At 34.9% G+C, this 68057-nt stretch overlaps 10 protein-coding genes and 1 non-coding gene across 15 annotated transcripts; 5 read left to right on the top strand and 6 right to left on the bottom strand.

Annotated features, from left to right (window-relative positions):
- The first annotated feature begins 4362 nt into the window (after positions 1 to 4362).
- LOC107425246 (probable phospholipid-transporting ATPase 4) lies at positions 4363 to 11047 on the top strand. Of its 2 annotated transcripts, none has more exons than XM_016035199.4 (11): positions 4363 to 4653; positions 5436 to 7319; positions 7441 to 7551; positions 7675 to 7951; positions 8026 to 8114; positions 8215 to 8302; positions 8368 to 8604; positions 8815 to 8940; positions 9301 to 9399; positions 9574 to 9765; positions 9855 to 11047. In XM_016035199.4, the coding sequence occupies exons 2-11, from the start codon at positions 5557 to 5559 to the stop codon at positions 10530 to 10532; spliced, it is 3660 nt and encodes a 1219-aa protein (XP_015890685.3). In that variant the 5' UTR covers positions 4363 to 4653; positions 5436 to 5556; the 3' UTR covers positions 10533 to 11047. The 2 variants fall into 2 exon arrangements, with proteins under 2 accessions (XP_015890685.3, XP_015890687.3); XM_016035201.4 differs by having other exon boundaries at positions 4364 to 4653; positions 8395 to 8604.
- Positions 11048 to 11198: 151 nt separating this feature from the next.
- LOC107425247 (ribonucleases P/MRP protein subunit POP1) lies at positions 11199 to 16169 on the bottom strand. 3 transcript variants are annotated; one of them, XM_048477467.2, is made up of 11 exons: positions 15625 to 16169; positions 15299 to 15395; positions 14894 to 15001; positions 14596 to 14817; positions 14091 to 14209; positions 13493 to 14011; positions 13095 to 13203; positions 12436 to 13013; positions 11776 to 11943; positions 11423 to 11659; positions 11199 to 11321 (listed from the first exon to the last, which is right to left on the bottom strand). In XM_048477467.2, exons 1-10 carry the CDS (start codon positions 16059 to 16061, stop codon positions 11464 to 11466), a joined length of 2553 nt encoding a protein of 850 aa, XP_048333424.2. In that variant the 5' UTR covers positions 16062 to 16169; the 3' UTR covers positions 11199 to 11321; positions 11423 to 11463. The 3 variants fall into 3 exon arrangements, with proteins under 3 accessions (XP_048333424.2, XP_015890688.3, XP_015890689.3); XM_016035202.4 differs by having other exon boundaries at positions 11199 to 11659; XM_016035203.4 differs by having other exon boundaries at positions 11199 to 11659; positions 15299 to 15402; positions 15625 to 15764.
- Positions 16170 to 17175: 1006 nt separating this feature from the next.
- On the top strand, positions 17176 to 22485 carry LOC107425249 (casein kinase 1-like protein 2). The gene is made up of 14 exons (XM_016035204.4): positions 17176 to 17695; positions 17844 to 17884; positions 18663 to 18732; positions 18837 to 18985; positions 19070 to 19165; positions 19242 to 19312; positions 19986 to 20047; positions 20168 to 20231; positions 20309 to 20393; positions 20490 to 20616; positions 20753 to 20835; positions 20945 to 21008; positions 21272 to 21414; positions 21680 to 22485. The coding sequence occupies exons 1-14, from the start codon at positions 17620 to 17622 to the stop codon at positions 21974 to 21976; spliced, it is 1428 nt and encodes a 475-aa protein (XP_015890690.1). The 5' UTR covers positions 17176 to 17619; the 3' UTR covers positions 21977 to 22485.
- Positions 22486 to 29879: 7394 nt separating this feature from the next.
- On the bottom strand, positions 29880 to 30562 carry LOC107425239 (uncharacterized). Its single transcript, XM_016035193.4, has one exon. It carries the CDS (start codon positions 30428 to 30430, stop codon positions 30071 to 30073), a length of 360 nt encoding a protein of 119 aa, XP_015890679.1. The 5' UTR covers positions 30431 to 30562; the 3' UTR covers positions 29880 to 30070.
- A 1415-nt stretch (positions 30563 to 31977) lies between these two features.
- LOC107425262 (eukaryotic initiation factor 4A-8) lies at positions 31978 to 35691 on the bottom strand. Its single transcript, XM_016035226.4, has 5 exons — positions 35496 to 35691; positions 34265 to 34333; positions 34031 to 34137; positions 33363 to 33793; positions 31978 to 32915 (listed from the first exon to the last, which is right to left on the bottom strand). Exons 2-5 carry the CDS (start codon positions 34330 to 34332, stop codon positions 32280 to 32282), a joined length of 1242 nt encoding a protein of 413 aa, XP_015890712.1. The 5' UTR covers position 34333; positions 35496 to 35691; the 3' UTR covers positions 31978 to 32279.
- A 2489-nt stretch (positions 35692 to 38180) lies between these two features.
- LOC107425214 (glycylpeptide N-tetradecanoyltransferase 1) lies at positions 38181 to 40826 on the top strand. Its single transcript, XM_016035166.4, has 2 exons — positions 38181 to 38342; positions 39317 to 40826. Exon 2 carries the CDS (start codon positions 39342 to 39344, stop codon positions 40644 to 40646), a length of 1305 nt encoding a protein of 434 aa, XP_015890652.3. The 5' UTR covers positions 38181 to 38342; positions 39317 to 39341; the 3' UTR covers positions 40647 to 40826.
- A 440-nt stretch (positions 40827 to 41266) lies between these two features.
- Positions 41267 to 44968, bottom strand: LOC107425232 (telomere repeat-binding factor 4). Its single transcript, XM_016035187.3, has 6 exons — positions 44603 to 44968; positions 43750 to 43955; positions 43235 to 43319; positions 42304 to 42393; positions 41667 to 41946; positions 41267 to 41554 (listed from the first exon to the last, which is right to left on the bottom strand). The coding sequence occupies exons 1-6, from the start codon at positions 44750 to 44752 to the stop codon at positions 41523 to 41525; spliced, it is 843 nt and encodes a 280-aa protein (XP_015890673.3). The 5' UTR covers positions 44753 to 44968; the 3' UTR covers positions 41267 to 41522.
- A 1098-nt stretch (positions 44969 to 46066) lies between these two features.
- LOC107425265 (dihydrolipoyllysine-residue acetyltransferase component 3 of pyruvate dehydrogenase complex, mitochondrial) lies at positions 46067 to 52591 on the top strand. 2 transcript variants are annotated; one of them, XM_016035231.4, is made up of 19 exons: positions 46067 to 46377; positions 46968 to 47061; positions 47614 to 47690; positions 47837 to 47934; positions 48018 to 48058; positions 48668 to 48723; positions 48812 to 48886; positions 48994 to 49086; positions 49450 to 49692; positions 49801 to 49873; positions 50383 to 50471; positions 50827 to 50912; positions 50996 to 51071; positions 51352 to 51419; positions 51506 to 51572; positions 51667 to 51762; positions 51854 to 51956; positions 52042 to 52137; positions 52221 to 52591. In XM_016035231.4, exons 1-19 carry the CDS (start codon positions 46339 to 46341, stop codon positions 52289 to 52291), a joined length of 1641 nt encoding a protein of 546 aa, XP_015890717.3. In that variant the 5' UTR covers positions 46067 to 46338; the 3' UTR covers positions 52292 to 52591. The 2 variants fall into 2 exon arrangements, with proteins under 2 accessions (XP_015890717.3, XP_015890716.3); XM_016035230.4 differs by having other exon boundaries at positions 47834 to 47934.
- Positions 52592 to 54396: 1805 nt separating this feature from the next.
- Positions 54397 to 55382, bottom strand: LOC107425219 (mitochondrial import inner membrane translocase subunit TIM23-2). Its single transcript, XM_016035172.4, has one exon. It carries the CDS (start codon positions 55228 to 55230, stop codon positions 54664 to 54666), a length of 567 nt encoding a protein of 188 aa, XP_015890658.1. The 5' UTR covers positions 55231 to 55382; the 3' UTR covers positions 54397 to 54663.
- Positions 55383 to 56135: 753 nt separating this feature from the next.
- On the top strand, positions 56136 to 59001 carry LOC107425235 (tRNA N(3)-methylcytidine methyltransferase trm141). The gene is made up of 9 exons (XR_009635465.1): positions 56136 to 56383; positions 56480 to 56569; positions 56679 to 56798; positions 57019 to 57126; positions 57220 to 57291; positions 57416 to 57467; positions 57628 to 57690; positions 57784 to 57908; positions 58505 to 59001. It is a non-coding gene; the product is annotated as a tRNA N(3)-methylcytidine methyltransferase trm141 (transcript).
- A 5926-nt stretch (positions 59002 to 64927) lies between these two features.
- On the bottom strand, positions 64928 to 66564 carry LOC112490085 (uncharacterized). The gene is given in 6 exon segments (XM_060814425.1): positions 64928 to 65028; positions 65178 to 65239; positions 65241 to 65368; positions 65371 to 65456; positions 65459 to 65579; positions 65647 to 66564. Coding segments are annotated over 6 exon segments (660 nt in total). The 5' UTR covers positions 65809 to 66564.
- Positions 66565 to 68057: the final 1493 nt, after the last annotated feature.

Genomic DNA, 68057 nt, shown 5'->3' with positions numbered 1-68057 from the left:
AAGAAACATAACAATAATTATCCTTTTGGGATCGGACTTGAGAAGAATAAATTAATTAGTTAAAAATATCAATAATTTTTTCAGCAAAACAAAAATAAAATAAAAATATCAATAATTTAATTTAACGTAGTGTCCAGGTTTTGTAAATTTTTTTGGAAGGTTCTGATACGATGTCGGCACGCACGTGAGGAAAAGAGGGGAGTCACTCAGAGTCAATAATCCAACGGCCTGTATTGGGTTGATAGTTGAACACTTTTTACGCGTTTGTATACGTGTGTGTATTTGACACGATTTCTCGTCATCAACTCCGTGTTAGACCCCACGCTACCTTTAGAGCGTTTCCAACGCGCTCTTCTTAAATTTCATGACTCCGTGTCCCAATTACATTGAAATTCTTGCTTTTGTCTTTTCTTGGTATTTCCTTCAGTATTTGTTTTTTTTTTTTTAAATAAAAAAATACACAAAATGAATTTATTTTTATTATTCAGTATAAAAATTGGAATTGTAAATCGGTGCATAATGAAAATAACGACTTGGAGTTATTGCAATAATAGGAAACGTAGTTATATGAAATGCTTTGTTAAAGTTGCAAAAAAAATAATAATAATAAAATTAAAAAAAAAATCTATATTGTAATTTGTAAAACTTGCAAAACAATTGAAAAGTGACATTTCTTTGCAGCTTTATTGTCTTAGTAAATCAATTTGATAGGGCGATGTGAGTATCCTTTCATAATTTGACTTTGCTAATTTTTGCGTAGTTTCTCATTTGTTATACACAATAAGAAAATACCAACTCTTTTCATTTCATTGGGAAGATCCAATCTGTCCATGTGGGAATTGGAGTTTCCTTAAGTCTCAGGTTTTTCAACATATAACCAACCTCAGTTGCCTATCAATAACTTGGAAGTTTTCTTTTTTTTCGAATTCATGTTTTCAGTGCTTAATCATTGCAACTATGCTTTTCATTAAAAAAAAAGAAAATAAATGACAAATTAGATTTTCAAAATATAACGACAATTTATTTGATTTGTTAATTTATTCAAGTTCAATATGGTAACCGCCCACTTAGATTCAAAATCTAAAAACCATAGTGCTTTCTTTTCATGAAATTACACAAAGTTGTACGTGCAAGGAAAGTGAAAAGTTTGGTAGATACCCAAAACCAAGACTATGGAGGAATAGATTGCCGAAAAACAAAAGACTATAGGGATAAATAAAGTATTATTGATCAAAGGCCGAGACTTGGCAAAAGAAAAAATAATAATAATTTAAAAATTAAAAAAAAAAAGTGAAAAAGGAAATTGCGAAGAAAGCCGCTAAAAAAGGGACAAAATGGATAAAGTTTATGTACAGTACAATAATTTCCATCTTTTGAGGTTTGACCCATTTCAAATCACAAATTGGCAAATTCCCAATGAATAATTTTGAATTTAAGATGTGTTTCACAAAATAGAGATGTGCTTACATTTTGCAAAACATAATAAATGAAAACAAGCAAATCTGACTGTTTTGGCAGGTTAGTTTTCTAAAATCTCCCATTTTTTAATTTTTTTTTTAGCTTTTCTAATTTTTTTTTTTCCATTTATGCTGCCTTTCAGCCACCTACTTCAAATATATAAATATAACTAACAAAAAGAAAAAGAAAAAAAAAAGAAATTGAAATTCAGATTTTGGTAATAGGAAAAAAAAAAATCATCTAGGTCTTTAGGGCCTATTTGGTACTACTTTCAAAACTGTTTTTAATGTGATAAATTGAAATGTGATTTAAAAAAAAACTATGGTAGCTGTATTTAGAATATAGTTTTTGAAAAAAGTTGAAAATATTTTCTTAAATATAGCTAAATTTGAAAAACATCATATATCTCAAAAATTTCAAAAAATCTATATATAAAAAATATATAGATAATATTCATCATTTTTAGATTAAAAAGATTTATTTTATATAGATTTATGTTACATTTAATATAGATAATGTTAATATATCTCCTATAGCAAAGAATTTTTTTTTTTTTCATATATATCACAACTACTATTCATCAAATACAATGTTACCATTTTTATTTTTATAAGATATCTTTAAATTTAAAAGTTGGAATCCAATTTACTATTTTTACTCTACAAAATTAATTTATAACAAATATTTTAGAAAACGTCATCTAAGCTATTAGCCTTTCCAATTTCTATAAAATTAATTCTTTTATTCAATTTTCTCAAGTTTAAATCTAATTATTTTGTAGTTAATACTTGTTGGGTTGATGCATTTTACTTTTTTACTGGTTATTATTGATGTTAATGGATGGTGATTGAAGTGTGGAGCCCATCAAAACTTTAATTTATTCGTAATCAAATACTTGTCGGCCATCGCCTTTAACATAGATTTTTCTCAAGCCTGCAACTTCTGAAATTAGTACTTGCTTACTTGCTTAATCAATTTGTCTTTCTTATTCATTTTTTTAGTATTTTATCAATCAATTGGTCCATTATTTTTGGTTGGAACAGTATGAAATTTGACAAGTCATTGTACCCTAAAATTTAATTATTTGCAGGATTGAAAGAAACAACCAAAATCATTATCCACCAAATTTTATCTAAGAAATGGAATCTCATATTTTCTCGAGCTAATCCAATCATTTATTTTTATTTTAAAAGTGTATGATTTATAATATTATAAACATCTAATCACATATCCTATTAGGATGCTGTTTGGTTGTCACATGGTTATCTTTTTTTCTTTTTTTGTTGTCATTGTTTTGAGAAATCGTATTAAAAAAAAAATTCATTTTTACTTTTTCGAACGTATTATAGCATTTTGAAATCAATTTTTTTTCCCTGCTGTTCAATGTTTAATTTTTTTAGTAGTTAAATTGAGTTTTTATTTTTTATACGTTAGATAAATTAGAAGACATTGTTTCATTAATAAACTAACCAAAATAGTTTCAGATATTTTTACAATTATTAATTTTAATATTGCAAAAAAAAAAAAAGTTAGCCACGTATATGTTTTTTTTGGCTGATACAACCAAAAAATAAAAAAAAAGCATCCCAAAGGAAACAAATAACAATAAATAAATAAATAAAAGGCTTAAATATTTTGTCAGCATCAATTTCATAAAAGGATAACAATTTTCTCAGGAAACAAACGAAATTTACGAACATGTTTCAAACCTTGAAATTAAAGACCTCGTCGTTTGTTTTCTGTCTTCTGCTATTAGGACACCAAATTTTGCTAATATTCCACAATGAAATTTAAAATAAAATAAAAAATAAAAAAGAAGAAATAAACCAGACATTGACCAACCAAACGTTGCCAGTGGCTTGTGTAGCTCAGATAATAAATTGTAAAAAAATAAAAAATAAATAAAGAAATAATAAACCAGTTAATAAATAAATAAAAAACACAAGGTGTTGTTTTAACAGATTAAGTTAGTCCACATGGAGAAGAGTGGGAGCCCTCACCGTGGGTCCCATAGACATTATTATTAAATCTAATGAATATGATCCATCCTCAGCCATCCGATCTGCTGACTCATATAGAATAATAACGATAAAAAATTTGATCACCCACAACAAGAACGAGTTATAATCATCTGGAGACAAGTACGTACAATATAAATATATTATGTTATTTTCCATTCGATTTGGTAGGTTCAACGGTCAGAACTCCTTCAAAAATTAGTGTTTTTTTTTATTATTATTAATTTTTTTCATTTTTTTTTAATTCTCAATAATTAAAGAATGATATGGGCATAATTTTAGTTGTTTTCTTAGTTGAGTGAAGTGATTTTAATGACATTTTTAAAAACCAAGTTAATTTTTGGAAATAAGTTAATCATGTATCAAGATGTATTAAAAATAGAATTGAACAAATTGTATTTATTTTAAGTAGCATCTAGTAATGTATTTTTGGAATGAGAAAAAAAAAATTGTGAAAAATTGATAAATTAAATAGGGAAAGAATAACAGATAGCTGGTAGAAGAAACTAGTGTCGCAGAGACAAGTTTGCTGATGGCTTGCCACGTAGGATAAATAAGGGACCCACAAACCACAGCTGCTTGTTTACTATTTATAAAAGAGTGGTTCTCTATTGGCTACTTTTTATTATTATTATATTTATTTAAATAATAAATAAATAAGAAAAAGAAAGGGTCATAGGTCGCTTTTCCAGGTCATTGTAAAGCATGCCAATAAGGTCCATAGCCAATCACAAGAAAGATTGTCCATTTTCTCAGAAAATTTCAAAAATATTTATTAAAGAAAGTAAAAATATATATATATATTTTTTCTTAAAAAAGAAAATTGAAAATTAGTGGAAAATATAAATATCGAAAAAAGAGGGCCCGGAAATTCCTGTCATTGGTTCAGACTTCCGGACGGGGAGAGAGAGAGAGAGAGAGAGAAAGAGAGAGAAAGAGAGGTCTTACTTGTATTATGGCCCAAAACCCTGTCTTCTCTCTGTCTCATTCTCTTTCTCTCTCTCTCTCTCTCTCATTCTCTTTCTCTGTCTAGATACTCTCTCTTAGACTTTGTCTCCCTCCTTGATCTGCAAACTCAAAAGCTCTCATCTTTTTTTATGTTCTTCTCTCTACGTCTCTTTCTGTCAAATGGGTTTGTGTTATTTTCACTTGGGTTGAACAAGCCTCGTGATTTAAGGTAACCCATTTGATTCTTTTTTTTTTTTTTTTTATCTGAGAAATTTTGGATTTCAAGTTTCTTTATTTCTTTTTGTTTTTCTGGGTTGGATTTGTTTTTTTTTTCTTTTTTTTTTCACTTACTTTATTGGTTAAGCTGACGTTTTCTTAGATTTTAAGGTTCTTGTACAAAGGAATCTGTACTTGAATTGATGATTGTTTCGCAGTTTGAGCTGGACATTGTCTGATTTTGTGTTTGTACTGTTCTTTCATCTTTGTTTTTAGGGATTTATTTATTTATTTATTTTTTTATATGAATGCATTCTTAGCTTTGATATTCTGACTTTAAAATTTTAAATTTCATATTTTTCCCTTAAATGTGTTTGATTCTTCTCATATACAAAGGAAATGAAAAGTATGATCACGTCAGACCGTTCTGTTGTTTTCTTAGTATCTATTTTTTTTTTCTTTTTTTTTTTTGGGTCCTAAAAAAAGGAAATATATATATATATACATACATTTTCTTCTTCAAGCTCTGTTAGAATTTTGAAATTTGTTTTATTCCTTGAATCTGAAAGTTTGCAAAATACACAAATCTGGATATCCTGGGACATTTGGATATAGCTCCAAATTGGAGCTTTGTATTTTGGAACCTCGTGTTTCAAGTTCATGATGTTTGGTCTCTTTTCTGATGCATGACGTTTGATTGTCACCTGAGTTTGAAATATTCAAAGGATTTGGTGTGCTGGAAAATTTTAATTTTATTTGCAAAGTTAATTTCTTACTTGGTTTTTTGTAAATTAGGCCTTAGAAGGAGAATTGGTTGTAAGGGGCATTGTCAATCCCAATTTGGAGTGCACGGATTTGGTTTTTGTTTTGATGGATTTGTACCAGTTTTAATTAGTTTGGCTGATATTGGTTAGAAATGGGAAGGATAAGAGAGAGGCTTCGCCGGAGCCACCTTTACACATTTTCTTGTCTTAAGCCACAACATGCCAAGGGGCAAAATCAAGTCCAAGGCCCTGGATTCTCAAGAACAGTATTTTGCAACCAACCTCTTCTCCATAAGAAGAGTCCCTTCAAGTACCGCTCTAATGCCATATCAACCACAAAGTACAATTTTTTTACGTTCTTGCCCAAGGCACTTTTTGAGCAATTCAGAAGGGTTGCCAACTTGTATTTCCTTTTGGCCGCACTTCTCTCACTTACACCGGTTTCTCCATTTTCTCCTGTAAGCATGATTGCTCCTTTGGTATTTGTTGTTGGGCTCAGTATGGCAAAGGAAGCTCTGGAAGATTGGCGTAGATTCTTGCAGGATATGAAGGTAAATCTCCGGAAGGTAAATGTTCATGTGGGAGATGGTGTCTTTAATTATAAGCAATGGCGTCAAATTGTGGTTGGAGATGTGTTGAAAGTGGAAAAGGATCAATTCTTCCCTGCAGATCTACTTCTCCTGTCCTCAAGTTACGAGGATGGAATTTGTTATGTGGAGACTATGAACTTAGATGGTGAGACAAATTTGAAGACAAAGAGATCTTTGGAAGCAACATTGCCTTTAGATGATGATGGGACTTTCAAGGAATTCACAGGGAAAATCCAATGTGAAGACCCAAACCCAAATCTTTACACCTTCGTGGGCAATTTAGAGTATGATCGCCAGGTTTATCCTCTTGATCCCAATCAGATTCTCCTCAGGGATTCAAAGCTCAGAAACACAGCATATGTGTATGGGGTGGTGATATTCACTGGTCATGATAGCAAAGTCATGATGAATTCAACAAATTCCCCTTCAAAAAGAAGCAGAATAGAACAAAAAATGGACTACATTATATACCTCCTTTTCACACTCCTTGTTGTGATTTCACTGGTCAGTTCAATAGGTTTTGCTGTGAAGACAAAGAATGACATGCCAGATATGTGGTACCTTCGACCTGATGATACTGAAGATATGTATGATCCAGATAAATCTGCCGTTTCTGGGCTTATCCATCTGGTCACTGCTCTCATCCTTTATGGATATTTAATACCCATCTCGCTTTATGTTTCAATTGAGGTTGTGAAGGTTTTGCAAGCTACCTTTATTAACCAAGACATAGCAATGTATGATGAAGAGACTGGAAATACTGCTAATGCACGGACATCAAATCTGAATGAGGAGTTGGGTCAGGTTGAGACAATCCTTTCTGATAAAACTGGCACACTGACCTGCAATCAGATGGACTTTCTGAAGTGTTCCATTGCTGGTACTGCATATGGTACAAAATCTAGTGAAGTTGAACTTGCTGCCGCGAAACAGATGGCTGAAGAACAGGATGAAGATCTTTCCAATTTTCCCATGCATAAAGATAGTAAATCATCAGAAATTGAATTGCAGACTGTTGTTACTTCCAATGACAGGAAAACTGCCATAAAGGGGTTTAGTTTCGAGGACACCCGTCTCATGGATGGAAATTGGGTGAAAGAACCGAACAGCGATGTATTATTAATGTTTTTTCGTGTATTGGCAATTTGTCAAACAGCAATTCCGGAGCGAAATGAAGAGAGTGGCTCTTATACATATGAAGCAGAGTCACCTGATGAAGGGGCCTTTCTTGTTGCAGCAAGAGAATTTGGTTTTGAGTTCTGCAAAAGAACTCAATCAAGTGTGGTTATTCGTGAAAAGTACACTTCAGGGCACCCAGTTGAAAGGTGTGGATATAATACAACTAGTCGCTTAGGCCCTCCCTTTTATCTTTTTTTCTTTTCTCTTACCCCCCTCCTTTTCAACCTGGTGTCTTAGAATTTGTATCATCTCTTTGAAAACTTGCAGGGAGTTCAAAATTATGAACGTGTTGGAATTCACTAGCAAAAGGAAACGAATGTCTGTAATTGTGCAGGATGAGGATGGGCAGATTCTTGTTCTTGCCAAAGGTGCTGACAGGTCAGGCTTACAAATAGTTTGTCTCCCTAAACATTAAAACTAAATTGAGTTTGGTTTTGATTCATATTCTGTTATTTTACGCACTTTCAAACCCTTGTATATCACTTGGTCTGAAATATACAGCATCATGTTTGAACGTCTGTCAAAGAATGGAAGAATGTATGAGGAAACTACTACTAGGCATCTGAATGACTATGGAGAAAATGGGTTGCGTACATTGGCACTTTGTTATAAAAAGCTAGAGGAAGCTGAGTATTCTGCATGGAACACTGAGTTTCAGAAAGCAAAGACATCCATCGGGGCTGATAGAGATGCAATGCTTGAGAAAGTAGCTGATATGCTTGAAAGAGAGTTCATCCTCGTTGGTGCAACTGCTGTGGAGGACAAATTGCAAACTGGGGTAGGTAATGCTTTGATTTAGTTTAATGGCTTTGTATGATGCACATTAACTTATGCCATTTTTCTTTTCTTTAGGTGCCCCAGTGCATAGACAAACTTGCGCAAGCAGGTCTCAAGATCTGGGTTTTGACAGGGGATAAAATGGAAACTGCAATAAACATAGGGTCTGCCTATCATTTAAATTAGAAGGCACTAATTTATTTATTTATTTTCTTTGTTTTTTGGGGTGAAATTGTAATGAAATTTTTTGTTTGCATGATGCAGATTTGCTTGTAGTTTACTCCGACAGGGCATGAAGCAGATCATTATATCAGCAACAAGTCAAGATGCATTAGCACAAGATAGCAAAGAGGTATACATTTCTTTAATGATAGTTCATGGATTTCTTTTCAGGAGATTGATTTCAGTTCATGTTAGACTTTTCTGCTTTTGGCCTCTCATCAGGCTGTGAAAGAGAACATTTTGAATCAAATTACCAATGGCTTGCAAATGGTCAAGTTGGAGAAAGATCCACATGCTGCATTTGCCCTAATTATTGATGGGAAGACTCTAACCTACGCGTTAGAGGATGATATGAAGCAGCACTTCTTGGGATTAGCAGTTGACTGTGCATCTGTAATATGCTGCCGTGTCTCTCCCAGGCAGAAGGCATTGGTAGAAACCCTTGTCTTTCCTTTTGTCTTTCCATTTTCCCTATTTTTTCTTCTCTGTTAATCGGTAGGTTTTTGTCGAAGTTGACTTGATCTGAATTTCAAGTATCAAATCTATTCTTCTTGCAGTTATACCAATTTGCTTGTTGTTTGGGCCTTATTTTTATTTATATAATGTATATAATATATATATATATATATATATTTGCAACAGGTGACAAGGTTAGTAAAAGAAGGAACTAATAAAACTACCTTAGCCATTGGTGATGGTGCGAATGATGTTGGAATGATACAAGAGGCTGACATAGGTGTTGGCATTAGCGGGGTTGAAGGGATGCAGGTTGGTGGCATATCTAACATGCATACACACATGTCGAGACACACTCATCTCTCTCTCTCTCTCTCTTACCAGAAGTTCAACAAAATTGACAAAATTATGTTGTCAATAATTAGCTTATAAATGAATGAACTATGCTTCTGTATTTCATTTTATTAATAAGTTGAGTATTGGTAACTTAATTTTGTCAAGCATGTTAACCTTCTGGTTGTGAGAGAGAGAGAGAGAGAGAGAGAGAGAGAGAGAGAAAGAATGACTTAGATATCAGTTCTGGATATGCTCTTGTCACCATTTTCCTATTTAAAAGCGTGTCTTATTTCTTGATTTACAGTAAAGCTCATAAAGCTTATTAACTATATACAGGCTGTGATGGCTAGTGACTTCTCTATATCACAATTTCGCTTTTTGGAGAGACTGTTGGTGGTTCATGGACATTGGTGTTACAAAAGGATTGCTCAGATGGTAAAATTAGGAAACACCCTTCTTAAGATTTTAAATCAGTAAAGTCCTTTCTTCAACTTTGCATGTACCGCATGCCTACTTACAGACACAATAATCATACAAATACAAATTCCTTGTGCTTGTTTCATATTCTTTAGAACTTACAACCTATTAATGAGGATTACTTTCGTTCAGATTTGCTATTTCTTCTACAAAAATATAGCATTTGGACTCACCCTTTTCTACTTCGAGGCATTTACGGGCTTTTCTGGGCAAGCAATGTATGATGACTTGTACATGCTATCATTCAATGTCATTCTTACCTCACTGCCTGTCATTTCACTTGGAGTATTCGAACAAGATGTTTCTTCGGATGTCTGTCTACAGGTTAGTCCTGATAACAATGCTTTAGTAGTGTCTTGTATGTATTCAGCAAGACCTTCCATTATACTTAAGCATTTGCCATGTTGTTGCAGTTCCCTGCACTGTATCAGCAAGGAAGCAAAAACTTATTCTTTGATTGGTATAGGATACTGGGATGGATCGGCAATGGTGTCTATTCCTCCCTTATCATCTTTTTCCTTAACATTATAATAATGTACGACCAGGCTTTCCGTAAGGGAGGTGAGACAGCTGATATTGCTATCATGGGATCCACTATGTTCACTTGCATCATCTGGACTGTCAATGGCCAGATTGCTCTAATAATGAGCCACTTTACATGGATTCAGCACGTTCTAGTCTGGGGCAGCATTGCAATGTGGTACCTATTTCTCTTACTTTATGGCATGGCATCTCCATCTTACTCCGGCAACTCCTACAAAATTCTAGTTGAAGTTCTTGCCCCGACACCTATTTTTTGGTTGTCCACCCTTTTAGTAACATGTGTTTGTTGTCTCCCTTACTTTGTCCACATATCCTACCAAAGATGTTTCAACCCAATGGATCATCATATCATACAAGAGATCAAATACTATAGGAAAGATGTTGAGGACGAACACATGTGGACCCGCGAGCGTTCAAAAGCAAGACAAGAAACCAAGATCGGTTTTACAGCGAGGGTTGATGCCAAGATCAGGCAGTTGAGAGGAAGGCTGCACAAGAAACACTCTACCTTGGCGTTGGCTGCCCATGGTACAATGTCAACGTCTTGACAATGTCCGTTTCCAGTTTTGCAAATTTAATTTTTAGGGTAATCCGCTTGTTTGCAGTTTTTTCATATAGTAGCCTTTTCTAAGCCATTTATAGATATATATATATATATATATATATTATCAAGTGGGGTTTGCCCAAGTCCCATTCACTACCAAGAAAAGAAAAAAAAAAAAAGTAAAAAAAAAAAAAAAAAAGAAAAAGAAAAAAAAGAAGAAGCATTGGTAGCTGTTTGTTTGTACAATATTTTTTATAAGAACCCTTAGCAGCTTGATAGAATTGTTGATGTCCAGAATCTGCTGTTTTTAAGCTGCCCTATGATTCTTCCAAAACCAGTCCTCAAACAAACATTAGGATTCAAGTGCCAACAATTCAGAGCAACCTCAAAGTAGCCAAGGGAATCTGCTGTAATTTTCTTATATCTGTAGGGTTTTTAGGTTTAGGAATTTAACCATCCAAGCTTCTTATACGTGTAGCAGTTTATAGAATAAAGTGGCAGAAGAAAATTATCTGTGTTCTTCTTGTACAAAAGTAAGTTATTTAAACAAAGTTCATAAGGATGTCGTAAACTCAAATTTGTGATCAAATCCGCTTCATGGAACCCATTAACCAGAAAACAGAAAATTCATGGTTTGTGTGTGGATCTATAACTAGTGTTAAACAAAAGATTTCAAAACTATACTTTCTTTTTTTTTTGGGGGGGAGCTTTCACTTATTTATTACATGAAATACAACAACAGTACTGTTGTCCTTCTACCGCCTGCCTGATTCTCTCTCATCCCCTAGCATTTCTATCCGAAGAAAAAAGAATCGAGCTATAAACTCTAAAAAAAGAAAAAAAAAAAAAAAAGAAAAAGGAAAAAATCATGCTTCTTATTCCTCCATTACATACCACATTTACCAAAAAGGGACTGGATGGTAGTAAGTCAAGACTCAGAGGTACTCTACATCTTCGTGCTGTTCCAGGACTATGGTGGCAAGAGCAAGTCTATATGCAGATGATCTTAGATTCCTGACGAGAACATATATCTCTTTCCGCCTTCTCTTCACTGACATCTCATTCCATTGCACCTGTCTGAGTTGCGCAAGCAGGACTGCCTCACAAAATGCTTCTGCCACTGGCTTCTTGCTGCAGATTAAAAGTCACACCCAGCATAAAAAAAGGGAGAAAAATAAAAAGCAAGTAGATGACAGGATAAACACAAAAGTAGGCATTTGTTGTTAGTAGGATGCATGTAGGCTAACCTCCCTCGAACAAATCCAGTTGTGACAAAGCCTATAGGCCACCGATGGGATATATTATCATTGTCGTCCTCTGGTATCTGGAGTTCCCACTTACCAGAAGATTGCTCTTTGAAGTACGACGTAACAGCAGACTGGGGAATTTGAAGCCCTCCCTCAATGTTCTCTGACCTGCAACATACACACAGATGAAATGGATGTTCTCAAATAAATCTGGTTACAAGAACATTAATAGGCACCATCAAATTATATGCTATAAATACAAAGAGTATACCTTCCACTGAAATATAAAATGATTTGTGTAAATTTAAAAGTCATGCAGGAAAATTGAAAATTTATGACACCGGGAAAGCCTAATATAGCCACAGTTTCCATGCTTCAACTATACAGACATTTTCCACGGTACAAGCAAATTATGAGCACCACAAACACACCTATGATACAGGAGGCAAAGAAACAAATAACGATATATAAAACAAAATATTTGCATGAATGAGCACCTTTATCTGAAATTCTGGCACTTGTTGTATTGATTACATTTGCTGATTACAAATATTGTAATTGGCAAATGCCACTAACTGACTATAAAACCATAAGAATCTTCTAGAATATCATTTGTAAAACAAAGCTATAACCAAGGAAGAAAGTTTGTAAGCTTATTACCTTGACGTTGATGATGATATATCAGTTAGAAAAGGAGCACAAACAACTGCTCCCTCTTCAAAGCAACCTCTGGAATAAGCATGAAGAGTGACTCTAAGGAGACATAGTTTACCATTGTAAATAATATTGGTAATCCTATTTTGGCTCTGCCCAGGTACATCTCCACTTTTCACAACCTTTAAGATACTTGTATTTCTGTCCGCTATTTTGTTTGGAAATAAAAGTAAATGATTGCCTTGGATTTCATTTAAGAAATCAGTCAGCATACAAGATGTTCTTGCAACAAAACCATCTAACAAATTACCACGTAATTTAACATTACAATCTGCACACTCTGAGTTTGGTAGTAAACTGTCACTGTCATGTTCAGTACAAACTTGAGGATCTCCCTCTTTAATGAATCCTCTGTTTAAAGTAATTTGGACACCATCCCATGGTGGTGGAATGGGAACCTTCAAAGGTCTAATGGCTGGAGGCCGAAGTTCCTCTTGAAGATTAGAGGCAGCAGCTTCAGTTGCCTTAAAGCATGAATATGCATCACAATCAGGAAAATCTGAAGGAAAATATGGCAAACCCACCTGCAAAAGAGAGAAAAAGTTTACATGCAATATTTGCTTGCCTGATACTGAATATAATAGACATAAAGGGCACAATCTTACGTCACATGCTATCCAATGCTTCTCTCTCAAACCTATTGCATGAGCCCCATTAGAGACAAGAGGAATCCAAAAGGCCCTGACCCAACTTAAGGGTAGTATAATAGACCACCTGAAAATGTAATAAAAAACCACCTTTAAGGTTACAAATACTGACGAAGAATCAGATCTAGCGGTGGACAGCAAACGTATCCTGCTCTCTCATATGGTATACGTGATATAAATCAGATAATATGTAATAGTTAATCAGGCTGGGGATGTGTTGGAGGGAGAGTGTGGGGAACTGGTAAGTCAAGGCATGGAAACACAAATCAGAAATTATGAAGTAAAGGCACGAAACTTGCAGCAACTAATTTCATTTGATTAAATACTGAATGGATAAGGAAATGAAAAATAAATACCCAATATCCAAGCCCTTCTGGTTCTTATTTTTCAAAAGCAGAATAGGACAATATCTTGAGCACTGAACGTCGGTTGAAGCATTTAGTGTCCCTGAAGTTGGATCACCAAGGCAGAAGAAATTCTTTTGTAGATCATGTTTTTCCTTACAAAGAATGCTCTCTTCCACCGGAGGACTTATACCACTCCTAGCATCCCACAAATCCCTGCCAGAGAGCACCCTATCACCTCCAGGTTCTGAGCACAACAATGAAAGTGACTTGTTATCTTTGTGTGAAATTTCTTCTGATGCACATTGCTCGTCAATTCCATCTCTCGGAATAACAGCTTCCACACCAGTAGATTCTGACTCTAGAGCATCTGCAGTCTTTTTTCCATTCCTCAATGTGCGAGGGTCCATGACAGTAAGAGATAACACTGCATTAGAAGATACATGCTCCTCATTTTCAAGTACAGAAAACCTTTTCACTTTTGTATTATCATCAGCTTTAGAAACTGAATGCCTTGAATTCTCTGAAATCCTGCATGCGCATACCATACAGCATCATTTAACCACCTCTTAATTCTTGACTTGCTTAAAAACATGCTTAAGTGGCTTACTGAGTAACAGGATTCAATGTCTTTTGAAGAAGCTGAAATGCCTTTAATCCCATAACTTCTAATCTTGCAAGTTCACCTTCAAGTGAAATACAATTAATCAAGATGCCTCTCTCATCCATCTGAAAAATGCATAAACTTAGTAAACCACATGTTTAGAGCATGCAATAAGCCACCGGTTAGTTTTCTGTGCTACTGCATAAATCAAATATTTATGCCAATAAACATAAAAGAGCTTAGTAGACATTTTGTAAGGATTCATTAGCATAAGTATCATATTAATTCGCAAAGGATGTGTTATCATGAGTATCAACGGACAGAAAAGCTCACAAACAAAACAATGCAAACCCACATTAATGAACCATGACTAAAGTTATCAATGAGTGGTGAACTCAATGAACTCTAAATGGCTTCCAATTCAAATAGCATTTTATCTTTTGTAGCTTATTTTTATCATGTTATCAGAAGACCAAAGAAATTTTATTTTATTTTATTTTTTTATGTTTACCTCTTTCTGGCAAGCAAATTTAAGAACACCATATCCTTCCCTAAAAGCAGAAGCATGTATCCACACCCAAAGCTGCCGAAAAGAAGAATAGCACTCTGTAATCTCTGGTTTGTTACATCCTTCACTATCATGGGCAACCTCAGTATCTGTATTCTGACAAGGTCGCCACATATAGATCACAGGGGCAACTGGCTTAGAAACAGGTGCACCAACATGATGAAGCTGCAAAAAAGGAGGAACATTAGCTGATTCCTCAAGCTAATCTTCTGCAAAAAACGAGTAGAATTGGATAACCTACCATTGCATTATTATAGATGACACCAGACTTGACCGAGTGGGAAATATCATCAATATGAACCAAAGGAGAAGGAACCAGTACCATTCTTAAAATTGACAACAATGAATCCTGGAAAAAATGAAATATCAGACGATATTGAAAATTTAATTAATCAAGGGTCCAAGACAAGCATATTTCCATCGCCCCCCATTAATCCCATGAAGCCATTAGCAATTATGATATTTTTGTCCAAAAACTTAAAAAAAAAATATTTATGGTCTGAGTTATATTCAAGAAGCCACCACTTCCTCCTCATAAATATAACATAACATGCGACCATAATCAGAAGAACAACTCGGAATCATAAAATCATAAGACAAAAAAGAAAAAAAAGAAAAAAGAAAAAAAGGGTAATGTCATGTCTACCTCGGGACCCTCCAATTGGACAGCAACATGATAGCTTGCATCATGAATGAGCACGTTATGTCTGAACCACTTCAACAGAGCTCTAGAACCCCTTCCCCTACATTCTTTTTTCTCTGAGTTAGTAATCGATAATATATATAATAATCAGGGAAAACATTCATTCTGTTTCCAAACGGTTAAAACCAAACATGGGTTTTATATTATTGGCCTTATTCCTCACGAGTTTTACGAACCAACCACAAAACCCACGTTGAAAAACCATAGAAACTGCTTGAAAAATGGCCCAAAAAAAAAAAAGGGGGGGGGGGGGGGGGGGGAACGTTTACCTGCCATGAAGACCCAGAGGAAGGTGAAAACCCCAGAGTTTTGTCATGGTGAAGCGCTTTGCATGCCAAACATGCGTTCTGAGCCATTTTGTCCCATCCCCAGAAGTAGAAAAACCCTTTTCGGGGTTTATTCTAAGTTGAGCTCTCCTACGAATGCGGCGAGGAATGCGAGCGTTTTCGCCGCCGTCATCTTTGTTACTACTGCTTTTGTTAGCATTATCGCTCCGGTCTAGGCTAACACGACGTATACATCTTTTTTTAGCGGCTTTATATGCAAACGACGTCGTTCGCCTCCTCTTACTTCTCCGCGACCGGAAATCGTTGCCCAATCGGTTCGCTACGATGCTGTGGAGAGACTCGAGCTCTGAAGCTCGGGACTCAGCGAATTTCTGGACGTTGATTGTCTCAGGAGGCCATTTCATCCCACGAGTCGCCATTACCACGGAAATTTCAAAATGGGTTATACAGAGAGGCCGAGCGGCAGACACAGTGACGCCATGGCTGCAAACCAGCAAGCTCTCTCTTTCTCTCTCTCTCTCTCTCTCTCTATATATATATATATATGTATAATAGGGCTTTTTGGCGGTTGGGTTGGGCTTTTTTAAAGCCTGCGATTTGCAAATCAAATAATTAAAAATTAATTTTAGCAACCAAAAAATAAAAACCCACAAATTAAAATTTTAAAATTTAATTGGAGATTTAATACTAATAGTTAATGCAAATAATAATAATAATAATCATTTAAAAAAGAAAAGAGTGAGAATTACGGCATGCAATAGTTCAAATTAAAAGATCAACAATAACACATGACTGAGTTTTTGGTCATTTGGACTGACTAAGAGTCAACAATAAGAAATAATCTTTTTTTTTTTTTTTCCCTCCAAAAGATAACAAAATTATGACTTTTTCATTCCATGCGTAAGAAATGTATTTGTTTTTTTGACTCCATGGTTTTAATTTTTGGACTTTGTGTAAAAAATATATATAAATATATATATCTTTGCAACAATAATTGTTGTTTCTCTTTGACTGAAAATAATAATTCCATTACATTATTCTTGTGGTTTTAGATAAAAAAATGTACTTTTCCAATTCTTTTTAGAAAAAAAAAAGTATTAATTTTTAAGATATTCTTTTTATTGTTAAAACCAGAAACTAAAATTTTTAAATATAGAATAAAATTGCAAAACTTATAAGATTATCAAAAATTGTATAAATTACGCATAAATGAATTATATATAGAAATGTAGTTAGGACTTCAAACCAAAGCAAACAAGAAAACAGTATGGAATTAATAATATACCAAAACAATATTATTTTTACATTTAACTTATTTTCAAAGTTATTCACCAAAAAATAATTAAAAAAAAAAGCATATGCTTTTATTTTTCAAACTTATTTTCAAAGTTAAATAATAATAATAAAAAGCATATACTTTTTTCTATTATTATTTATTATTTATTTTCCACTTTTGACCATCTCAAAAAATAAAAATCCAAAAACAACGTCGTTTTCATCAATTTCCAAGTTAAAAGGGCTTGCAACAAAATTCCGGTTGGATTCGATTGGATCAAAGCGCCAGGAAGAGAGAGATTATATCTGCAAATGCCTCCTCGTTCTTCTTCTTCTTCTTCTCTTCGTCTTCTTCATTTTTTCTCTGTTTTCTTCTCTCTCTCATCTTTCTTACCCTAACCCGTAATTTTATTTTTTTTATTTTTTTCCTTCAAGACCAAGAAAGTCCGCGCCTTTTACGGTTTTGCCCTCAGCTTTCTTCCCCATTTTTTCATTTCTGTCCTCCACAACTTTCTAACCCCAAAACTCATCCTCTTTAACGAAGACTTTTTGAGCCGGTCAAACAAAGCTATCGTACTCAGATTTCTTCTTGATCGTTTCTTTTTTTTTTTTTTTTTTTTAATCTTTTTGGGGCTTAGGGTTTTGATTATTGAGCTAAGAGTTTTGGTTTTGTGATCGTTCATTTTTTATCTTTCTTCTGTTATGGAGCCTCGAGTTGGGGGCAAATTTCGACTTGGCAGGAAGATCGGTAGCGGATCGTTTGGAGAGATCTATCTCGGTTTGTTTATGAATTTGTGTTTTTCTTTTTTTCTTTTTTTCTTTTCTTTTTTGTGCTTTCTGGTTTTCCTTCTTCTATGTGTTTATATGTGATTGTTTATTTGGTTAAAGTTTTTGCCTTTTTTGTTTTTTTGATGTTTGAATTTTAGGTACTAATACTCAGACGAACGAGGAGGTTGCGATTAAGCTTGTGAGTATGGTTTTACTTGGAAAAGTCGTTGAATTAGATTGCACTGTTCTTTTTTGCCTTTGTAATTTAGAGGTTTAACTTGGACAATCTGGGTGGTATAGGAATTTGCTTCGTGATAACCATGGAATTCGATCAATTTGTCTTTTGTGATTTTTCTTTTTCGCTTGAAGTAATTTGGGATTTTTAGTTTTTTGGGGAAATTATTATATTTTATATGATTGCGATTAATTCCTAAAACTACCTATTTCTGAAATTTCCACAGACCGTACGGTTTTATTGTCAGTAATGCCAGCCTTGTATTTCTGAGAGTTCTGCTCAGAACCGTGGTTCAAAGCTCTCTTGAGATAACGCCCTCTTTAACTTGTCGCACATAGGAAATGCCCACTTGGATATATGCCCTTAAGAAAAGAGAACTGTTTTACTGCAAAAATGTTTTCGATGCCCTTAAAATGTTATTGTCTTATGGCAATATTTCCTATATTACATCGATGTAGTGGTTCTAATATAATTTACATCGACTAATCTTCTAACCCAAGCCATTCATTGCTGGATTTGCTGTTAGAAAATTTTGATCGTGATTTGTGATAGAAATCTGATTTTTTTTTTTTTTTCTTTTTTGTTGTAGTATTCTGATTTTGATACTTTTTTGTCATTTGTATTGCAATAACTTAGTTGAATTAGGTTTGCCTTTAATCGTTTGGTTTGCTGCAGTTTGCTTCTTGCTGAACTTTCTGATGATAAGTGATGTTTGTAACACTTTAAATCTCTTTTAACTCAGGAAAATGTCAAGACAAAGCATCCCCAATTGCTCTATGAATCAAAATTGTATAAAATATTGCAGGGAGGAAGTAAGGACCTTTACCGCTACTATCTTTTTGTTGATTTTTATTTAATGCGTGATGTTATACTAATGCAGTTGATGTTTCTCTGTCAATCTTTACAACTTTGGCAGCTGGAATCCCAAATGTTAGATGGTTTGGCACTGAAGGAGATTACAATGTTCTTGTGATGGATTTGCTGGGACCAAGTCTTGAGGACTTATTCAATTTCTGCAGTAGGAAATTATCTCTGAAGACTGTTCTCATGCTTGCAGATCAGATGGTAAGATTGCATTTACTGGATGGATATCCTTCCAGCATATGTGTGCCTCTTGGTTCTATATGGTAATCGTTATATTCATTGCAGATTAATCGAGTGGAGTTCGTCCATTCCAAATCATTCTTACATCGGGATATTAAGCCAGACAATTTCCTCATGGGTTTAGGACGGCGTGCAAATCAGGTGTGTGGAAAATATTTTGAAATTGGAATTTTTTTCACATTCTATAGGGCAGTCCTTGATGCCTCCTTCCTTATAGGTTTACATCATTGACTTTGGTCTTGCTAAGAAATATAGGGATGCTTCAACTCATCAACATATTCCTTACAGGTTAGTTCTCTTTTATGGTTTATAAATTGTATAATTTCCTGCCTATAATATGAGGTTTACAAGTTAAAAGCTGACTGCTGTGCTATATATTATTATTATTATTTTTTAAGATGATGCAGTCTCTTCCTGTTCTTTTTTGTTTCTATTAATTGTGATAATATGCTTGTTATACACTCATTGTGTTAGATATTTCCCAGAAACATATGAAACCTGTTTCTGCTTATTTGAAATTTGAAAGAAGAAAATTAAAAATCAGTTGAAAAGCTTTATGCTTTGTGCATGGGTTCTTATATATAAGTTCCTGAACGTTTCCTTGTGATAATGGCCCAAATTGCCGTATGCAATAATTGATAGATTTGTGTACGTGGCATTAGTAGAAAACTACAATCGTGAGATATAATTCTACTAGTAATTGCCATCCTTGTTTTGCTTCTGTTATTGTCACTACTTGATAAATTTGGTCATTTGTCTTGTCCAGCCTTTGGTCTTAACCTTTTTTGCTTTGCATCTTCATTTTTTTTTTTTTTTTTTTTTTTGTGGTGAGACACTAAATCAAACTTTTGACTTCTAGTTTTTGTTTTTGTTGTTAAAAAAACTAATAGTAAAGAAATATGAAGTACTAATTTCTCGTTTTAATCTTTTTCTTGCTTTGACATGCTCAATACCATTGCAGAGAAAATAAGAATTTGACTGGAACTGCTAGATATGCTAGTATGAATACTCACCTTGGAATTGGTAAGCCTATTGCTCTGTCTATTGCACATGCCTCATATTTTGGTATCGTAGGCCCTCATTTATTAATCGTGAACTTTAGCCTGTCTGGATTTCTAATTATGTTACTTCTAAATTGCACAGAGCAAAGCCGCAGGGACGACTTAGAATCACTTGGCTATGTTCTTATGTATTTCTTGAGAGGAAGGTAAATATTCAGTTTGTTCCCCGTGGTCCATGTTTTCATATTGAAGTTTCTTCTGTTGTAACCTCGTACTTCTATAGTCTGCCTTGGCAGGGGCTGAAAGCAGGAACTAAGAAGCAAAAGTATGATAAGATCAGTGAAAAGAAAGTATCAACTTCTATTGAGGTAAAATAATGTGATGCAAAGATGTTGATGTGAATTAGGATGATGATGCTATGATATTTTGAAACACTGGAAGCTCACTTCTTTATTTCTTCTTAGGCTTTGTGCCGTGGGTATCCTACGGAGTTTGCTTCTTACTTTCATTACTGCCGGTCTCTACGGTTTGATGATAAACCAGATTATGCTTATCTAAAGAGACTCTTTCGTGATCTTTTTATTCGTGAAGGTTTGGACGTCTATCATTTTTTATGTTGACTTTCGGAGCATACCTGCTTTACTATTTCACTTAATGCTGTCGATTCTGAAGTTGTCTTAACTAGATTTTCACTCCATCTATACTTACATGTATCTTATTGCTTCAGGTTTTCAGTTTGATTACGTGTTTGATTGGACTATCTTAAAATATCAGCAATCCCAAATTGCTACTCCTCCTGGTCGTGGTCTTGTAAGTAACAGTGGCTCTAGCTTTGGTTTTATTTCTTTTGATACAAATCTTAAGTTAAACAGCTTAATTTATTTATTTATTTATTATTATTATTTTTTTTTTGGGTTAGGGTCCTAGTGCTGGACCAAGCTCTGGCATGCCTCCGGCTGTTGCAAATGCTGATAGACAAACTGGTATTTTTGCCATTGTTTTTACTTCATGCTCTCTTTGTTGCATGTTATGTTCATCTTTCTTCATATGAATTGCCTGTCCTATTTGATCTATTCAATTTAGCATCTTGGCATTCTATTAATTCCTTTTTTATTTTACTTTTATTGTAGTTATTATTTTATATGGATTTTATAGCTTTCTTCACCGGGGTATAATTTCTCATTTAAACGAGGATTTTTTTTTTTTTTTTTTTTTTTTTTGGGGGGCATTTCTTGTTCTTTTGCAGGTGGAGAAGAAGGTAGACCCACGGGTTGGTCTCCTGCAGATCCCTCTCGTAGAAGAAACTCTGGACCAATTGTAAATGCTGGAGTCTTGTCTAAACAGAAAAGTCCAGTTGCAAATGAAGCATCCGTATCTAAAGATGTTCTGGTAATTGCTCTTCTGTTGCATATTGGTTTATGAGATTTCTATTGGCCTGTACATTTAGTCATTGACCAGTATGATAAGTACAGTTAGTGGTATCAAAAATCCTTTTTGGGGTTGTCATATCTATAATGCTTATCCAGAAATTCCATATTGAATTTTTACCACATCTACACATGTATAGATGTAGGTGGACTGGTTCATTTTTAGCAGTTCAGTTGAGTGAGATAGGCAACTTATTGTCACGTTCTTTTTGCTTGGATGCATGCAGTTATCTAGCTCGAATTTCTCACGGCCAAGTGGATCAGCAAGGCGGCCAGCAGTCTCTAGCAGTCGTGATGCAGTGATTGTTGGCAGTGAATCTGATATGTCTCGCCCGCAGACAACAGATGCAAGCTCTGGAACATTCCGTAAAATCACTGGTGGACAAAGAAGTTCACCTATTGTGTCTTCAGAGCACAATCGTACAACTACCGGTAGAAATATTCCAAATGCGAAGAACTTAGAGTCCACTCTCAGGGGTATTGAGAGCCTGCATTTTAACAATGATGAGAGGGTACAGTATTAGAAGCGGCGAGCCTCTATCTCTCACTCACTGTAAATTTAAAAAAATGATATACATTTTTCACGATCATGGGATTTGTTTCATCTGTGTATTATGTTTGAAGAAGCTACTACACTTTGGTGGGTTGTCTCTAAGAAGTACCCAATAAAGAAAGAGATCCTGAAGCAGTGATGGATTCACTAAAAAAACCACCGAGTTATTAGAAGGCTTTTTTGTCAATACAGTTTACGGTTTGTATAACCGGGGTTTTCACTTTCTTTCTTTTAGCTTGTGTTCTTTCAACTTCTATTTTAAAGATGTATTGTCTTTGCGTTCATCAAATATCATAAGCTATTTTTGTGGGTTAAACACAAAATAGGACGCCGTGAAATTGTAATTAGATCAAAGTGTGTTCATTTTCATGACTCGTATTCATTCAGAAGCTGTAGTAAATCATTTGTTATTACTTGTTGAAGGGCCAACTTGTGAAGTTTACAAGCTGGTTTTGGTAAGTACATATTCTGTTCTAGAAACTTTATTTTATTTTTTTTTATATTTTTTTGTGTGGATGTATTTTGTTATGTTCTAAGAATAATTTTAGGGAAATTTCTAGATATAGTATAATTGAAAAATCTTTGACACGTGTTTTATTTATTTATTTTGGTAATTCAAAATCTTTGAAACGTTGAAATTGGGGGGGGGGAGAGAAAATCCGATCAAACCGAACCGGACCAGTAAAATCGATCGAACCGAACGCCTACGGATCGGATTAGTTACGCTCGGTTGGGCGGTTCGGTTATTATTTAACAAAGGAGACAGTTCGGTTCGGATGTCGGTTTTTAAACTAAAAATTATCAGACCGTCCGAATCGAACCGGATATTTTAAATATTATAAAAAATATATATAATTACATTTATATATATATAATAATAATATGTTTATAATTTTATTAATTTTATATTTGATATTAAACAAAAATAAAAAATAAAAAAAAGAAAACACTCTCACTCTGCTCTCGTCTCAAAAGTTCTCTTCTATTTTCTCCCCCTTCTTCTTTCAATCTCTTCTCTGGTCTCTGGTAAACCCTAGGTCAGCTGTCACTCTCGATCACCATTCACCATCTCTCAGGCCGATGAGCACCTGTCCTCTGCCATCTCTCGGACAACGGTAATCTCCCTTATCTTCCATTCTCTCACTCGCAATCTCTCACCATTTAACCCTCTCTTGTAGATCTCTTCACTTCTCTCTCTCTCTCTCTCTCTCTCTCTCTCTCTCTCTCTCTATCTCTTGCTCTAAAATTCAATCTCTCTCTTATCTTTTTAACTCTCATCTCACTCTCTCACTCTCCAATCTATCCATTCTCAGCTTGAGGTAGCTATTCGAAACCCTAGCCTAGACTGTTAGACATTGTTACTCTACGGTGGGCCGGTAGCTGTGAGACCATCAAAAGCCTCGATTACCATCATCTGGTCACCAACGATCATGTTAATTCGAAGGTAATTTTGCAAATTTCTATTTTCCCCAATTTTTTTCCTTTTAGGGTTTAAGCTCTAAAAAATCACTATTTTAAAATTATATATTTTTATTTGATTATCTCCTCAATTCTGAAATATTAAATGTTTAATAACTGTTGGATTTTAATATTAAAGAGAAAATTGGCCATTCAAGTTGAAGGATTGAAGGTGAGGCAGGTCCGTGGCTTGTGGCTGTGTCATGCTCGTGGGTGGCTCTGTGGCCTGTGTTTAAAGCTGTAATAACTTAAGGTAAGTTGTTCTTTTCTCTTAAACTCTCACTGGCTGTGGATGGATAAATTGTGATTGCATAAGTAGACTATAGATTTTGTTCTTTCTTTGTAATTTTGTGAAGGAAATAATCGGATTAGCTTTTTTGAAACTGAACTGTCTGTGAAATATTGAATTGTATCTGTGAATATTTTTTGAAACTCTTTTCTATGAAGTTTTGAATTCAAATTGTGAGATTGCTTGCATTTCAGAGTCTTTGTGACTCTAACATTTTTGAAATTACAATTTTAAACATGTTAGCTTACATTTCAGAGTCTTTATGACCCTGAACTCCTAAAGTTGCCAATTTTAAACAAGTTAGCTTTCATTTCAGAGTTTTTGTGACTCTGAATTTCATAAATTACTTTTTAATTGTTAGTTTTTTTTTTTTGGAACTATGGAATATTGTGCAATTTCTGAATATTGTGGAATTGAAATTGTGTAGTTGGAATTGTGCAATTTTTAAAAGTTAGCTTACATTTAGAGTCTTTGTGACTCTGAAATTTTGAAATTGCTATTTAATTTGTAGTCTTTGTGGAATTGTGGAATTTTTTTAGTTGCTGTTTAATTTTGAGTCTTTGTGGAATTGTGGAATATTGTATGCTTGGTCCTGAATTTTTGATGTATATTTGGTCATAGTGCATATTTGGTCCTGGATTTTTGATGCAGATATTGTATTAGTACATATTTGGTCCTGGATTTAAATGGAAAGTTCTAATGTGAATAATGCATGTAGTTGGGAAATTTTCATGTGGTTATGTATGATAGTTTGGTTTAGGAAAAATGTATTTTGTTGGTAGTTGCTATCAATTTCGAAAACATGCTAATTGCTGGTAGGGAAAATGTATATTGTTGGTAGTTGTTAGTAGTTTGGTTTAAGGATTAAAGGGCTTGGACCCGATGGTTCTATGTTATTATTTAAGGAAGCAAAACTATTATTTGCTGTTTAATTTATTGTAATTTAATTTGATTGAGATTGTGGAATTTGTGGCCTTAAATTGTTGTGTAATTGCTGTCTTGTTTCTGTTTGTTTTCTCTTATGTAAACAGTGTCCTAGTTATGCTTGATATGGATCCAGATTCCCCATCATCAGTTAATTCACCTTCCTCTCAAACCCCAAAAGGTCAAAATCCATCACCATCACTGTCAAACCCTACACCTTCCGATGCCAAATCTACATTACCTCCACGACCTCCATTAGGAAAAAAAAAAAAAAAAAAAAAAAAAAAAACCTTCTAGGCCAGCAAGTGGTGTATGGGATCATTTTATCAAAATAGAAGGTAGTGATCCTGATGACCCTAGATGTGAATGCATTTATTGCCATAAGGATTATGCATATGGTTCTAAGAAGTGTGGAACTAGTACCCTAAGGAATCATATGAAGCAATGTCAGAAAAATCCTTATAACTTAGATGAAAAGAAGCAAAAGACCTTAACTTTTGATAGGAAATCCGATGGTAGTGGTAGCAATTTGGTAGCTACTATTTTCAACAAAGAGGCATGTAGGATGGCATGTGCCAAAATGATAATTTTGGATAAGTTACCTTTTAGTTTTGTAGAAGGCCGTGGGTTTAGACACTTTCGTAGTGTTGCATGTCCTAAGTTTGATCCTCTATCTAGAAGAACCATTGTGAGGGACATTTATCAATTGTATTTAGATGAGAAATTGGCTTTAAGATCAATGTTTGTTGCAAACCAGCAAAGGGTTAGTCTTACAACTGATACATGGACCTCTGTTCAAAATGTTTGTTATATGTCATTGACCACTCATTATATTGATGATGATTGGATGTTACATAAAAGAATTTTAAATTTTTGTGTGGTTCCTAATCATAAAGGTGAGGCAATTGCTAGCATTCGTAATGCTATAAGATATGTTAAATCATCTCCTTCTCGATTGCAAAAATTTAAGGAATGTATAAGTCAAGAGAAAATTGAGAGCAAATCTTTAGTATATTTGGATGTTCCAACCAGATGGAATTCCACATACTTAATGTTAGAGTTGGCTTTGAAATTTCAAAAAGCTTTTGAGAGAATGGAGGAGGAAGATGGACATTATGCTTCCTATTTTGGAGAGGCTGATAGTGGTAGAAAAAAAGTTGGACCTCCTTTAGCTTGGCATTGGGATGATGCCAAAGTTTTTGTCCAATTTCTTAAGGGCTTTTATGATGTAACTCTTAAATTTAGTGTCTCTTTACATCTTAGCTCCAACATATATTTCCATCAAGTTTCTTCCATACAAAAACAATTGGATGATTTATGTGTTAGTGAGAATGACCGGTTGTGGGTTATGGCAAGGAAAATGAGAGAAAAGTATAATAAATAATTGGGTTCCATGGGAAATATCAATAAATTGCTTCTAATTGCAACAGTGTTTGATCCATGATATAAGTTGGATTATGTGTCATTTAGTTATGGGATGCTTTATGACAATGATGAAAGCAGGGTTACTGAATTGATAAATGGTTTGAAAAAGATTTTAATGAGGTTGTACAATTGGTATAATGAGAAAGAAATGGGTTCAGATGGTAGTTGTCAATCTTCCACTGGTGTTGAGTCTTCTGGAACTAGTTTGGATAGTAATAACAGTGAATTAGAGCATGCCAACTATGCTGACCAGGTTTGGATTGCTTATTTGAAAAAGAGAGAACAAAGCCAATGTAAGGAGGTAAAAAATGATGTGGATAGGTATCTGGCCGACCCTTGTGAATCTGGTTTAATTAAGGATTTTGATATCTTAAATTGGTGGAGGGTTAATGGAGAGAAATACCCTGCGTTAGAGAAGATTGCAAAGGATGTCTACACCATTCAAGTCTCCACTGTGGCTTCCGAGAGTGCTTTTAGCAGTGGAGGTAGGATACTTGATCCTTTTAGGAGCTCTTTGACTGCTAAAATGGTGAAGGCTTTGATATGTTGTCAAAATTGGTTTAATGCTTTTCCAAGTTTTGACAGATTTTTTTTAGAAGAGATGGAGTATTATGAAAGTTTAGATGCAGGTAATATAATATGCAATTGAGATTATTTTCTGTTTGTATGCATATCATATTTTTTTTGAATGTTTTTATAATATTTGCTTATGTTTGCTGTTTGGTGTCACTTCAAGACCTATGCCAAAGCCAAACAGTAGCAGTGAGTCCAAATAGCAGCAACAAAAAAGATTGATGGTGCATTGAGTGGAATCAATGGATGTACTTGAAACTTGAAAGCTTGTGAGTTTTGACAACGATGAAAGTAACTCTCTTCGTTTTATTTTTCATTTCTTAATAATCATCACATTGTTAAACTAATAATGTATTGGTTTAATTTATTTTGATGTCCTTTGTGATTGTAGGTTTTGTAACAGTGGCAGTGAAGGATTTGGCAGTGCTAATTGCAGGCTACTTATATTTTTTTTCCTACTATTTCTTTTATGTTTACTGTCAATGTATTACCATTTCTCTTAAGTCATTGACTCATTTGTAAAACTTGCTTATTAGTTGCTTTGATAGTAGTAGTTATTATTTTTTTCTTTTTTGTTTCTATCTCTTTGGGAACGGATGGGGATGTGAGATTGTTATTTTGATATTTGTATTTTGTGTCTATATTTCTGATTCTCAATTTTGGTGAGTGGCAGTGGCATACTGACATTGCATTTCTCAATTTCAATTTTCCCTTTGATATATATTGAAGTTTTGATTGTTTCATACCTAAATTGATTTGCCATTTCATACCTAAAAAGTAAAAAATTTGCCATTTCATTTCATACCTAAAAAGTTTGCCATTTTATTTCCGTTGGATAGTTTTTTGAAAAATTTTAAACCTTCAAAATAATTGAAAAGCAAAACTAACGAAGGTAATTTCTAATTGTATATTGGACAGGCCAAAAACTATAGGTCCAAAAATAAACCCAGCTCGATTAGCTGAAAGTATGCCTAAAATTGTAGGCCCGAAGATAATTTCTGGCCTACTAATTCGAAAACAAGTCCAAAATCAGAGGCCCAAATATAAATCCAAACCAACCAACCCAACCCCGAACCAAACCGGCCCGTTTATTCGGTTAAATGCTTGGTTTTCCATTGTCCACGGGTCAGTTCGGATTAGTATTTATGGATAACCGAATGATCGGTTCGGTTGGAATTCTCGGGTGGAACGGATCCAAACCGAACCGTGCCCATCCCTAGTTGAAATGCCTATGAAATTATAAAAATTACTATTTCTTGGCACTATTTGTGATGGAATAGTGAGTTTTATGTCGTTGGACAGTTAATAAATCAAGTTTAAATGACTAAATAAAATGTGATTTTGGCATATTGAGAAAGCAGGCTCGCTTTCATTAAAATTTTGAAACAATAATGCTAGGTTCTTAAAGCAGGCTCGCTTTCATTAAAATTTTGAAACAACAATGCTAGGTTCTTCGAATTTTGTGTGGTGGCAAAATATTGTTGGATTCCTTTTCATAAGGTACTAAACTTGGTGGAGTGCTAAGTTTTTGTAAATACATAAAGAAACACAACAATTAGAAGTGCAACATTACAACTCTGCTCAATTTGGAGTATTCACTACTTAAAAAAGTGCAGAGATTCAAGGTTTCTGCTATAGCGTTTTAAGACAGAAAAGTAATGATGGCAGAATTATGAAAATAAATTTTGTTTGCCTTTGTATTTCCACCATTTGATGGAAACAAAATTCTATTTCTATAGTTTTTGTGAAAAAACCAGTTTGCGATTTACACATTGTATGGAATATGTGGCAATAAATAAGCTAATGCTAAAAAGAAATAATAGACTTCGATTTTTTCAGAGTAATAATAGACTTTATTTTCACATTAATTTCCTCAAAAAAAAAAAAAATTTTTCTTTTAATGGGTTAGCATTGATAGTACCAAGTTTACCGGGGGGATTTCTTTCCTATGCTTGCTGGCTAAACAGAGTTGCCTTCCGAATGCAACAGCCACTACAGAAAGCCACCTTGGTCTCATGTTGAGTTTATTCGTTTATTTGTTTGGTGAATTATGGAGTTATATTCGTTTAAATTTGTTTTTCATGTGTTGTTTAGTTGATTAATCACCTGTATATGTGTAAACTCTTATTGTTTAATCTATTAATTATCTATATGTATTAGCACAAATCAAGAGTTTTCCTAAGAAACCCTTCAGCAGACCAGTGAGCAAGACTAGTGCCAGCAGGATCATTCAGGTTTTTGTATCACAACTGGCCGTCAGTTTCAAAATAAACATTCAACCATTCTTCCTCCATGGCCAACAAAAATTTTCAAAACGTGCCCGCTTAAATACTTATTAGTTTCTTTGCTCTACCATTCAAGACGGAAAAGTAAAGTGTGAAATTATAAATAAGTTTGGTTTACATATTGGTAAAAGAAATATTGGACTTTGTTGGTATAGTTTCCTACCCCCCCTCTTTTTCTGCCTCCATTGCTTGAGCTTATTCTGTTCAAATTTTGCTTACTTCGATGTTTGTCAATTGAATGTTTATCCTAATAAATATTTATCCTACTTCAGTCCATCTTTTGAACACTCAAATAGCTTGTCCTAATGAATGTTTAGCCGCTTAGCACAAAGTAAATCATTGTGAAGTAGGTGGAGAATATAAAATAAAACTAAGATATCTCTGTATGCATTATATGATTATGACTATTATTATTATTAGTATTAAATAATGATAGCATTAAAAGAAATTTAAATTGTTTGGTTCTCTCCAATTTTAATACAATAGTTTATTACTAGTTCAATTAACTTTACTTATTTATTATTTTAGGAAAAAAAAAAAAACCTTACTTATTTATTATTTCAATTTCTTCAAGAAAATAAAAAAAATAAAAAAATACTTTAGTAGCATTCACCATTATCGCTCTAACCAAACACAAGCTGAGATATTGTCCCTGATAAGATACTTCATTACATGGAACATTTTATATCCAAAAGAAATATAACCATCTCCAAATCATTGTTCAAATTTAAACGAAAAGGAAAAAGAACACCAAAGCAAAAATAAAAAATAAAAAAAAGGACAATTGTTGATTATTAATTGTCATTAGGGAAGATCTGGATCATATTAGTTTAGGAAATTGAAGAACTAACTTAAAATTTCTTTAAATTTAATCTCATAGATTTGCAAAATTCGCAGAACCAGCTAAAGAACAAATACAATCCACAAACAAGATTGAAATTTTAGTATAAGATTTTTAATATGTTCCAATATGGTATTCAAGGTGATTCACAAACACACATTCCAGCTTCACAGTTTCACACAAAGAAGTTAAAAGCAAAAACCAGAGCTGAACCTCAAAACCAGATTAGGTTTCATCTTTTAAAAGGAAAAAGACAAAAATAACCATGAATCACCTCCAGCCATAGATTACTTGGGTATAAGTGTTCTTGATCCATCTGAAGCTCTTTCTCAGAGACCCTTTCATCTTCCCCTCCAGAGAATAAGCCTTATACCCAGCAACCCTTTTCTTCCTCTGCAACTCTGGGTCATTGAAACTCCAACTCTTTGATGTTGACCCAATACTGCTTTTCCCTTTCTTGATCTTCAACTCCTTAACAATTTGGTTTGGCTGTGAATTAGCACAAGAACCAGCATAATTGGCACTGTAACACCTCAGATCTTGCATGCTTGTTGGACCTGCTTTGTCTCCATAGTAAACCTCCATCTGCATCCCACGTTCTCTATAAGATTTAGATCTGAAATCCTCCATGGAAGGAGAGAATACAGATATGAGAACAGAACAGGAGGAGGAGGACAGGGAAAAAGTATTGAACGTTTTGGTCTGGCTTTTGTTTCTGGTATGAAACTTTGTGCTATTTATTGCTTTAAATTCTTATTCATATATATATATATATATATATATTATTTATATATCAAATTGTTTTTCTAAATGTGGGACAATTCATAAATCATGATAGTGAAACTTTATTTTGGGTGTTAATCGGACTTGTTTTATGGGTTTGGTTGGGGTTGTGACACAACACATTTCAACTTTTGCTTGGAGTTGCATGAGAAGGGCTGCGTTGTTTGACCGTCCTTTATACACGTGGAATTGTTGAAGCTGACTGTGAAAAACTTAAGGCGGCTTCTTTCGAATGTAATTAATTCTCTTTTGTTCATATCATCTTCGTAAGTAAATATTGGCACGGCAAAGCTAATTATTCCATAACTTTATAAATAGAATTCAAAATCCCCATAGCTATTAAAATTAAATTATAATTAATGCTCAAAGAGACCTCATATAGTTTTTTATTGGGTTGATGGGAGAGTCTTTTGCTCGCTTTTTGCTTTTTTAATATTAAAAAGAAAAAGAAAAATAAATTGAATGTAAATGTCCCCACTTTAAAGGTGATTGATGAGATTGTAGCTATTTATTTTATTTTTTTTCGGATGATTGATGAGATTTTAGCAATTTTTCAGTTAGATATAATGTTCTGTCCAATTAACACTTTCAAAAACGTCAAATCGGATATCCAACAATACAAATATACCATACCAAAAATTTTAAATATATATATATATATATAATTAATCGTTCATACCATATTATGAAACCGTAATACTAAAAATTTAAAAAAAAAATCCAAAAAAATCACCGTAAAATGCATTGGGGCACAAGTTGTTTTGACTGCTGCTTTTAGCCAATGCATATGTCAGAAAACATTATTGCAAACCTAAAACCAGCATATATTATCGAAATTTCGTTGAATTTTCTAACTAGCAAACCGACTAGCAAATATGACACAATTGACTTCACATAGGAGTGTCCACTTTGCTTGCCACTTGCTCTAAAATACGACTCTACTCAGTATTTTATTATCGATTGATTGGTAAACATGTCCATCATCCGTTAATACTCAAAATACACCCAATTGTGGACCTCCCTAGCTCATGGGATCACATGCTTTAAATGTTAGTACACAAAACCAAACAAAACTTCAAAAAAATAAAAAAAAAGATAAATAATTAAAAAAAAATTCTATCGTAAAAAGAAAATTCCTACTTAGGCAGAAAATGCGACGATAAAATGATTTACTTGGACGTTATTTTAAACATCTCAATTAATATTAGTTAGACGAAACTTTTTTTCACGCCCAAGGTCAGAAATAAAGTTGATCCGGTAAAAGTCCTAATAAGAAGTTAGACTGAGAATAAATAATACAAAACCATTGCATACACTTTATCATCTTTTCTATAAAATTCTCATGAATATAATTAACAATAAGAATAATAATGATTTTTACCAAAAAAATAAAATAAATAAGAATAATAATGATGATGATAATAATAATAATAATAACATGGGCATACAATACAAAGTCCTAACTGAAACAAAATTTGCAATAATAAAGCCCCAACCGCATTGCAATGGGCAAGTAACAATCTTCATATTGCAACGGCGCAGGACGGCATATCATTAAGTGGTCAGATATGTTTAAACAACATCAACTTAAAGATCCTGATGGGAAAAAAAAGAAAAAAAAGAAAAAAAGAAAAACAACAGTACTTGCAAAATAAGAAAAGAAAACCCCAAGCCTGAACATACCAAAAAGAGGTCCTTAGAGAAGATCAGCAACGTTATTTGGCAACTCCTCAATGACCACATTATAAAACTTCTGAATGTCAAACAGCATTCTCTCATCATCCCTGGTCACAAAGTTAATAGCAACACCTTTCCTTCCAAACCGACCACTTCGTCCAATACGATGAAGATAGTTTTCTGGTTGAGTCGGCAGATCATAATTTATGACAAGAGAAACTTGTTGCACATCAATACCACGAGCCAAGAGATCAGTGGTAATGAGCACACGAGAAGATCCAGATCGGAATTCACGCATAATGATATCACGGGTGTTCTGGTCCATGTCACCATGGGTGGCAGAGACTGTGTGGTCACGGCTTCTCATCTTATCAGTAAGCCAATCGACTTTGCGCCTAGTGTTCACAAAAATGACACTCTGGGTGATGGCCAAAGTCTCATAGAGATCACAAAGTGTCTCAAGCTTCCACTCTTCCTTGTCAACATTGACATAAAATTGCTTAATACCTTCGAGAGTGAGCTCATCACGTTTCACCAAGATCCTCACAGGCTTGTTCATAAACTTTCTCGTGATCTCAAGCGCTTCTGGTGGCATTGTAGCAGAAAATACCCCAACTTGAACCTTTGATGGCAGAAGCTGGAAGATATCATAGATCTGACACCCAGAATCATAAAAGAAGAGATTAAACTTGTTACTCCCAAATCTCAAGCCAAGCCAAACACCAGAAAAGCAGGTATAATACGTTTAAAAAATAGGTAAAGAAATTAATCAAACGAATGTTGAAAACTTACAAAATATGACTCAGCAACACAATAAAAAAAACTACAAAATAATAAACAGAGCAGGATACTTGGGGCTCTCAAAGCCCAAAAGAGAAGGTTCAGTAAAAGTCACATCAATAAACATAATAAGAGAAGGTTCGGTAAAAGTCACATCAATAAACATAATATATTATAATATTCTGAATTCATGATGTAAAACCACTCATAAATCAATTATCAACAGTAAATACAAACAAGCTACAGTAGGATTGCTTTATCATGGTTCATGCATGTCAACAATAACCCAATCAAAGAATTTTGATTCATTGAACTAACTAACCTGATCCTTGAAACCACGAGACAGCATTTCATCAGCCTCATCCAAAACAAACATCCTAATATAATCTGGACGAAGAGACTGCCTTCGCAACATGTCGAACACACGACCAGGAGTACCAACGACAACATGAACACCAGCTTGGAGGATGCGTTGATCCTCACGAACACTAGTCCCACCAACACATGCATGCACCTTGACACCAAGGTAATCACCAAGTGCTCGCATAACCTTCTCTATTTGTTGTGCCAGCTCCCTAGTGGGTGCGAGAACCAAAGCCTGGCACTGGACCAAGCCATAGTCAAGTTGCTGCAAAATGCCAGAACAGAAAGTTGCTGTCTTCCCAGTTCCAGACTGAGCCTGCTGAATCACATCAAGACCTTTGCAGAAGGGAACAATTCCTCTTTGCTGAATTGCAGATGGTTTCTCAAAACCTTAAGAACAATTAACAAATAACATGTCAAGACAATACAAACAAGTTTAAAAAAATAAAAAAAAATAAAAAAAAACATCACCTGCTGATGATGCTTATTCAAAAACTATACAATATAACAATCATAAACATGTATCACTTACTAAACCACTTAATGATCTTAAATCTGGTTGTATTTTTGCATATAATAGAAGAGCAAATGGCATTGGGAGAATATAACAGACTCAAACGAACCTACCATATGCATAAATGCCCCTCAAGAGGTTTTCCTGCAATCCCATAGCATCAAAACTGTCATAGACCTCATCATATGATGTGAAGAAATCTTGTCCATCAGACGACAGCCTAAAACAGTGAATATGCCAAAAAACATAAATTAATACAGGCATCAGATCACAAATGCATTGTATTTTTAAGTAAATAAACATAACGAATTTGACATAAGAAGCCAGCCAAATAAAAAGAAACTTACAACTCATTCATTTTAGCATCATACTGACGAGCATCAAATTGAGATCCTTCTGGAGCCACACCAGCCATTCTGCACACAAAGTATCATTTGTAAACATACTGCATATCAATTTTTAGCTGCGCGCAAATCATAAAGAGACATATAGTTCACTACTTGTCAACTTAGTATAGACTCTTGCAAATACGACACTATATCAAGACATTTGCAACAAATTATAATATCACAGAAGAGCCAAACTTGCAAACCAAAAGAGTAGGAGCACAAGCATTAAACTCCTGTTTTAATCTCTGGAGAAGATATTGTAAAGGGCCGATATCTGCCTGCTATCTTGGATAATTGTCGCAAGCAAACAGACACAAGATTGCCCACTCCTCCAAAATTCAGCAAGAGTCCAGCAAATCATTAAAATAAGCAGTTTCAAAAAGAAAGCAAATAAGTTTTAGTGGCAAGGTCTTTCCAATGTCAAGAAAAACGATCAAACATGACAGAGAAACCATCTTACGCGTTTTCATAAACATATTTTATATATTAATAAAGTTTCAAGAAAAAAAGAGTGCAACTCTACATAACTAAGATACTGGACAGCCAGGAGTGTTTGTTTGCACACTGGTGAAAATAAATACACTTGGCGCTCAGATCAAAGACCCATGAAGAGAGATTAACTCCACTTCGAACACCAAAAAAAAAAAAAAAAAAAAGAGACAAAATAATTCTTATTTGACAAGCTCATAGATCCCTAAATCTTGCGATTTGATGAAAATAACTCCACCCACAGCTGGGTTGCTACAAGATAATTTTTCTTTGGACAAAAACAAAAAGTAATAAATTTGATGCAAACGAAAGTACATAGCCGAATTCTTCTGTGGTAGATTCCATACACTAACAATCATCCACCAAAAACCCCAAAAAAAAAACAAAAAATCTTAAGAATCCTTCATCGATTTCCTCCTTAGGTTTTCAGCAACCAAACGATCTCTTCCCCCCCCCCCAAAAAAAAAAAAAAAGATCCAGAATTGACATAAAGATAAAAAAGGAAAACAAACACAGTACAGACACAGATCCCAGACAAGAAAGTAATCAAGAACATAGCAAACACAAAAAAAAAAAAAAAAAAAAAAGTTATCAATAAAAATCAATCCTTTACATCCCAAAACAATTAACAGCATCAGCATCAAATACACACGTATAGATAGATATACAGAAAGAGCGAAAATACAGAAAAAAGATAGACCTGATAGCAGTATGATGATCTTAGAGAGAGAGAGAGAGAAAAAAAAAATAAAAAGAGCGGGTAGTGATACGTAGAGATAGAGAGAGAAATAGAGCTTTTTTAGATAGAAGAGCTAGGGTTTCCCAAACTCCTCGGATCTGCGCCGTGGAGTTGAAGGGAGGCGATAGTTGAAAGAGGCAGTGTTTATATTCCAAGCCTCTGCGTCTCTCTTTAGGTTATATGTAACCCTTCCACTCAAATTTTACTTTTTTGGATTCCCCAATTTGCCCCCGTTCTTTTCCTCTAATTACTTTTCACCTGTTTGGTTTGTAACTTGTACTACATTTAAAATTAGGAAATTTTTGTTTTTAGGTATTATTTAGAGATCAGCCAGATTGGGATCTTGGGATTTTTAATGAACGGGTATTCCACAATATTTTTTAAGTTTTTGTCTTTTTAATTTTATAATGATATAAAAATCCCACATAAATTTATAGGAAAATAAAAAATTTTATATTGCAAATTAATATAAAAATGTAACATAAATTCATTTAATTGGTTTTTATTTAATAATCTATAAATTTCTATTTCAATAAGAAAATTTAAATTAAATTTCATGTTTTTTAAATATATCTCACTCTATTTAAATAAAATATACATGCAATTAGTACACAATATATGTGCGAAGGATAATTTAAGCAACTAACGATGTGTAATTATATATCTAAACAATGATTCAAATTATTAGGGTTTTAGGATTCAAAGCCAAATTGGAATGCCACATTTCCTAATTTTCTTTTTTTGTTTCATTTTTTAAATTTTATTTTTAAGATACATGTTTTGTACTAAAAAAACATCCATAAACATAAAATCTTCCATTATCTTGTAAAAGAAAATCTTACTAGTTTGCCTCTCTTTATACAGATAATAATTTGTTGAATCTTATGTCATAAAAAATAAAATGAAATCTTACAAACTAGAATGGGAGTATATATAGGTAAATGGCATACCACCGTAAATACTCAATCATTCCTTATATACTTTTTTTTTTTTTTAAAATCACAAGTACCTTTAGTTTCGAAGAGTTTGAGAATATGGCATAGAAACATCCAAGTAATATTTTTTATATGTAGTTTTTTTTTATGACGTGGATATGCCAATATTTTTAATTTGTAAATATACATGTTGACCTTACCAAAAAAAAATATATATATATATATACATATTGACTGATGTGAACATTCACAAAATAAAACTTGTTGATATTTACACTATAAAAGAAATTATTTATTTTTTATAAATTATTGCACAAAATAAGTATTCACAACTCCAATTTAGAAAAATGACACAAAAAGAAGTGGGCCAAACAGTTATATAAAATATACAAAGTGTCGATTTCAGGAGGATAAAGACATGCAAGTTCATAATACAAAGTAACTAAGAATTCAAATCAACAAGAAAAAATAAAAGAAAAAAGGAGGATAAGGTTAGTGGAATACACAATGTTAGTATAGCCATCCATGTCCTAATGACATAGAACCAATTAGCTACATTGCTTTTACTTTCCTTTTGGACAAAAACTAGGGAAATAGAGAAAAAGATGCGTAGTGTTTTGATTGGCTGGTAAACATTATTATTTTAGAATATAATGTTATTGGTCGCATGTAATAGATAGGAACAATCGACCATCTACTTTCTTACTTTTGCGACGTATTTGTATTGTCGTTTGTAGTCATCAAAGATTTGGCTAAGCATAGGAAAGAGAAGGAAGATGCACCCCTTTTTATGCATTTTTTTTTTTTTTGTTGCTTTTTTAGGGTTATGAAATAACATATATATAACAGAAAAAAAAAAACCATTTTATTTTTTATTTTTTATATTTTATCAAAACAGAGAGACAAGCTGAAAACCCAACAAACAAAAAGTTTGGAGAATTAAGAGAATCCAAGAGGGCATCAAGAAAAAGACTAATAATGGGCAATTCCTTATTAATGTATATGAAAGCCCATTTAGCAATCTCAAGAGAAATATCATTAGCTAACATCTAGGCCTGTGATTTTCATCAATTTTGCTTGCCATACTGGCCAAGCCCAAATAACCTCTGCGGCTTGTAGTTTTTGCTTTTTGTGTTTTCTTTCTTGCTCTTGAAATGTACTAATGTGAAGAATCATACCTATTTAAAATGATATTTTTCAAGATTTGGTACTATATATGTTTTTATGAAGACAGTTTAATAGTTTTATTTGAACAATAGGTTTGAAGAAACATGTGGCTTGAAGCTTGAAGCATGCTAAAGGGTCAAAAATATTAAGAATAATACAGAGCACCATAATTGTTACAAAACGGGTTACATTACTATCAAGTAGATTGGTGGAGAGAATGTCATAAATTTGACTTCTAATAAATGAATTTGATGGGATATTTGACTCATTAATATATAACCACTCTTTACAAACCACGTGTTATTTTACATTACCTTTTTTTTTTTTTAAAATTTTATTTTCAGTGCACAAGGTTGAAATTGACCAAAAACATACGCATATATGTAATTAATATTATAATTTTCCAGTTTTAAAGTATAACCGTGCATTTTTCTATTAATAATAAAAATATGTAAAATAAAAATAACAATAATAATATGCAAAATCAAGTAGTGATTAAATGACAACTATGCCCATCGGCTTTGGTGTTGTAAATTTACAACTCTGGTTCCACTACAAAGCGGCAGCCATTTCTTCCTCTTTCGATTTCTCCAAAGCGTCTCTCTGTCTCTTGCTCTCCGCTGTGTCTTAGAAACCCTAGATCGAGCATCAGGAAGACTAATCTGGAAGCTTTAATCTCATAAACCAAGTGAAATTTTCTCTCCAGGTAAAAGCTCCAATTTTTTATTTTATTTTTATTTTTTTTTGGGAGCTCGTTTTGAAGTCTGGATCGTGAAAATTATGTGTTCGAATTTGCATTGCATTAGCTATACGTTTGTTTGCTGAGAGAATCCATCGGGAAAAAAAAAAAAATTAGAGAAGAGGATGAAAATTGAGTTTTCTTTCTATTATTGGAAGTGAGATTGTGAGATGTCTTTCTGTGATTTTATTATTTTAAGTCAAATAGCACTGTTTCGTTGAAATGTACAGAATTTTGTGTTTCATTGCTAAGAGTTTCTAAAATGCCCAGGAACTGGAATTTGTAGATTTATTATTATAAATTTATTGATTTATTTATCAATTATGGTCTCTGGGTTTGCTTTTCTTCTCCATCTTTAAAAGCAATTGGAAGAAGATGAAAGAATTGATATTCTAATTTTTGTTGTAGTAATTTTCAAAATCTGGACGGTTATATTACCAACTAATTACAATGGTTGTCATGTATTGGATTACTTAGCATCAAAATATTTTGACACACCATCTATCTGCCATGTTCTGGCAGCTGTATGGACTGTCATGGTTATGGATTATGGTTCACTGGTTTTGCAATTGATTAAGTTACCTTTTTACTTGATTTTTTGATTAAATTTTCCAGGGTTGTGTGAAAATTGAGAATGAGATAAAATGATGTGGCGCAACTTGTTTAGGTTCGAGAATTATATACATACATATATATATGTTTATATATAAAAGGGTTGAGAGTGGGGGTGGGGGGGTGGGGAAGGGAAAACAAAGATATGGCCGCTGTCTCAGTTAAGCTGGTTATGGTTTTATCATGGAAACTTGAGGCAAAATCTTGTAATATCAAAATCTTAAGTTTTGATTAATGGTTGCTTTTCCTGCCTTCTTCACTTTCTGCCAAATAGAAGCAAAGTATTATTCTCTATGATGGATGAAATTCCAAGGTATGCTTTATTTCAGGTTGGCTTCTCAAAGATAGTTCAAAATGGTTGATAGCAACGCATCTTCAGGATCACCTGAAGAAACTCCAAACCCTAATCCAGATGGAAATGCACCTTCCGAGAGTGACGTTACCCTCGATGCTTTAGCTCGAAAAGTTCAAGAGTCTCTTTCACTCGGACAGAAACATAAGTTTTGGGAAACCCAGCCAGTTGGTCAGTTCAAGGATCTAGGGAATAGCAGCTTGCCTGAAGGCCCAATTGAGGACCCAACACCCTTGTCTGAAGTCAAACAAGAACCATACAACCTTCCCAATCCTTATGAATGGATCACTTGTGATATTAACTCTGAAGAGATGATTACTGAAGTTTATAACCTTCTTACAAATAACTATGTTGAGGATGATGAAAACATGTTCAGATTTAACTATTCAAAGGAGTTTCTTCGCTGGGCACTACATCCTCCGGGTTATTTCCGTAGCTGGCACATAGGTGTCCGTGTCAAAACTTCAAAGAAGTTGGTTGCCTTCATTACTGGTGTTCCTGCAAGAATTCGGGTCCGTGATAATGTTGTTAACATGGCTGAGATCAATTTCCTATGTGTTCATAAGAAGCTTAGGTCGAAGCGACTTGCTCCTGTCATGATCAAAGAGGTGACAAGGAGGGTACACTTGGAGAATATTTGGCAAGCAGCTTATACTGCTGGGGTCATTCTTCCAACCCCAGTATCAACTTGCCAGTATTGGCACAGATCTTTGAATCCAAAGAAGCTTATTGATGTTGGATTTTCTAGACTTGGTGCGAGAATGACAATGAGTCGAACAATCAAACTTTACAAGCTACCAGAGTCAACAGTCACCCCAGGGTTCAGAAAGATGGAGCTTCATGATGTCCCTGCGGTTACACGGCTGCTGAGAAACTATTTGAGCCAGTTTATTGTTGCACCTGATTTTGATGAGAATGATGTGGAGCATTGGCTTCTTCCGAAGGAGAATGTTGTGGATAGCTATCTAGTGGAAAGTCCTGAAACCCATGATATAACTGATTTTTGCAGTTTTTACACACTTCCTTCTTCAATTCTTGGCAATCAGAATTATTCGACTTTGAAGGCAGCTTATTCCTACTATAATGTTTCAACGAAGACTCCGTTGCTTCAATTGATGAATGATGCTCTTACTGTGGCAAAGAAGAATGACTATGATGTTTTCAATGCATTGGATGTGATGCATAATGAATCATTCTTGAAGGAACTGAAATTTGGGCCAGGTGACGGGAAGCTTCACTATTATCTTTACAATTATAGGATACGAAATGAATTGAAGCCATCGGAGCTTGGGCTTGTGCTTTTGTAGACAGGTGTCAGAAATTTTGATTGTGGCGTGAACTAAAAAGTCTTTTCAGTAAATTGCCGTTAATTTTTATTGTAGGGGAAAATTATTTGTGGGAATCAATGGTTGGACTTCAGATTATATTGTGTCAGCAAGCAAACATTTTTTCTTTTTTGGGGAATTTTAGTTGGTTTTCATGCGTTATCAGGCGTTCAAAAGTGTCAATTTTTTATTTATTTATTTTTTGGTTGCTGGGAGTACAATAATTTTTATATTAAACGAGAGGTGATTCAATAATTTCTACATTTTGATGAGGAGGGAAAGGTGTCTTGAACCAAAGGTGTGGGGTGTGAGGGGCTTGTTAAAGCATTAGTATTCTGTTCTTTTATATTCATATTGGCAAATGTTTTAGGCCCGACAAATGGGCCAAAACGAAAATCTGAAATTGAATGCATTTTCCTACTTATTACTTTTAGGAGGACCATTCTCTTCCCCACACCGCCCCCCCCCCTTCTTTTGTTTTGTTTTGGTTTTGATGTTTTTTTTTCCTCGACTTCTAGGACGATTATCTAACGTCTTTGTTTTTACTCATTAAATGCATGTAAGTTGGAGCATTTAAAATTTACTTCGTTGGCTACTCAAACTTGAACAAATAAGATGCACTGAGGCTCTAACATGTAATAGACAAATTTGTACATTGATCTGATCTAATCATTGATCTCAGATGGAAATGTCGTCTGGTATAGCTCCACTAAATCCTAACGCGTCTTTTACAAAACAAAACCAAAAAACATAAAAAGAAAAAAGAAAAAGGAAAATCATATTCCACTGGATCAATGAATTTACATGGACATTCTACAAGTTACAGAGATTGCGCAAATCAAACTTATAATTACCAAACTATGCCAAAAGGAGAATCTCACCCCGTGAACCTGCAAAAAATAAAGCCAAAACACAACCAAACCGATAGGTCAGATACACGTATATACGAGAACACAATCAGAGAACTAAACCAGGTTTTATTTTTTGTATTTTATTACATACATTGTTCGTACATCTCTTTCACTAGTTGCAGCATTGACTCTGTATCTTCTGCCATCTTTGAGATTCTTTCTGCCTCCTTCACTGCTTCAGCAGCCAAAAATGATTTATTTTCTGCATCGGCTACTTTATAGGCAGCAGTATCAGCTGCATCCTGCACTGATTCAGTAGAGTTTTTTAACCCAGAATTCTGTGATTGCCGGGACCTAATATCTTTTTGCTTCGGGCTAGGCGTTTTGACTGCCAAGGGAGTCTCTTTTTTTATCTTGTAGCCATTTAGAACCTGCATTTGGATAGCATCACAGTGAAACAAATATTTGGGCACAACAACTTCAGAAGAAAAGACCTTATTTCATTCAGAACAGCATATAAATTAAAGCAAAGTCAATGCGGCACAACTGCTTTACATTATGCTCAATACCTATATTTTGAGAAACAATTTATAGGAAAAAGAAAGAAAGCAAGAATAATTCAAGTCTCAATTACCAGTACCCAATACAATAGTGGGGTCAAAAACTTAGTTAAAGACTACCAGGAATTGTTAAACAATTTAGGAATAAAAACAGGCACTGTGTTATACTGAATTTCTACTCGTCATTATCAGTTATATATCTGTTAGATTATCAGGAAAATTGTTCACCTTTTCAAGTTTCCCTTGTGTAACAAGCCTTCTCAACCTTGTACTCATTAATCTTCTGAAATTTGGTGGCATGGGCACCTCGTGCTTTTGCTGCATTATAAAGTATCAAGACAGTCAGCATCTTTCTAAAATTCAATTAAATGAAAATCACAGCTGAAGAATAGTAGCTAAAGTCAGGAAAAAAAATAAGGGGCAAGGGCACAATTCTTCCAAAATTAAGTGTGTCATGCTGTCAACTTCTTATATACCAAGTAAAGCTAATGCATGAAGATTCCATGAAAGTTGAATTTAAGGTAACATATTATCATTCCAAAATGAGATCCAAAAAAGATAAAAACACATTAAAGAAATTACATGTACTAGTGACATGCATTCAATTTTTGATTTCCTTATTAAAAACATTGTCGTGTTCCCTTATTATGTTGTGTAAGATGGGCAACATTTTTCTTAACATGGTTTAATCCACTCAATGAATATCCAGGTTCAAATTAATGCAGACTAAATAAGCTCATAATTTCTTTTGGAAAATTTTCAAAGTATTTCTTTCACCCTCTAGCAAAGTGAAGTACTAAGGATCCAAAGTCAAATAATCTAGTGGGATGCCTGAGAGCTTGTGGCAACTAAATTAGAAAGTATTATGTTGATATAGGACGTGTTCATTATGTTATAACTCCAATATAAACCTTAAAGAAAAGTGATTGCAGCTTGAAACTCAAACATGTAACCAAACTTTTGACGGCAACGGAAGGATTCACGTTAACTGCATCGCTATATCCTTTCTAATGCAGCTTCTTAGTTTCATCAGATTTAAATTTCTTCCGATCCTAATATCTTTACAATCTCTATGGCGGGTTTTTCAAGCATGCTAGGAATGTCTGGGCCAATATAGGCTGTAAGATATGAAACAAATAACAAGAGACCTCCATCTGACCTCAATAAAGTTAAGAATGGCACCTATATCAGATCCATTTGTGTCTTTCAATGTTGAAAGAGCTTCAAAAATCATGGCATTGTACCTGTCAAAACAAAAATAGGATCAAGTACCATGAAAAGAAACAACAAAGTCAATGTAAAAGAGATATGCAAATAAATGGTTTATCAACTTTGGTTGCCAAAACAACAGAAAATATTCAAGACTGGTAACCAGCTAATACAAGAAAAGGTAATATGTGCATAGAGAAGAATAATTACTAACTGGTGTATTTTATATCCTATTCTATATTATAAGGACTACATTAAATGTTTTCAAATCCCTGATTAACTTAGCAACATTTAATAAATAAATAAATAAATAAATGAATTTTTTTCCCAACACAATATCCATGGAATTATACTTTTTCCCCTCTCCTAATAAAGTGGGAGAAATTGAGAGGCTAACTCACACAGCTGTAAAACTTTGTAATTAATAAAACATATGAGTGACATGGAACATAAGAAAAAACACACCGTGGAGCATTCTTTCCATCCTGCAAACCATTTGGAGGATCATCCATAACAGCATCGGAAGACGCATTGCGATGAAGTGAAGCAACAGAAGCAGAGTTTTGAATATTCACATGTTGTGCAGCTGCAATAGCTTTTATTTTAGGAGCCCTTGATTTTTCTTTAGATCCATGTGAAGAAGTACTAACACTCAAATTCCTCCATTTATCCTGGAGCCAAAGGTTTGACCAAATTAGTGCAAAAAAAGCCATAACAAAATAGAGCATACCATGCCATAGTTTTAATTTACTAGCATATCAAGTCATATATATATGTATGTATGTATAAATGCAGTTCTATATGCCTTTTCTTTTTAAAGCAAAATACATACTCCATATTCCATAATATGATAATGCTCATTCCAAATTAACAAAAGAATAACTTGTTAACATATTCTACTGTCAATTTGAGGTCATTCATTCACAAATTTCACAAGAAAAATATTCACAGAACAAAAAGATTCCATGGACTAATTTTGAGTTGCATTGTATGTGTTAGTGAATGACCAGTCTCTGGCCAGGTTCAACGGCATTATAACAAACTTAAATATCCCTAGCAAACACAGACTTTTTCACTGATAAATTTCCGAGACATCTTTAAACATAGCAATATGAGGAAAACAATTCAACAATAAAGATCATATAAGAATTTATCCTAGAAAAGAAAAATCAAATTTCCATCGAACCAAACAGTACCTAGTACATATAACTATAAAGGAAAAAAAATAAAATAAAATTTGAATGTATAAGAAAAAAGAAAAAAGAAAATTCAAAAATTAAGAAAGCGAGGGAGTGAAGGAGAGGTGAATTGAAAGAACCTTGAGGTCGATATTGGAGCGGTGAGTGAGGAAAGGAGCAAAATCAGGATCTTTGAGGATGTTCTTCCACTTGCCCGGGCCGTGCTTTGCCACTCCGGCTAGTAGGGCTTCTTCCTCCTCCGAAGTCCACTTTTGCTTTTGATTTCCCATTCTATCGCCCCTGTCTTTCTCTCTCTCTAGAAACCCTAACTCCCTTTGTTCTCTCTGTTTTTCTCTTCTCTGTCAAAGCTTTCTCTCTCTAAAATCTCTCTCTCTCTCTCTCTCTCTCTCTCTCTCTCAAACAGATTTTGGCTTTTGAGGGGAAGAGGACGACGACACCTGTGCTCGCTCTCGCTCTCGCTCTCGCTCCCGCTCCTCGTCTTTTGCCTTTCTCTTGCCTCCTTTTAACTCCTTTCTTAAGCCCATTCTAAACTTGTCCACTTCAGCCCAAATACAACTGGCCCAGTTGTCTCTGGGGATGCAATAATATCATTTTAAATATTAAAATTAAAATTAAAATTTTGACATGTATCTTTCTAGTATAATTATAAAGTTGAAATAAAAAAACACAAAAAGGACCTTTCTAAGTTTTACCAAAAAAAGTGCAACGCCATATTTTGAGCTAGAACCTCATTAGTAGATGTTGCCATTTGCCTATTCCAAAAGGGCAACAAGTTATATTATCTATGGTAGTACAAAAAATTGGTTTTTTAAGTAACAAAATTTAAAATAAAAATAAATATTAATTTGTAGTTCAATTATTAAAAAAATATATTAAAACAAAAAGAGAAAAAACGAAATTAAAATACATATAGAAAACAAATATATATATACTGTTATAGATGATATAGTATAACAAACTAATTATAATTATTATTTAAACATTCAATAAATATTCATAAAATTTACATATTTTATTTTAACATTGTTCGACGTTACTCAATATGACAAAAGACTACAAATTGTTGAATTTAAATTGAATAAGATGATTGAAAGAGTTATACGTATGAAACATTCTATCCAAGTCTTTTTCAGCTTAGCAGGGGTGGATGCTAGGTTTCCATAGTCTTTTTAATAGGTGTGGTCCTGTAGAAGTAGTGATTTTGGTTAAAAAAAAGCTTAGAAAACAACAAAAAAGTTTGGTGGATTTTGGAAATAAAAAATTAAAAACTAACATATATAAATAAAAAAAGAGAAGCATCTAACAATCGCCACACCTACCCACTATGGTCAATCCAAAAAGGTGTGCGCTTGCTATGCGAAACCCAAAGCCCAGCCCAAACTCTCTTTCATTTCGTCACCGCAACGGCCGTCCATTACGACTCGTGAAGTCCCGACCTCATCTGGCAACTGAAATAATATTTGTTTTTTGTTTTCAACTAATCAAGAACTGCCACATCGGTTGTGATTTCCCAGACCACCCGTGATGTGAATAGCTTTTTATTTTTTAATTATTATTATTTTTAACTGTGCCTTCTTCTCGCTGCTCATGTCAGTAAATAGAAGCGCAACAAAACACATTGTATTAGAAATTTTGGTGAGTGGGAGTGCGATCTGTAATTCGGTATCGATCGCCCAGAACCCTAATTCTGGTTTTTTTTCCCACCTAACCGGACAATCCGCTTCATTTATCCAACCCAGTTCTTCATTTATTCACCAAAAAAAAACCCAGTTCTTCATTTTCCTACTTTTTTTTTTTTCGAATTTTAATTTAATTTTTTTTAAGTACTGTTTTGATCGGAGTGGAACGGAAAAAAATGGCTTACGCATCTCATATTATCAATCACTCGAAAAAGGTACCCCTGCAATTTATCCTTGTTACTATCTATTTTTGCACTTGAGTTCACCAATCTTGAAATCGGACCCCGTTTTAATTACCTTTTTTTTTTTTTTTAAATTATATTTTTCGTGTTTGCTGGAATGAAATTTACTATCTGAGTATCTTATACTTGTTTTCTCACTTAAACAATATTTTTTTGTTTTATTTTTGGTAACTGGGTCTTGTGTTTGTACCTTATCAGAGTAAAAGGCAGCAATTTTGGAATCATCGTCTGTTTCATTTTTCATTTTCTCGGTTAGACAAGTTTGATATAGTTTCGTGAAATTTCCTTTTCATGTCTTTTTTACGTTGTTGATGGCCATGAGTAGATTGGCGGGTTACTGTGCCCACGTCAGATTTCCCGTCTTAGATGTACGTTGTATATGCTGTGCGTCTCTCTCTTTTTTTTTTTGGTAACCCACAAAATTGGTAGTCCTTCCAATTGCTTCTACTCAATAAGAATGCTTCTTTTTTATTAAATATGTTTAAAGTGTTAACTTATGCGTCTTGGTTTTAGGTTAAGTTAAAAAATATATATTATTTTTACATTATTTGTCTTCTTTGCAGTTAAGAAATGCTCCCGACTTGCTTTGGCATGAACAAGCTCTTTTGTTTCGATGGTTTTCATATGATGTTCAACCTTCTATTGCAAAAAGAGATGGTATGCCTTTTTTATTTTTTTATTTTTTTCATTTGGTGTTCCACAGTTCTAAATTTCCCTTCAACAAGTGGAGCTTAAGCCTCTTTAGGGGTTTAATATGTGTTTCCAATCCACGCAAAGGATGGCAGCTAATACATTCGAATGATGATGATGATCCAATTCATATATTGGAGATAGGTTTAGGAAAATGCTTTACGGTTTTACTTCAGTGAGATATGAACCCGAACTTTGATGTAATTTTTTTTTTTTGTTTTTAACTCTGTATAATAAAGATAACTTTCTGAGCTTTCTGGTTAATGCATGTAATCATGTTCATGTCGCCTGTGTATATCGATGCCGGTGAATCTGCATTTACATGGACTTTCATTTGCATATCCTTTTGTGATGGACATGCATATAACTATGTTTGGATATGTACTGAGTTCCATAGGTTGTTAGCAATAGGTGTTTATTGGGAAATCCTCAATTCAAATTGTTGCTTTTTGTTACTTTTGCATGAAATGCTTATTACATTGTGTATACTTCACTAAATATGCCTGGAGATAATCTTAGAGATGTGGAAGATGCGGTGTCATGGCTATGTGCCTCCAGAAAGAGAGAGAGTTACCAAGTCTTTCACCAATAGCACTGTAAGTACAGATGGTGCAAGTCACATCAAGAGAGCAATATCTGCAATGAATTTGGAATCTTTATGTTTGCAATTTTTATTTTTAATCTTTAGAAGTTAGAAGTTAGAATACTTCATTAAAGACTATATATATTTTGTTTTCAGAAGTCGTTCTTTGGTGCATATAAGAGGAGGAATGTATCAACGACAAACTTGAAAGTGGGAAATTCAATTGCTGGATTGGAATTCAGCAAGCAGTATTCAGGGTATGTTGTCCAACATTTTTCTTTTTGTTTCTGTGCATGTTTATGAAATTGTCTTCTGATAGTCTTCATTCTCTGTATGTCAGTTTGCAGGTACCCTTGAGGAGAGGCTTTGCATCTGATGCAGGTACTGATCATGACATTTTGTATTTTCTCTAATTCTGTAATACATTATTGGTTTAGCACTCGGTGAAAATAAATATTTTTGGAAAAACATTTGACTGCTTGGTGATTACTAAAGGTATTTAATATAATTTTTCTCCACTATTAAGAGAAGCTTCTATGACCATTGCCTAGCAATGGCTCTGAAAGAGTGCATACTTCATTCTTTCTAAAGTATCCACCTCCATCAAATTTATAGGAATTCTTGTTCAAGCAATTACATTATTACTAATTATGCCTTTTCTTTTTTGGTCTTTACAATTTTTTAGTGTATTCCATAGGTATGCTAGAGTTGGCTAAGACTAGGAGTGGGTACACACCTTCTTGTTCTGATGATATTTCATTTTTCAACCAGCTTTGGTCTTGAAGAAGCGAGCATTTTTCTTTTTAATGTGATGGTATCTGGCATGCATACATGTCTTAATGTTTATTTGATCTTTTAGCGTGTTCAGAAAATTTCTAAATTATAATTACAAAAGCTGTTGGCTTTAGTCTAGTTTAGTTATCTTTAGAAACATTATCTTGAATGATACCACCATTTAACTCATCTAGGAATTTTTGCAATGTCTTTCAGGCCTTCCTCCTCACCAAGAGATAGGAATGCCATCTCTTTCACCAACAATGACAGAAGTATATAACTTTTTCCTTAGCTCATTGGAAAATCTGAACTGATTAAGCTTACCTTTCCCTACTAACTGCTCCTTTTGGTAATATGCAGGGTAATATTTCAAGGTGGTTGAAGAAAGAGGGTGATAAAGTTGCTCCTGGTGAAGTTCTCTGTGAAGTTGAAACTGTAAGTTCTTGCCCTGTGTTGTTGAGTCCAGCAATTGAATTTATCTTTACGTGATGTGTATTTTTGATGGAAAACTTAATTTCCATTAAATCTCTTAAATGTTCAAGGATAAAGCTACAGTTGAGATGGAATGCATGGAGGAAGGTTATCTTGCCAAGATATTACGTGGAGATGGGGAAAAAGAAATCAAAGTTGGCGAGGTAACATTCATCTTTGGTAGTAGAGGGATTCATTGGATATGCTTGTACCATTATCTTCCTTTTGCATGTGATCAGTGGTTTTCTAACTATGGAAGTAAATTATACCAGATAGACAAAGGACAAAATTGCTGTAGCACAAATCCAAAAGAAAATTTTCATATTACAGTGGAGTTTGTTTGTTCAAATATGTTTATTCCTTTCTCTTTCTTTTGTATGTGGTCAGTGGTTTTTTAATAATGGAGGTAAATTAGACTAGATAGACAAAGGCCAACATGGCTAAAACATATATCCAGAAGAAAATGTTCATATTACGAGGCAGTTTTTTGGGATATTGTGTGATCTGACATTTATGTGGGCAAATAGGTCATTGCCATAACTGTTGAGGATGAGGAGGATATTGCAAAATTTAAAGATTACACACCATCATCAAGTGCGAGTGCAGCTGCAGATAAAACGCCATCTGCATCTACTCCTCCAAAGAAAGAGGAGGTTAAAGAACCAGTTACCTCTCCTGAGCCAAAGGTTTCTAAGCCCAGCGCTGCCCGTCCAACTGGAGACCGTGTTTTTGCCAGTCCTCTTGCAAGGACTTTGGCTGAAGAGAACAATGTATTTCAGATGACATGCTTTTCCAATTTTTGTTGCTTGTTGGTAGGAAACCATTATAAATGCTGATCCATTTGTTATTGATATGTTGTTACATTTACATGATTCTAGGTGCCTCTATCAAGTATCAAAGGAACAGGTGCTGATGGACTAATTGTGAAGGCTGATATTGAAGATTACTTAGGTATTGTATCGTATTTTATGGGATGGGTGCCATCAAATATCTGTTTCTTCTCCAAGCTAGGACAAGATTTTTTTGAACAATTGCATTAAATTCCATCTGTTTACAAGTTTTTCACCTTTTTCTTGCTAATTTTGAAATTAAGGATTGCCTTTTGAATTTCATTTTCGTTGCAATGTCCTCCAATTTTCACACTATTTTAAAATTTTCAAACTCAAGTGTACAGATATATAAAGACAGTTGAAAAGTGTAAGAAATGTGAATTCAAGAGAGAAGTTTATCATGTTTTTATTTTTATTTTTATTATTTTTTTGAAAAATAGAAATGTATGATGGAAAAGCTTGCACACAGAAGCGATGTTATGTAATTTATTTTCCATCTTTATATACATATATATATATATATACACATCTGTATATTATTGTTCAAGGTTATTATTCTTTAATATGCTTCTGATAGTTAATTTATCTGATTGTTGAAGATATTTTGATCACTATTCTCTAATATTGTAGCTTCTCGTGGGAAGCAAGTGCCAGCAGCAGCCTCAAAGACTGCTCCAGCATTAGATTACACTGACCTTCCTCATTCTCAGATAAGAAAGGTAACTGAGGGAGACATAATTGTTCTCTTATCTATTTCATTTATGTCCAATATAATGTTTTAATAGATTAGGATGCTTGGATTTATTTCCATTCTGCAGGTGACCTATATAATAGGCATATCTTCTCATTGTTTTGTGCTGACAAAATTATATTTATAAATTCTTAGTTTAGTCAGGCTTATCAAGACAGTGAATCCTAAGAACGGGTTTATTGTCGTACCAGCTATTGGATTCACCTCATTAGTGTAATCCATTGTCAATTGCTTATAGTTTAGTAACTCAATCTTTTATGCTACTACACTTTACATGAAACAAGTTTTACCTCTGAAGCTGTTTCTTGGTATGTTCATGACAGATCACAGCTTCGCGCCTATTATTCTCAAAGCAAACAATTCCTCATTATTATTTGACAGTAGATACATGTGTCGACAAACTATTAGAGTGAGTATTAGTTTCTGCCACCTTTTGAAGAAGTTGAGCCTTAATTCATTATCTTGTAATATGAACTGTTTTTCCATATGCAGTTTGCGGGGCCAACTTAATGCATTACAAGAAGCATCAGGTGGGAAGCGGATATCTGTCAATGATCTTGTTATAAAGGTATAATATTATTTTTGAACAATATTTGAGCAACCAGTTAGGGGCTATAGAAATTTTCTTAATTGTAAGATCAGTGGATCCGAGGAGCTTCTAGCAAATTAACAAACGAATGGGTTCTGAACCTTCTTTCCTACTGTTATCATTATCTTTTTCTTCATTCCCTGGATAATTAAATGATCATTTCAAAGAAATAGGGTTGAGCTGAGAAATGCTAGAGGTAGGCTTGGGGTTTCTTTCATCTTTCAGCTGTAGATTTGCACTGATATAACTACTACTGCAGGCTGCTGCATTGGCCCTACGTAAAGTTCCTCAGTGCAACAGTTCATGGACAGATGATTATATCCGCCAGTAAGAATACAGTTACAAGAAAATTCTTTACTAAGTTGCTATGTAGTGGTTATTATATAACATTCTTCTTTGTACTTTCTATATAGGTACCACAATGTGAATATCAATGTTGCAGTGCAGACAGACAATGGACTTTTTGTTCCTGTCATCCAAGTAAGTGATTTGGCTTTATTCCATGCTCTAAATTTGTTAAGAGCTTTATTTCCAATAATAGTTTTATCTCACATTTATATGGTTTAATTTGCAGGATGCAGACAAGAAAGGCCTATCCAAAATTTCCGATGAGGTGAAGCAGCTGGCCCAAAAAGCCAGAGAAAACAGCTTAAAACCTGAAGATTATGAGGTCAGAATACTGTTTAGTGTTCATAATTAGGCATATTCAAAAGATTTGTTGCAGTAGTAATTTACTTGTACTGCATTTATAATCTCTGCAGGGGGGAACATTTACAGTATCAAATTTGGGAGGCCCCTTTGGCATTAAGCAGTTTTGTGCCATCATCAACCCTCCTCAGTCAGGCATTCTTGCAGTCGGATCTGGTAAGCTTGGCATTTACGTTGTCTTTTTGTAGACCAAGGTGATTCTGTATTTCTTCATGATTAACTTAATGGTTTCCTTGTGCAGCTGAAAAGAGGGTCGTGCCTAGTTCTGGGGCCGAGCAATACAAGTTTGCTTCCTTCATGGCTGTAACACTAAGCTGTGATCATCGAGTTATTGATGGTAAGTCTTCTAACCATTGCAATAATGTTTAGACAAGCTGTTTGTATGTGAGAGAGCAACGCTAATGGCTTCTATCAATGCAGGTGCAATTGGTGCGGAATGGCTGAAAGCATTCAAGAGCTACATTGAGAATCCGGAATCAATGTTGCTCTAAGATGACCCTTTTTGCTCACCGTATGCTCACTAAATAATATCTTGGCTGTATGGTTTCCGCAAGGGATTTAAATGAAACCCCAGCTGTTCATTTCTGAGTTGCAATTGGGCTTTGGATGATTGTACTTCCAATAAAATTCTTCCTTTTTGTAGTTGTTTACCAAAAACAAATTTGGGTAGCTTTTTGGGAATAAAGGGGGTTATTCAAGGCTTTGAATTTTCAACTGAATTTTGCTCGTGTAGAGTGTTGTGCCCCCTTGTACATGGGCAGATATATATATATATATATATATTTTTTAAATCATGACTGTTTTTATTATATTATATTATATTATATATATATATATATATTTTTTTTTAACACAGATTAGTGAAAATATCGATAAGATTTTACTGTTCCGGTACTCGTTTTCTTTTGTAAAATTTATTTAATTTTATAACCAGCCGTTATATTTATAGACCTAAGCAATTGGCAATCATGGGTTAATGGCATGCTGAACAAATTAATTCAGAAGTTCTGTTAATGAGAAAGAAGAAACTAGGGAAAAAAAGGAAACAGAAAACACTCAATGTTAAATTTGGATGCATTCAAAATTTGGACGAACGGTGTTTTTAACTCAGGTTCTTAGTTGCTACATTTTTTCACTTTTCAAAAGGCAACTAATTTAATTATTTATGCTGATAGAATTTTCCTTTTATTTGATTTTGAAATAAAATCCAAAGGAGCAAACCCAAATCTCATCTGAGACTCAACAGGTCAAACATTACAAGGCTTTCAGAGTTGCAAACCCCAGGCATGATGGAAAAAGGCAATAAGGCAGGGGTGGTGTAACAGGTTAAATTCCAACTCTATTAGACATAGGTTTACCTTGGCTTTAAAATTAATCCATAAAGAAACGTTGGATTTCAGTTATTCTCGACAAAAAAAAAAACTTCAAACACTTTTTTTATGATTCCTAATATTGAACTAAAGCAAATAAAATTAAGCTAATTCCTTTCCTTTCAAACATAATGCTCGTTTATCTAATATAGAGACGAGAGCTTCTATCAAAGGAACAAATCAACAACGACAAGCTTTCTATTAGAGCAACAGTAAAAAGGAAAAAAGTCCTTAAAAATAATAATAATAATAATAAAATGTTTCAAGGGCAAAATCCCCTACGTGTAGCTTTACCTTTTTAATCTACAATTCCTAGGCCAACTTTCGTTCTCACATCCTAATAATGACAACTTATAATGCTTTCATAGGAACCAATAACATATCATTATAACGTGTAAGTTCGCATTCTAATAATTGATCTACCATCTGTTCGATTCCTGCCATGAACACTCCCTTCCTAATAAAAGAGTAATGGGAGTCTGAATCCACCCAGATATGGAGACAAAATAGACTCACAACTGACTGAATATGAATACTTACATCTTGACTCTACTAAACTCCTAAAGGCATGGATACAGATCATGTAAACCACAACTAAGCCAATCATTCAAGCATCAAAACTTCTGCTAAGTCATTAACTAAATAGTAGATCCCCAACTGAAACTCCGCTAGACTGCTGCACTGTCTGCAACATTATAACATATCAAAGACTGAAAAATCTCCATTGTAAACAATATAATATTGCTAGATATTGGATGAACAGATTCCTAGAAATTGCCTTCCAAATTGGAAGTTGATTTTTTATATGGTTGAGAAAATTGATTTGACATTAAAAAGTAAACTGCTCCATCAACAAGCTCGTCCAACACCACAAGGCCTTTTTCATAACAGTGGAGCATGACATTCAAAAAATTATAACACCAAAAAAGACCTTGTTCTTAACATCTCTGAAAAATACATTCTGCTCATCAAACAAAGATAATGATCAAACACTGAGCCACAACCATTTCATCCACAAAGCTCCAAATATCTTAAAAGATTGAATATATATTGTAAGAATGAAATTATTTAAAAAAAAAAAAAAAACATTCTTTCTAACAAAATTATTCTTCATCAAACAACAAATGATCAATCAAAGATAATGATCAAACAATGAGCTACAAACATTCCATTGATATAAAACACCAATATTTCAAGAAAAATTAAAAAATGTATGTAATAACAAATATCCACAAGATCAAATCCATTAAATTATTAATTACCCTCAGATAATTCGACAGATTGCAGTTTGAATTTAGTATTACCATATAACGAAAGCATGTTGCTTTCCATGCTCCAACATCAATCAATAGAAAAGAAAGTTAATTCCGGTCCCAACCAGAGCATTTTATAATCATTTTTCTTCCATGCCCTATGCCCTAACTAACCTATCAAAATTGGCAGCGAAAGTAAAATAAACAACAAATTACGCACTCAGAGAAAAACCGCCCAACTCAAATCGGAACATATCGCTTGAGCACCTGCTTCGCCGTCACGGCTACACCAACCAGAGCACCACCGAGCGCACCCGCCACAGCCGCCGACCTAACCCCTCTCGCCGCCCTATACAGAGCGCCGGTAGCCAGCCCCGCCGCCACACTATTCCACACATCGTCACTATCCCTAACCGCATTGACGCCACCTTCAACAGCCGCGTACATCAACCCGATCACACCTAACCGATTCGCCCAAGCCCTACCCGTATGTCCGGAGGCGTTGAGTATCCGAGTAATTCGGAGCTTCGTGGTGTCGCCGGGTTCGAAGGACTTTACGCCGGTAACGAAGCCGGAGGCGCCGCCAGCTACCGCACCGCCAAGACAACTGGTGCCCGTATAGAAGGTAATGTTGTCACCCCAGGATCGGCGTTGGCGTTTAGCTTCTTCAACGAAGACGAACTCATGGGAGGTTGGGAGCTGGTAGAGGTAACGGCTCGGAACCTGAAGGTCGCGGTAGGGATCGTAAAGTCGGGTATTTGGGTCGGATCCTCTCTCGTGATCCGATGAGGAGGTCGGGTGAGCCATGTTTTGACACAGAGAGAGAGAGAGAGAGCTGCTCTTTCTGGTGCGTTAGGGTTTTCGTCTCCGTCAAAGAAGACGCAATTTCCTTCAATTTTTTTTTTTGTTTTTCTTTTACGCGTTATTTTATGTTCTCGACCTTTTTAATTTTTATTTTATTTTATTTTCTTTTAAATAAACAAAGTAGGTCGGTGGAATTGTTGGGGTGTTTATTAACTAAACCGAAAACGCTGTTGGAATTTGTTTTTCTTTTAATTCTATCTATTTTTGGTGTTATAAAAATGCTATTTGTCAACAGTACAATACTAAACTGATTTTATTCCTTATTTAAAATATTACATAATTATTTCAATAAATCATCATCTGTCTTTTTTTTAAAATATTTATATGTTTTCTTATATCATTTGTTTTTTCTTTCTTTCATATAGAATACCATTTATTATATTATTTTTCATCTTTAGGTGTCTTTGTTGAATTGTGATGAATCCAATTAAAATTAAACATTTTAATTATTAAAATACAGTTAATTCATTAAGCTTATAGAAATGGGAAATTTGATTTCAATAAAGCATGGTAATTTTGTCGCTGATGACACATATTAAGTAATATAACTTCTTTTTTTTATTAAGTAATCTTAAACTTTATACAAAAATTTTAATAATATCAAATTATATTCATCAAATTTTATGTTAAATTGATGCAGGAGATAATTATAGTGGTCGAATATTTTTAAAAAATATATATATTATATTATATTAATATGAAAATATTTTTATTAAAAAAATAATAATAAATAATAAAATAAAAAAAATTAATTGTATTCATAAAAATATGAATTCTGAAAAAAAAGAAGAAGATAATTTATTAAAAAATAATAATAATAATAAAACAAAATTACGATAAACGGTTTTAAACAGGTGATGTATCTTCAGGCGGCAAGGTAGTGGGAGGTGGAGGTGGAGATATGAGAAGCGCTGAAGCTGCGACCATCCCGCATTCATCCACTTTGTCGGCATCAATCACTACCGTCCGTCAACTCCATCGCCACTCTCATCCGACGGCACCGAGAGCTCGGCGCCATAAGCTAGTTCTTGAAGACCACTATCAGAAAAAGGCCACTAAGTACTGGGACGCCTTCTACAAACGCCACAAAAACAAAGTCTCTCTTTTTCTCTCTGTGATTGTTTCAAAAGGTATGATTTTTTGGGGTTTTGGGTATTGTAGGGTGTGCTTATTTTCTGCAGATTTTTTGCAGTTTTTCAAGGATAGGCATTACTTAGAGAAGGATTGTGGGTGTTTCTTTTCGGATGAAGATTTGTCCCCCAATAGAAAGGTGGTTTTAGAGGTGAAATTTTATCGCTTGGTTTACATTATTTATTGTTTTTCTTTACTTTATGAGGAGAAGGGTGACATTTTCTTTAGAACCCATGCTGAGATTTCCATAATTTTGGCAGGTTGGTTGTGGGTCTGGCAGCACTATCTTTCCCCTTCTGTCTGCTTTCCCTAATCTTTATGTCCATGCTTGTGATTTCTCACCAAATGCAATTTCACTTGTTGAGGTTTGTCAGTTTTATGTTAGTATCATGCTTGCTGAATTCATTTGTCTCTTTACTTTCATATTCCTCTATGTTTTGTTCAATGGAAAATTTTCATTTGCTTATCATAAGGTCCATTAACAACTGTTTTAATAAGGTATTATTGTGTGTCTATATATGTATAGTATTACCTTGCTTTCATCTTTAGTATATAATTGGCAAGTTGTTAACCCAGTTTTTTCTTTTTTACTGAATGCAGTCAAATGTGAATTTCGGAAGAGACAGGGTAAATGCATTTGTTGCTGATGTTACAGATGATGCTCTTTCTGACCATATTGATCCCTCTTCTGTTGATGTTGTTACCCTGGTAATAGTGATGCAGTCCTTTAATGTTTGCTCTGATGATGGTACTTTCCTTAAATAAGAATATTGCCTGCATGGGTACTAACATTTTCAACAGATTTTTATGCTATCTGCTGTGTCTCCAAATAAAATGCCTTTGATATTGCAGAACATCAAAAGTGTTATCAAGGTAAGTTTTTCTTTGCCTGTTATGGATTGCAATTTTTTATTTATTTATTTATTTTTTAATGCATGTGTTTTTTGACTCTTCACTTATTTCTAAGTGAGATGCTATTGGCTTTATCCACTTGCAGCCAAATGGTTATGTTACTGTTTCGAGATTATGCTGTAGGAGATTTTGCTCAGGTGAGTTTGCCAATGGATAATTTAGTTCCACAACTGCCCATTCCTCTCATGTGCACCTGTATTAGCTATGATGAAACAATGGAAGAAAATAACCTGGGTAACCAGCTATATGTAATGGTTGACACCTTCCTTTCATACTGAATCCTTGTCAAATTTCCAGGTGAAGTTACAAAATAAAGATCAAATGATCAGCGAGGACTTCTATGTTCGAGGGGATGGCACCGTAAGTATGCTGTACTGATTAGGTGGTGATTGATGATTACAAGAGCAGCGTCATTTATAATTAATTCTCAAACTGCTCTTCCATATTTGCCAGTGTTCATTTTATTTCTCTGAAGATTTCTTGTCAACCTTGTTTTTAAGCGCTGGCTTCAACACTTTGAGTATGAACACATACTGCAGACAGATTCACAATCACTCTCGCAAAATGACCATGAATCGGTATGTGTAATAGTTCATTCTTGCTTTAACAGTTATTTATAGGTTGTTTATTCTTTTGTAGTTCACAATTACTTTCGAAGTTCTCAATGATTACCTGAACAAGACAGACATGGATGGAGCAGGATACATGCCCTGTTGTTTTGAAACAACTCTCTCAAAGTATTATTCATGAGGATTTCCTTTAAAATCTCTAAAAATATCATCCCCAAAAAAGAAAATGAAGTTCCAAACAAGCATCCTAAAGGAATCATGCTTAAAGTTCTGACTCCATTGTATAAAAACACTCTTTAGTTTCTGAGGATGTCTTCTATACTCCTCTCCCAGAAGGCCAAATATCAGTTCAGAAGACATTGTCTTAAGCTCGTTTTAAGCTCTAGTTAACGGCATCAAATAATTGTTTCTAGTCTATGGCAAGGGTATATACAATAGATAGTCCAGACAGTTTTTATAATTTCTTGGACTCTGTGGAAATACTTATTAATATAGTTTAATACATGGTGGACTTAACTGAATGGCTTTTTTATTCCTCCTTGAACGTTTCTTTAAGATTTCCCTGACTCTTTTCTTCCTCTGATTGCTCCATATTGTACCGGCAGGCGTTGGACACGTGCTGTATTTAAAAGCTTTTGATCTCAGCATTTCTAAAGCTGCTGAAGTTTGATGATAGTTTGCCAATTTATCAACCATCAATCAACTGGTTCATTAGTCAGCCAGGTTAGCAAGTTAAGTTGATTTTGACATGATAATAGATATATGGGACAGAGACGTTTTATAGTATAGTATTTAAATTTGTCTTCCATGTTGTGGTATGGAAAGGTGAACATTGTAGACTCGTTAAAGTTGAGAGAACTTAGAGAAGACACCCAGAAGGCAATTTTGCTGATTTGATCAAGGATGATTGATTCTTTAACCAATCTTGTATTCTGTGAGAATTTCTTGATATGAAGCTTCTTCGGACTGACCAATTTTGCAAACATAAATGTGTCTTTCTCCTTATCACTGGGGCAGGTTTCTTGGTGTCTAAAAATGTTGCTTAAGAACGTATTTAAGCGCTGTTTGATGTGGTTTGAACATTCGATTATTTTTTTCGCTACATGGTTTCTCCAAATATGTGGAAAATTTTTGAAGTACAAATGATGATGTATGGTTTCGTAGGATTATCAATAAGAATTCAAATAAAAAATTGGAACATAACAAAATAAACGACCCATCCCATGCCGAAGAAAAATAGGTGTAGAAAAAAAAAAAAAAAATCTACTTTCTTCTAACCACCCTTTTGTTTCCTCCTTCCAGATTTTATATGTGACAGTATTTTCATAATAAGAAAGTATTTTGAAAAGAATAAAAAAACAATCTTTGATTATATAAACTCTTTAAAATCACAGAAAAATACTTGCATAGTTTATCGTTCTATGAAAAGAAAAAATGTTAAATCTTTCTATGAAGTTCATAGGAGCATATGGTATTGCCACAAGTAATTCCAATTTCTTCATGAAAATGACTAATTTGTTGTGATTATTAATGGAGGTCTTGGTTTTGAAGAACAATTTATAACGACCAAATCCAGAAAATATGTTTGGAGATAGTACCATTAAATATCAATTTGTTTGATATGTTTTTCTACCACAATTGACTCTCAAGAGAAATTTTTTGGTGAATGACTCTCAAGAGAAATTGGTTATTATACGTACACAAACATGAAACATAAAGGGAAATCCAGCCATAATGCATTTAACGAAACCATGGCACAAAAGCCACAACATCTGACTTAATTTTTATTATATAATATCTCTCAAATCAATCAAATTACGTGGTTTACAAAAATGTTCGGTATCAAGTATATAAAAAGCGCAAAATAAGTAAGTATGGTTACCTTATCTCAAAGAATTATTTGATGAAAATATATTAATAAAGCTAGTTACAATATAATTTTAATATTCTTTTGTGTATGTGTGTGTTGTCAGAGAAAAAAGGAACTGAATTTCTTAGCATAAAGGAAATATAATACATATGATGTAACAGGCAGAAAGAAATGATACTTAACAAGGCAATAAAATATAATATAAATACTTCAAAAACCTAACATACTTAAAAAACGCAAGAACAACACATTACATATTTTAATAAAATATAATATAAATACTTCAAAAACCCAACAATAACACATTACATATTTTAATAAAATATAATATAAAACATACTTTAAGCCTAATATAAGACATAATAATTTAACATTATAGCAAAAATTAAACCTAAAACATAAAAAGAAATTCAATAATAATCATCATAGAACTCTCATTAGATGCTACTTTCATATTACCCTTCATAAAATCTTTCATATATCATCTTTGTAACCTTTTTTTTTTTTTTTTTTTTTTTTAATCTCTTATTTCTTGGAAAATCATTTGTTGATTTCCTTGTTTCTAATGTACTCCTCAATGCCTGTGCCTCTGTTTGTGGATCTAGTTAGAGGCGTAGGCACATTAGGACCATACAACACCTAATAATTAACAAGTACTAAAACTAAATCATAAAAATACGAAATTCAAAACCTTCTTCACGTACGGCCTTGGTCATACGCCTTTGTTTGTTTCACGTTAAATTCTTTCTTTCGCCTCTTTCTCTCCTCCCTGAAAACAGATGTAAAATCACAAGTTGGATGGCAAATAAATTTGTTTGTTTTATATTTACATTACTTATATCCAAATAAGTTGAACCTACGTACATTTATGAACGTCCGTGGTTTAATTTTTTATTTTTTTAGTGCCAGGTAATCCAATACAAAATCTTCCCTAAAATTTCTAAGTATTCTACGTAATACAAAGACCTGAAAGGCCAAAAGAAAATTAAAAGCAACGAACATATAGATATATATGTAAGGGAATAGCTTTCCATTGGTTTCTAGTAAGGTACAATGCTTTGAAACCCGCCTTATCCATAGTAGAAAAACTCGCCCTTTCGGTCACTTTGATTAGTTGGTGTCGTTCAAGTAAGCCAGGATTCATTAAAAAAGGCGGCTTATTATTCATGGGTGTAACTGGATTAATAACTTTATTTCCTATCGTTTTGGACAAGCTATTATCTTCCCTCCAAGCAGAAGAGGATAAGTGGGAGAAAGAGTCAAATTTGAATCTCTTCTGGGCTAGAATGGAAGACCTCCCATCCACTAACTACAAGACTGCAGCCTAACACCCGAGTTAGCCTAACGGTCAGTCAATCACTCGTCTAGGGCCTTCCTCGCGGTCAGGCAACTCTTTCCTCATCGGCAATCCCAATTACTTGCTGAGACAAGCTCTCCTCCTATTTATGCACTGCTTCCAATTGATGGCTATTATGCCTCTTCCTGCTCTTTTGACTTCTTCAACACGTCTTCCAGCTCAAACGAGCCAAGACTCCTATTCTGGGTAGTTTTTTTTTTAGTCCTTTGCTCTTTACAAACCCCTGACTCGTTCATTCACTCACTTGGATTCAGTCTCGTTCAGTTGTTGATTAGTTCATCAGTATTTAGTTAGATAGTCGTGGTTGGGTTATTCACTTGGAGTTGCTTGGTCACTTCTTGGCATTATTCCGCCTTTTCAGGTGTTGGATAGTTGCTCAGGTGATGTATTGTATTGTGGTTGGTTCCATCAGTTGATTCACTCCTTCCTCAGCATTCGTCGATTGGTGGCGTGGGAAAGGGACATTCGATCACGGGTAAAGATGTCGATGCAACTCATTATGCAAGTTCTGAATTCAAGGTAGAGGGGTTGCCTGATTCACCAGTCTTTCCTCCAGACTCATCGGTAGCGTGATGCTAAACTATCTTCTAAGGGTGGATACTATTACATAGGCTTGGGGCTACCATGCTTTCCTACGGGTATTTTTCAGTTTGTTGGCTCCTCTTATTCTTAGCACATAGGGGGATTCCCCATCCATTTCTCTTTCCATTCCTTCCCCTCATTCCAATCTTGGGGCGTACTACCATGATTCCAGGGGCTTCTTCCTCTCATTATTCCAATTCTCCTCCAGGGCCCTATCACGTAAAGCTCCCTTTATTCGGGTGGACTCCCATGATTCCTTTCCCAGTGTCTATATTCCCCCCTCATCCGAGGCTCAGACTTCACCTCAATCCCTTTTTATATCAATAGGGAGCTCATCCATCCTTCCTGCCATAAGCTGATGATCTCCTAGCGCGAAAGCCATTGATCGATAGTTATACAAGGCGATTGGAGACCCCTACAGAAGATAGCTTTTCGAAGCCCAATGCTTAAACTAAAATTTTGCGATGAACTCATCAGATGAACTACTACAGGAAAGAAGACAAATTTGACCGAAGACCCTAGAGACCGTTACAAGACAGCTCGACTGGGAAGTAGCATATCTTTCAAGAAAAAAATTCGGTTACAAGGTATTCGCCCTAATTGAATAAAAGCTATCTTGAATAAAAGAAGGAAACCGTATTCATGGACAGATAAGCATTTGCGGCCGTTTACAAGAGTGAATACCGAAACAGACAATTCCAGATGCCCTCAAACAGAAGCCACTAAACAAGTAAAGGACAATGAAAAGTATTCGTGGATCGGGAAGACCAACTCTCATTCAAGGAAGCGGACTATTGACGACAGCAGGCCAGGAAGGACAGATGCTACTAAAAAAGTCGATTATCACATGTTTTTAGAGGCCTACTTGACCCATCCGACCCCTTAAACTCACGATTTAGCAAATAAAATAGACCATTCTGGACCTTTTCCTCATGTCGCTACCAGCTACAGATCAGATATGGCTAGTTGAAGAAAGAAGAAAAGATCGGTGAATGATTAAGCACCTTAGAGACCAATGAAATGCTACCGAGAAGCTTTATTACACAAAAGTGATTTGAAGACCTCTTGCTTCTGCTTCCCTGCTTACTTTTGCTATCACCTCAACTGCTTTCGACCTGCTCACTTAGAATGAAGATCAATAATGGGCGGAAAGGCTTTACACAAGACCATAGAGCGAGAGAGAGAGCCTTCGCTTACCTGCTTAACCATGCCCTCCTATTGTACCTATATCCCCTTTCTTTCAGTTACATCCAGTCTCAGTTCTGCTTCTAACTACCGATGGGAGAAGGCTTGGACGTATAGCAAGATTAAATAAGAGAGAGGTATGACATACGAGAATGGTATATGAAATGAAAGGCTGGAAACAGAGCTGGAGATGAGTGCTAGCCAATGGTTACTACTTCAGAAAGCACCTTAGCAATTTCTAGTAATGCCCCTATCGACCTCAGTTTTGTTTTTTTTCTAGCTTGAGTCTAGAACTTTACTATCTCATTAAACGCCGAATATCCATATATATATATATATATTTTATATTTATGGAAGATAGTCCGGCCACTTCTAGCCGTTTCAGTGATTATGCCTGTTCTAGCCCTAGCATCCACCCCTATCATCATAATATAAAGGGGTACTTTCGAGTTGATCTGTAATGGACAAAAGTGACTGTTATTCGGGCTGGTCTGTGATTGGTCACGGCGACCGAGAGGACACATACCTCCTCCATATTCCTTAAATAGGCAAGACTCGGATACTGCATTCGAGAAGTATAATAGTTTACTGAACAACTACTTAGATCTTGATGGATTTTGATGCAATGAGATTTTTTCATTACTCCAAAAAAAAGCCATCCCATGAGTATACATGACCCCACTACCTGTATAAAGCATACATCTCTGCTTAGGGAGTAAGTCAAAGCTTTTTATAAGACACACACGTAAAAAGCTGGAATCCGAGAAGAGAAGACCCCCTAAGAGCTTCTTGTAAACCAATCATTCGATCTGGAGATCCCAGCAAGGCTGTCGGAGACATCACTAAACCCAGGGGTGTCTCTTGCAAAGAAGAATTCGTAGAGATTTTCCCAGAACGGCAATTCAGCCTACCCGACTGATATACTCTAGAATCCACTCTCCGCCCTTACTAGTTTAGTAGTAGGTGAATAGTGACCCTATTTGTATGCACATTCACATGACGGGCAAGTTCCAAGATCTCTCGCAACGAGAACCTAACACATGGTTTATTGATAGTAAGCTGATTAAATAAATGCATCATAGGTTGGTTGAATATTGAGTTCCGCGTAGGCTACGTGTTCTGTTCACATGCTACTAAGCAGCACACAGGATCTTAGATAGGTTTCGTCCCCTTTCAGGAACACCTTCTTACTAGTAGGGGCTAAGCCTGATGCAAATATACCCAAAAAGAGGATATCTATGGTCGATTCTACGACGAGTAGATTCGACCCTTATGTTATGGCTCGTCTCACGCTTAATCATTAGCGGGATTCGGATGGGGGGAAGCAAGTCTTTTTTGAAAAAACTCGCAGTTCTCCCCCTTATCTAAAATATATATATATATATATATTAAATACTAGCTCTTTGGTTGGATCAGACAGGGACTTCTATAAAGATCTTTCCACTCATTCATCATACTCAAAGTCGAAGTCACGGCATGGGGGCTTGGAAAAATAACAAGAATCGATGTTGTGGTGGTGCTATGAGATGGCAATTTATCGTATCGAAGAATAGATCCGAGGACCTATTGATTGACCATAGATGCGAACCAATCGACCGAGAAGATAAGTAGTTCTTCCATCGTTCAAGGGCAAGGAGAGAACATGTAGTGGCTTGCCTAGATCTCGTATTTCCCACGTAGTCTGTCGGTCAAACCAACAATTCTCTTCTCAAAGTAATAGAGAGATTCTTTTTTTTTCTTTTCCCGGTATGTAGCTCCCCGAGCTTGGAGCGCATAATCGGGGCAGGGCAAAAACGAACATAGGATCATCATCATGGCCCTTTTCTTGTTTCTTTTGTTTGTGTCTGGTCCGTTGTGTGTGTGTTTTTAAGGCGGTTGCAGCTCTGGGGCATCCAATTCCTCTTCTTTCTTTTGCTGCTGATCTCACATCACATCGAGAGCAGTTCCTTCTTGTTCAAGGTCATCAGATGAGAGATCTTCCTCCGATTTTGAGAAATCGGTCAAGGGGGGGCTACCTTTGACTCACCTCTCTATCTATAAAACCCCTCCCCAGAGGAGAGCAGAAGCTCCAGGATGAGTATGTCCTGGATTCTCGAATTCATTCTCGTCCTGACCCATCATGGGATTTTCGAAATCTACAAAAACATTCTAGGAAAGGGCTCGTAATGATCTTCTCAAAGATCACAAGATGCTGAAGTGGCAGGATTGGGGGGGGGGGGGGGGGGAGATCCGTAGGTTTTTGTGAAAGGGGTGCTCTTATCATGTTATTGCTGAAAAGAAAAACCGAATTCCTCTATTTGATGTTGATTCATCCACACTTCCATTCCTTGTAGAGGAAGGCTAACTGCTTGCTGGCTGGGAGCTGTATGAGCGATATCGTCCACGTACCACTCCGTGAGAAGAGCGGTTGATAGAAATGGCCTTGTTGTACCTCACTCTCGTCTTCAATGGGGTCTGCTCTTTTTTTTTGGGGGGGGAGTATGCTAATATGATATTAATGAGGTGCGGAGCTTTGCATCTGACATTCGTTAGGCTTCCCTCTTCGGGAGCCTGCTTCTCGGCGTTTTTGTGCAATAAACCCCTCCTGCCGAAGACTAGTGGTAGGTGGTCCCGCGGAGCTTTCGGAGAAGGGTAGCCTAGTGTGTAAGCATAGCAATGAATTGCGGCAAACCCTCAGACGACCTATCTAAGATTAGGGGGGAGATCCTCAGTAGTGGTGACCCTTTCACTCTTCCACGGACTGATACATGTACCGATTGCTCATATGGGAAAGTTGACTCCTGGGTCTGGAACCTGGGGGGTTGCTCCGAGAAATCCTTTTTTTCTCGTCCACTCAGGGGGGTGTGGACACACCTACGTGGATTACAGGTGACGGTTACAAGAATGGCAGGGAAATGAACAGTACCCGACGACATTCAGGGATGGATGTAGACCCATCGGGCAAGCATAATCATTCCAATCCTGGGAGAGGTTGCGACCATTCTCAAGAACCAAAAAGACTGAGCTGAGGGAAGCCCTATGAGTCACTGAAACGATGGCAGAAGGGCCCTTGATCTATCAATAGAGGGAGCAAAAAAGGGCTGCTTTGCTTTCCAAGAAAAAAAGGATAATTACAATGAATCTTTTTTTCAATCGAATATTTTCAATGATCAGATATTTTTTTATCCAATTTTTTATCAGTGCCGCCGTACTGTTTACTACTCAAACGCTTTTGGGCTTTTTCTTGACTTGGTGGGGACGTGGTTTCGTTTCATTTTTTTCATGGTTGGATTTTGTGCTTTCTGCAATGGAAAAAATTCCTCTTTCTATCGGAGGCGATGGAAGCGGTGTCGGCCCTTCAAACCGATTGCTTCTGGATCTAAACTTACCTCCAGCTCCTAAGCCGGAGCCTGCCCCCCTAGGGGAGGAAGATCTATATAACGAAAAGGACCCAAATCACATAAAATGCATTATAGAAAAACAAAAGCAAGAGAGGCATGCGATTGAGGTTTCGAATATGAAAAATAAGATATTCCATGAAAAAAAAAATTTCGATGAGACCATGGGGATGATAGTTTTGTATCACTTCAAAAGGAAGAAAGGTATCAGAAGAGTGAATAAGAAAAGCCTTTCGGTCATTCTTGAAAATAAAACAGATGGCTTTAACAAAAGCTTATAACCAAATCTTTAAACCGGTACCCAAATGAATTTCTCGTATCGTTTTCTTTTTCTGTTAGGCCTCACAGCTATGGGACTTCCTAAAGAAAACTTAAATCGTAGTTTATCAACCACTCACAAGACCACCGAGATCTTCGACTTAGCTCCCAAAGGTAATCCACCCAGCCCTTCCCCAACCGGGAGCGGAAGATAACGAAAGGGAGACAAAGTCCTAACTAAATCATAACATAAGAACCTCCATCTACATCATAACACAAGCTACCCATTCCATCTATTCAGTCGATTCGATCCGATTCGTTCTTATCTATAGATTACGCAAGAGAGAACTTATGACTTCGTGGATGGAGAGGCATTCGAACCCCTAGTATTCCTATCAATACTTCGGTTTTCAAGACCGACTCTTTCAACCACTCAAACATCCATCCTCTTCGCGCTTTGCTCGCCCTATCTATCCACGTGCTGGTAGGTAGGGGCTTATCTATGTGATTCGCTACGCTTCACTTGTTTCTATATGATAATATGCACCTTGGTTGTTGTGCTCCCTACGGATAATATGAAGAGAGTGAAGAACGAATGGCCCTCCAAACAAAAAGAGTGATTGAGTCCGACTCAAGCGAGTGAGTGAAAGGCATGGCAAGAGAGCGAGTTCGACTCGCGAACAATCAGCAAGTGAAGTACCGATCCTTTTGCACCAGTACTGTTGCGAGACTGTTACTTGGCGACTCACAAGCAACATATAGACTAAGGTTTCCCATCACTCCCTCACTCTTTTTTGAGGGCCCTTTCTATTCTCTTTCTAGTATGGTTCCTCCATAAGAACACTGAACGCCCAGCTTCGTAGAGTAGCTCTCTCCCCAGCCCACAACATAGTGTGGAATTTGGATCGTTTCATCGAGCACCATTTCTTTTAGATATAAAGGTGTTCTGACTCTATTGGATCAAGTCATAACCTACGCCTTCTACTATTATACTACTATGGAGAGACTAAGCTCTATTTCAGAGATTGGATCAAAGAAGAAGGCTTTATCCATGTCATCCTATATAAGGAAAGAAGCCTGCCCCTGACCTAAATTAAATGGATGAATGAAGAAGCGCGCTCGGGTAGACTTTAAGAGCTTTTGCTCTGCGTATCCTCCTACTTTTTTTTATGATTCTGGGGGTCATAAAAACATACGAACCGCCTACTCTTTCTTTAAAGCCTTACTATATTTAATAAAATGAAAGCAGCCTGCCCCCACTAATAAAAAAAAGCAATCCCTCTCCTTCTGTTAGCTATTTTTACTCATATCTTCGGTATACCTCAATACAAGACAAGCACAGGAAAGGATATTCAATCAAAACTGGGCTAATCCACGAAAAACGATATATGTTTCTCTGCAATCAAAATCTATTTTGCCTTATCTTTTTGTTGTCATAACAATAAAAAAGAAATCATCACCTATTTCAAAAACCTTGTACAAACTAGAGTTGGAGAATTCATAAAGCTATATCCATCGAAACATCCTTA

The sequence above is a fragment of the Ziziphus jujuba genome, chromosome 1 (assembly GCF_031755915.1).
Source record: "Ziziphus jujuba cultivar Dongzao chromosome 1, ASM3175591v1".
NCBI classification, from domain to species: Eukaryota; Viridiplantae; Streptophyta; class Magnoliopsida; order Rosales; family Rhamnaceae; genus Ziziphus; species Ziziphus jujuba.
This window is presented reverse-complemented; position numbering and strand designations above follow the sequence as displayed.

What these genes read in the sequence shown, in the direction of transcription:
- LOC107425262 (XM_016035226.4), bottom strand. Translation starts at nt 34,332, where the DNA reads ATGGCTGGTGTGGCTCCAGAAGGATCTCAATTTGATGCTCGTCAGTAT. An exon ending in GAGGGGCATTTATGCATATG is followed by an intron (nt 33,794 to 34,030) that starts GTAGGTTCGTTT and finishes ATTGTTCTTAAG; the next exon opens with GTTTTGAGAAACCATCTGCA. An exon ending in CTCGTGGTTTCAAGGATCAG is followed by an intron (nt 32,916 to 33,362) that starts GTTAGTTAGTTC and finishes TCTGGGTGTCAG; the next exon opens with ATCTATGATATCTTCCAGCT.
- LOC107425232 (XM_016035187.3), bottom strand. Translation starts at nt 44,752, where the DNA reads ATGGGAAATCAAAAGCAAAAGTGGACTTCGGAGGAGGAAGAAGCCCTA. An exon ending in GCTCCAATATCGACCTCAAG is followed by an intron (nt 43,956 to 44,602) that starts GTTCTTTCAATT and finishes CTTTGGCTCCAG; the next exon opens with GATAAATGGAGGAATTTGAG. An exon ending in GATGGAAAGAATGCTCCACG is followed by an intron (nt 43,320 to 43,749) that starts GTGTGTTTTTTC and finishes TTGTTTTGACAG; the next exon opens with GTACAATGCCATGATTTTTG.
- LOC107425265 (XM_016035230.4), top strand. Translation starts at nt 46,339, where the DNA reads ATGGCTTACGCATCTCATATTATCAATCACTCGAAAAAG. An exon ending in AGGCTTTGCATCTGATGCAG is followed by an intron (nt 48,059 to 48,667) that starts GTACTGATCATG and finishes AATGTCTTTCAG; the next exon opens with GCCTTCCTCCTCACCAAGAG. An exon ending in TAAAACCTGAAGATTATGAG is followed by an intron (nt 51,763 to 51,853) that starts GTCAGAATACTG and finishes TAATCTCTGCAG; the next exon opens with GGGGGAACATTTACAGTATC.
- LOC107425214 (XM_016035166.4), top strand. Translation starts at nt 39,342, where the DNA reads ATGGTTGATAGCAACGCATCTTCAGGATCACCTGAAGAAACTCCAAAC.
- LOC107425246 (XM_016035199.4), top strand. Translation starts at nt 5,557, where the DNA reads ATGGGAAGGATAAGAGAGAGGCTTCGCCGGAGCCACCTTTACACATTT. An exon ending in TCAGGGCACCCAGTTGAAAG is followed by an intron (nt 7,320 to 7,440) that starts GTGTGGATATAA and finishes GAAAACTTGCAG; the next exon opens with GGAGTTCAAAATTATGAACG. An exon ending in ACAAAAGGATTGCTCAGATG is followed by an intron (nt 9,400 to 9,573) that starts GTAAAATTAGGA and finishes ACTTTCGTTCAG; the next exon opens with ATTTGCTATTTCTTCTACAA.
- LOC107425249 (XM_016035204.4), top strand. Translation starts at nt 17,620, where the DNA reads ATGGAGCCTCGAGTTGGGGGCAAATTTCGACTTGGCAGGAAGATCGGT. An exon ending in AGGAGGTTGCGATTAAGCTT is followed by an intron (nt 17,885 to 18,662) that starts GTGAGTATGGTT and finishes CTTTTAACTCAG; the next exon opens with GAAAATGTCAAGACAAAGCA. An exon ending in AAATGCTGATAGACAAACTG is followed by an intron (nt 21,009 to 21,271) that starts GTATTTTTGCCA and finishes GTTCTTTTGCAG; the next exon opens with GTGGAGAAGAAGGTAGACCC.
- LOC107425219 (XM_016035172.4), bottom strand. Translation starts at nt 55,230, where the DNA reads ATGGCTCACCCGACCTCCTCATCGGATCACGAGAGAGGATCCGACCCA.
- LOC107425239 (XM_016035193.4), bottom strand. Translation starts at nt 30,430, where the DNA reads ATGGAGGATTTCAGATCTAAATCTTATAGAGAACGTGGGATGCAGATG.
- LOC107425247 (XM_016035202.4), bottom strand. Translation starts at nt 16,061, where the DNA reads ATGGCGACTCGTGGGATGAAATGGCCTCCTGAGACAATCAACGTCCAG. An exon ending in TCATCTATAATAATGCAATG is followed by an intron (nt 14,818 to 14,893) that starts GTAGGTTATCCA and finishes CCTTTTTTGCAG; the next exon opens with CTTCATCATGTTGGTGCACC. An exon ending in CAGAAGGGCTTGGATATTGG is followed by an intron (nt 13,204 to 13,492) that starts GTATTTATTTTT and finishes TTACATTTTCAG; the next exon opens with GTGGTCTATTATACTACCCT.